At 37.1% G+C, this 60,948-nt stretch overlaps 3 protein-coding genes across 10 annotated transcripts in view; 2 read left to right on the top strand and 1 right to left on the bottom strand.

Moving 5' to 3' along the window:
- Positions 1-2,555: 2,555 nt before the first annotated feature.
- On the top strand, positions 2,556-26,798 carry LOC128529505 (von Willebrand factor A domain-containing protein 7-like). The gene is made up of 16 exons (XM_053503048.1): positions 2,556-2,607; positions 2,711-2,922; positions 3,010-3,279; positions 3,475-3,568; positions 5,590-5,703; positions 5,807-5,987; positions 6,240-6,409; positions 12,179-12,291; positions 14,647-14,763; positions 14,886-15,104; positions 17,328-17,460; positions 17,583-17,735; positions 17,830-17,922; positions 18,036-18,304; positions 18,496-18,789; positions 26,124-26,798. The coding sequence occupies exons 2-16, from the start codon at positions 2,722-2,724 to the stop codon at positions 26,613-26,615; spliced, it is 2,913 nt and encodes a 970-aa protein (XP_053359023.1). The 5' UTR covers positions 2,556-2,607; positions 2,711-2,721; the 3' UTR covers positions 26,616-26,798.
- A 14,644-nt stretch (positions 26,799-41,442) lies between these two features.
- LOC128529030 (von Willebrand factor A domain-containing protein 7-like) lies at positions 41,443-57,195 on the top strand. Its single transcript, XM_053502328.1, has 16 exons — positions 41,443-41,472; positions 41,572-41,792; positions 41,887-42,156; positions 42,300-42,393; positions 43,159-43,272; positions 43,405-43,585; positions 43,862-44,031; positions 47,878-47,990; positions 50,084-50,200; positions 50,319-50,537; positions 51,854-51,986; positions 53,398-53,550; positions 53,655-53,747; positions 53,859-54,127; positions 54,310-54,603; positions 56,714-57,195. Exons 2-16 carry the CDS (start codon positions 41,580-41,582, stop codon positions 57,089-57,091), a joined length of 2,811 nt encoding a protein of 936 aa, XP_053358303.1. The 5' UTR covers positions 41,443-41,472; positions 41,572-41,579; the 3' UTR covers positions 57,092-57,195.
- A 791-nt stretch (positions 57,196-57,986) lies between these two features.
- The window catches only part of gab1 (GRB2-associated binding protein 1), a 66,010-nt gene continuing 63,048 nt past the window's right edge, over positions 57,987-60,948 (bottom strand). For all 8 annotated transcript variants that reach the window (XM_053501532.1, XM_053501533.1, XM_053501536.1 and 5 more), the window contains 2 exons: positions 59,921-59,995; positions 57,987-59,723 (listed from right to left, as the gene is read on the bottom strand). In XM_053501532.1, coding sequence (XP_053357507.1) covers positions 59,571-59,723; positions 59,921-59,995 — 228 coding nt within the window. In that variant the 3' untranslated portion in view covers positions 57,987-59,570. The remainder of the gene's footprint in view (positions 59,724-59,920; positions 59,996-60,948) is intronic.

The following is a 60,948-nucleotide window of genomic DNA, read 5'->3' as shown; positions in this document are numbered from 1 at the left end:
GTTCAGAAAGTAAAAGTCCTGCTAAAAATTTGTTCTGTCAATTAACTTAACCAGGTGATTTTAATTATCACAACTCTGCAGCCAGATAGGAGAGAACTAGCTAGTGACATTACCTGTTTTTTTTTTTTAGGTAATATGTTGTTCAAATACTTTTGACCTCCACTGTATTATCTCACACACGCACACCTGAATCTGCACTATCCCTTATACAAAAATGAATTAATCTGTCCTTTCTCTTTCTCATTCTCTTCGCTTTATTTCCTGTTACTATATTATTAAATCTCCTGTTCCTGCACTTCTGGTTGTTTAATTGTCAAAAAAAAAAGCCGACATGGTTTGGCAATACAGGTTTATGTATCATAGTCATGCCAGTCAAGCCAATTTAAACAGAACTGAACTAAGGGAGTGACAGAACCATAACCTGACTGGCCAGTCAGTTTACCTTGATTTTTCTGCTTGAAATCTCCCAGGGGGCTGGACTGGGTTATATAACCAGAACTTTTCTTGATTTCTGGGCACCAGCTTTCAGCTTTGTTTGTGGTGCTTAATGACCTCCCACCTCTCCCATCCCCTGTATGATGAGCACAGGTAAAGTTCCACTCTGTGACTTTTTATGTTGGTCTAATGCTTTTATTATTTTTATACAAATTATTGGTTTCATAACATCGGTCCTAACATTCACCATACTAATTAATGTTTTGAAAAGGTAAAATGTCAATGCATCTAGCTATTATTGCAGTTGGTGCCGCACTGCAGTGTCAGTGCAATATTGCATGTTCAGAGTTCACACTACTCAGGCCTGTGCTTGCAAGCCACCAATGATGGAGAATTACCTCAGATAATGAGACAGAGACTAATGTGAACCTGTGAGACTTCTGAATAGCCTGTGGGTGCTATGATTATTGATTAAGCTATGATTATTGATATTCTGATAAGGATACACATATCAGCACAATGTTTTAAAAATTCTCCTTAAAATTAAAGAGTAGATATATGATTTATTCATGCTTTTTCTACCTTTAATAGCAACAGAACAATCTAGGGTTAGACTACATAAAGGATTGGGGTTACATGTGAGGCAGTAAGGAATGTGGACTTACTGTATGTGACCTAGGTGTTACCAGTTAATGTAGTAGCGAAGTATGAATCACCTTCATCCTCCACAAACACAGGAACTAAACCATTATACAGAATGTTTCACATAAACATCAAAAGCAGGCTGGCTTATTGGTGTGGACTGGACTGAAGCAAGTGGGTATGCCAATAGACTAGAGATATCAACCCAAATGGGATCAAGGGAGACTGGTATAAAGGAGGCAAACCTCCATGTTAGTGAAAGAGTATTTTGCTGTAAAAAAAAAAAAAAAAAAAAGAAAGAAATCCTGATTTTGTTTTTGCATGTTTGGCACACTTAAATGATTTATCAACTCATCTTTATAAAGATCCCGGTTAATTTATGAGTTGGGGGAGAGGGTGGGTGTATGGGGTGATAATGTTTTTCACATAGGGACAGGTAGGTTTGGACAGGTTGGGAAAAGTGAGTCTCTGATTAAATAAAAAAAAAAAAAATATATATATATATATATATATATATATATATATATGCCTGTGCATGGTGTGTGAGAAAGTAACAGAACAAGGGAAAGAAAAGCAAAATATGATTTTTCCCCCTGTATGTTTATTAATAAATTAAACAATGTACTTTTAAAACTTTAGTTTAAACATTCATGTTTACATTTTTTTTAATAATATTTATATGTATGTGTAAAAAAATTGGTCAAGTGAGTAAGATCATATTACTTAGGAGAATAGATAATATTGGTTGTGTATTGTTTTTTGTGTATTGTTATTGTAGAAATTGTCAATGAACGGTGTGAGTGGGCAGGTATTTTTCTGGTGGTGTGTTTATTCCTGTTGGGCTGTTTTTTTCTGCTCTGTCACTTCAGACTTACTTGCAGGTTTGGTTTGTGGGTGCTACTGTAAATTATACATTGGGAAAGACTTCATTTTATCAGTTATGACAGACAGTTATAGAATGTTCCTTGTCATTTTTAAGGCTACCTCATATTAATTTTTTTTTCTAAATAGGCCAAAATGTTTTTTTTAGATGTGATGTTATTGCATGTCTTTATCTGTGTGCCTTTCATAACCTTAATTTTTTTTTAATTAATGATAATAATAATAATAATAATAATAATAATAAGCTCCATCAACCATTACCATAAATACACTGACAGAGGATTGATATGTGAATGAGTGAATGATATGGGAAGATCCCCTAAATAGGCTGTTAGTAAATAATATATGCTTATATACAGTATAAAATGAACATGGTTTAGAGGATTTTTATTATAATTTGTATGTAATATTTCTTACATATGGTATTAAATTAATTGAAATTTAAATCAATAAATAGTAGAAAAAGTAAGCAACAGGTTTTTTTATCTACTAGAAATAAAAACTTGATGGAATTACACAAAAAGGAAATCATATTCAAATTCTGTATGGGAGTGGCTTTCATAATCTTGTGACACTCCTAATATCTGTTCTTATATAGGCACAACAGATTGTTCACCACTACAATCATCTAAAGCCTAAAGATTTAAGGTATGATTTACACAACACTTCTTTCTGAATGTGATTAATTAAGAACTATGGATGTAAACATTAAGGGGAAAAGGTTATTTTTGCTATTCTCTTCTCCTTACAGCTTAAACGATAATGATAGCCACCAATGTACAGATTCAGGCACAGGTCTGTCTATATCTCACAATGATCCTCATGACAAGTCAGACTCTGGCCTTTGTGCATTTTCAGTCAACGTCAAAGACGCACCAGGACATAACTCGTGATGCAATTCTACAGACAACAGCTGATATCTGCAAATTCCTAACAGACCTGAGGGGACAAAAATTTAATCTGGTAAATACTTGAGTTCATATCTATTAAATTAAGTAGTTATTTTTAATGGAAAATAATTGGAGTTTTTTTTTATCTTTCTTAATCCAGGCAGAATTGACTGTAAAGTCAGTAGCAGACGCTTGTTCCTCTTCTGATTCAGGCAAAGATTTTCAAATCAGCATCGATAAGATAAATAGTCACAATGCCCAGGTCGATGTTGACCAAGAATTTAGTCCACAGTACCATTTTGATAGCGAGTCATTTCAGTCTGGACGGGATCTTATTACTAAAGGAATTTATGCCGTCAAACAAAGTGTGGAGCAGCAGAGCTATGAAACTGCCAGGACGGAACTTGGTAAAATCTTACACACTTTGCAGGTATGACACTGTTATTGTAGAATATCAGTACTGCTAATGCAGGTATATAAAGAATTTAAAAAAAGATTTAACATTAATTTCAATTGCTGTAATATCAACAGAAGATGTTAAAATGTAATGTTTAGTAAGTAAATCTAATATAATTTGCAGTAATCATGTTATAGTTCGGCCATGGTTTCATGTCTTTCATTTCAGGATTTCTACAGTCATAGTAACTGGATTGAACTGGGAAAGACAGAACCTTATTCCAACCTGATTAAACCTGACACCCCAATTAACAACATAGCAGGTAAATAAAAACTGAGTGTGGTTTTTTTTTTGTTGTTGTTGTTGTTGGTCTCCTTACATGTTTTTTGCTGTTGAATGAATATACAGCATGGCCAGTTTTAGTTTACCATCTAACTACAACCAGCAGTGTCGGCAGGAAATCATTTCTTGCAAGTAGATTGTCTGTACATTTACTGTGTAACTGATTTATTGTCAGTTGCAGTTCATGCAATCTGGGTGGATGCCAGACAGTAGTAGTGGTTGTGAAGGCATTAACTAATCCTGTTTTCCAAAATAGATTGACTGAATATGAGTTGAAAAACAGCCAAATAGAGGAACTCTAGATTTATACAGTAAGTCTCCAACTGACCAACGAGTTTCGTTAAAGAAGCACATTCGTTAGTCGGATTTGTTTGTAATAAAGTCTCATACACCTTTGACACAAATAGACAATGTAAAGCATACCAACCCACTTGACTAAATCTGTTTTCAACACTGCCATCTTGTGGCCAAAAACCATAACTGCCCCTAAGGAAATGAATCTTGCAGTGAAATGTTGTCTCTGTGCCTTTCAATCATGAAAAGAATTCCGACACACTTTTGTCTCAGAGCGAATTTTCCTATAGAAAATAATGGAAACTTCAATGATATAAAAAAAATAATAAAAAATGATTAATAGGAAAATAAAAAGTAAAAATAAAACCAATAAACTTGAATTTTACCTTTGAAAATAATCAACCCTGACAGAAGAGAAGGAGGAGAAGGAAGGGGGTTATTGTGAAGAACGACTTTCACACACACGTACATGCACACATGGATGTTGACTTTACTTAGACTATGAAATAGGTTTGCGAGGGGAATCCAGGATGCCCTTCTCTCAAAGTTTCTTGAACTGTGAATTCTGTTTTGTTGAGGATTTTCTGAAATTAGATTAGATTAAACTGATTATTCACCATCAGGACAGCATTTTTTTTTTATGTGCTCCCGGACTGATTCACTGAAACCGGTGAGGCCGACTCATTTCTCTCGCAAATGGTAAGCAAAACTTAGTACCTCCAGGTTCCGTGTTGAAGTCCCGCCTCTGGTCTGTATGCATTATGTTCTCTCCGTGCTTGGTGGGTTTCCTCTGGGTGTTCCGGTTTCCTCCCATAGTCCAAAGATATGCAGGTTAGGCTAAATGGCATTCCCAAATTGCCCATAGGGTGTGAATGAGAGTGTGAGTGTGTGTATCTGTGTGTGCCCTGCGATGGATTGGCACCCTGTCCCGGGTGTACCCTGCCTCGTGCCCTAAGTCTCCTGGGATAGGCTCCAGGTCCTCGCGACCCTAAATACAGGATAAAGCTCCTTGCAGGTGCGCGAAGGAGTGAGGCCGCCAGGTCGGGCCAGCTGGCTATAATTAATGTTAATAGATCTCAGGCTCTCTCCACGTTAAAAATCCTCCCCTTTTTCCTTTAGTCCTTCTGCTACCGCGTTTAAAAAAAATAAAATTACCCCTTTTCCCGTAAGACTTCACCTCATGTCTGTGGTGCAGCCGATGCAAAAAGAGCGACCCTGTTACAATATCAAATGTAAAAAAACAAAGCGCATGCTTGTTAACTGACGCTGCAGTGCAAAACATGATTTTTAAATGCTTTTTGATTAATTTTTGAAACACCGCATTTGTAACGCAAGTAATGTAATGTTATTGACATTGGTAACTGTAATCTAATTACATGCATTTAAAATGAAATGCGTTGAATTACTGCGTTATTAAAAAAATTAATTAGATTAAAGTAACACATTATGCCAAACCCTGTTGCCCTGTGATGGATTGGCATCCTGTAAAGGCCGTACACCGCCTTGTGCCCTAAGTCTCCTGTAATAGGTTCCAGGCCCCCTGCGACCCTAAATACAGGATAAAGCGGTATAGACGATGAATAAATGTGTGTAATGTATCATATGTGACAGATATAAATAAAAAAAAATGTAGGTTGTATTTAAATTATACCAGATAAGTTATAATTGTTTTTAGAACATACATACATTTCCTACCTGTTTTAGCAGATTCAGAAACATGCAGAAATTGCAATAGTGATGTCTGCACAGGAAACATCCTGGATAAGGTCATTGCACAGCAAAAACTAACATCAGGGTACTCTGGAATTTTTAAACCAAAAGGTACATTTGTAAATTGGCAAAGTTTGAAGTAATTTTATAAATTTTTAACCAGAAAAAAATTTATAAAATCTTTCATCTTTAAAATGTTTTATTTCATCTTAAGGAAAGTGCAGCCATGGAGGAACGTCTGATTTAACAACTTGGGGGCAAGGTGGCATAAATAAGGATGAATTAACATCCAGTCATGGTCATCTACATGAAGCAGCAGCATCAGTGGCCACTGCTGCAAGCAAAGAACTACTGCAAGATATTCGAGCAACAGTTGGAGATTCTAAATTTCTTAGGTATTTAATAACTAGTATAGGACATTAAACAATAATATAAATAAAAGACACCTAGCCTAGCTTCCTAAAGTAGATTTTAAATATTCATTTGACTCTTCGTGTAGTTTTCTGGCTTCACATTTTAATAATTCCTTAATAATAATGCTAAGAATGTCAGCATTTAGCACACAGTTTACAGTCATATTTGCACTTAACTCTTTTGCAACCTCTTTAATAGAAAGTCCATGTCTATCTTTTTGATTAATCCATTAGACTGATGGGACTCAGCCAAGCATTAGTGTTGTGTTTTGTTATTGACACTACTGGCAGCATGTCTAATGACATTGCCACGGTCAGATTCAACACTTCATCCATCATTCACAGTAGGATAGGCACTGCAGCTGAACCTTCAGAATACATCCTGGTGCCATTTAATGACCCTGGTAAGTTTAATTCCTGGAGCACTGCTTGCTTATAAAGTAAAGTAGCATGCTTTGTTGCCGCAATGTGATTACATACAGTGGCGAGAAAAAGTACGTATGTGAAATTTTTGGAATTTTATGGTTTTCAACATGGCATCAATTTGTCATGAAATGTGATCTGATAATTTAAGTCAAGTCAATATACAGTAATGTGCCTAACAACATAAATATTTCAAACAAAAAGATATTTTATGTCTTTATTGAGAACAACGATAAAACAAATCTCATAGTGCTAGTGGAAAAAATGTGTGAATCCTTGAGCTAATGACCTCAAATAAGCTAACTAGAGTTAGGTGTTACCATACCAGGACTCTTGTTAAGAAAATGTGTGGACCAGAGCTACTTTGACTCAAAACCTTTTAAGTTTGCTCTGCACAAGAATAATATTCTTATGTAAGCCGTGCCTAACCAAAAAAGCTTAACAGTTATTAATTCTAAGGGTTCACTTTTCCTGCTATTTTTATAAATGTGTTCAATAAAGACATAAAAGTAAAAAAAATCTGCTATTATTTTAGTGACATTATATTTGTCAATACCCTTGACTTAGATAAAGATCAGATCACATTTACAGTACTGAAAAATTTATGCAAAAAAACATGAAGTTCTAAAAGGTGTACACGTTTTTTCTTGCTGCCCTACATACATACATTACATGTTTTGGTAATATGTTTGGATGGCTGACACAAATAATCTGCATTTACATTGTTTTCTATGTTACAAATATGCCTCCAGAATGGTTTGAATTTGTAAGACTTTTTTATATCTTACCAATTGGTGCATGCATTACATTTAACGGCTGTAAATACAGACACAAACTGTACATGAAGTAACAAGTTAAAATGTAAAATTTTTAACAGAAAGGTCCCCATCTTCCTGTATGGTTTTAAATGCTTTACTTTACACCAACTAGCCATAAATGATACATCACAAAAGTTTATAAGCAATATTGTGTAGAATTCCATTGTGTCACATGAGTAGTTCTGACCTCTTGGGCATGTCTGCCCAAGACCTCTGGGGGTGTGCTGTGGTGTCTGGTACCAGAATGTTGACAGCAGATTTTTGGGTGCTGGGTTGCAAAGTGGATGGTCAGACTTGTTTGACTAGTGCATTGATTGGGTACCTGATTGGTTTGGGGTCTGGAGAACTCCGAGCCTGGGTTGGCGGCCTAAGGCACTTAGCCTGATGGAACACTACTTTTCCCATGCACAGTGGACTTTTCTATGGCAGACAGCATTGACTTTTTTTCTGAGTTGTTCTGCATTGCCTTTTCTGTAGTATTCAACCAGACAGGCTAGCCTTTGCTCCCCATAGGAATAAATGAGCCTTTAGTGTCATTTATCATTGAGTGTTGATGAAAATGCCAGCATTTTCATCAATACTCAAACCAGCCTGTCTGACACCAAGAACCATGCCACATTCAAATTTACTTAAAACACCTTTCTTTCCCATTCTGATGCTCAGTTTGATCTTTCGATGATCATTCAGTATCCTAAAAAAAACTTGAATATTGTGAAAAAGATCAATATTGGAGACTCATAGTGTCACACTCTAATCAGCTACTTAACTCAAAACACCTGCAAACTTTTCCTAGACCTTTAAATTGTATTTTAGTCTGGTTTAGTAGGCTAAAAAATTATGGGGAAGATTGCTGACTGGACAGTTGTCCAGAAGACGATAACTAACACCCTGCACATGGAGGATAAGATACAGACAAAAGGCCCAAAAGCAAAAGGGATAACTGCAGCCTTGAGTATTGTGAAATGAAGCCTATTCAAAAATTTGGGAGAGATTCACAAGCAGGACTTATGCAGGACATGGGCTGTTGCATTCCTTGGGTCAGGCCACTTTTGAACCAGAGACAACGTCAGAGGCGTCCTACCTGGGCAAAGGACTGTTGCTCAGTGGGCCAAAGTCTTTTTTTCAGATATGACGCTTTGGCTGAGTTTACATCTGCTCTTTCAGGTCTGTCTGTACCAATGAAGCTGTTCATGAATCTTCTGTGCAATCCATTCTTCTGGGACTTTGAAACAGAATACTGCAGCAAGAGTGGAGTCAGGGCACTTCACAGACATCATGGCTGCTTGACATTGATGACATGGATCCTTGATTCGACTACCAAATCTCTTTAAAGCTTCCTCTGCAAGATGCACTGCTTTATTCAACCACACCCAGTCCTCAACAGGATCTTTTCCTGTTAATGGAACAGTACCATAGAAGTCGGCCAAGGGCATACATGAGTAGTTAACATCAACAAAATGTTGTTTCAAGGTGTCCATGATAGCCTTTGGGTTTTTAGCTGGGTTGAAAGCTGAATTACAACAAGGTTACTCTAACTACATTTTAAGCTTAACCCATCAATCTACTTAAAATCTTTGGATGTTGCTCTGCTTATGGTATTCTTCTCTTTTGGAGATATCTATTTATCAGCTTGTTCCACTCACACATGTTCTCGTTCCATCATCAGTTTCATAGGAAAAAAATCCAACTAAAGATAAATTTCAAAATAAAATAAACACTATCAGAAATTGTCTGACAATATTTCTTTTAAAATGATAACATACATAAGAGCGCACAGTCAATTTTAAAAAAATTTAAATGTTTATTGACTTTTTGACTAACAAGACAGTGAATTTGAATGCATTCTTTTCCTCAGTATATGCAATACAAACTAGCATGAGGCATGCCTCACATCAAAATGTCATCAAGTCTCTAAACAGTGATTTACAACATCATCATGTTTTTTCAACTTTAGTAAGCTGGTTTTTCTCATCTGGTTTTGCTGAGACCTATAACTGTGTGACATCAGCATAACAATGAAAACTTATACCATGCTTACGAATTATGTTGCCCAGAGAAAGAATGTAAAGAGAAAAAAGCAGTGGGCCTAAAACTGAACCCTGTGGAACACCAAACTCCACTTGAGAACATGCAGAATAGTTACCAATTAATCCACGAAATGATGACGATCAGTCAAATAGAATCCGAGCCAGAAGAGGGCCGTTCCGTACTACATTTTTTAATCTGTGAAGGAAAATACCATGATCAATAGTGTCAAAAGCTGCACTGAGGTCGAGTAACAAGTACTGTATAGTGACGCAAACCTGATCAGAGGTCAATAGGAGGTCATTTACTTCTTAGCAAGTGCTGTCTCTGTGCTGTGATGAGGCAAAATCCCGACTGATACAAATTTGTATGCTAATTCTATGTAGATATGAGAATAGCTGCTGTGCCACACCTTTTTCAGAATCTTTGAGATAGAGGGGAGGTTTGACATTGGCCTGTAATTGAACAGGGCTCGAGGTTAGGTTTCTTAATTAGTGGTTTAATAACTGCTTATTTAAAGGATTTTAGAACATGTCAGATTTAAATTTTATTTGTCACATACACAGTCATACATAGTGCATTACATTATGCAGTGAAATGCTTAGACGACCGCCAGTGACCTTAAAATAAAAGACTATTATTAGGAAATAAATATGAAAAAGAAAATAAAAGAAAATTTAACTAAGAAAGAATAAAATAAAATATTTTTACAATCCAAAATATAGAATATAGGAAAAATATAAGAAAAATAAGAAAAACCTAGCTGTACAATAAATTAAAAAAATAGAATTATTGTCATGTCTTGGGTACTGAAGAGGCGAACGCAGATGCAGGGTTTTAAAGACAACTTAGTTTATTTATTTTAAGAATATTAAACTAGAGAAACAAATGAAAACTCAGGTGGATTTCCCAGGCTGGGTCTGCAGGCGGGCCAGTAGAACTAATAAAAACACAAGGGGGATAATCAGTCCAACCTTGAGACGAACACAGAGCTGTGAGTGAAAATGGATCAGTACTGCATGGTGTACTGATTAAGAGATCGTATCGGCTGCGGGAAGAAGCTTCTCCTCAGTCTCTCTGTGTAGGTCTTCAGGGAGCAGAATCGCTTTACTGACGTCAACAGAGAGAACAGTCCATTGTTGGGATGGCTGAGGTCCTTCACGATCCACGATCTTGGCCTTGGTCCAGCACTGAAGGCTCGGTCACATTAACAAGAGTGTGGTAACGTCAATTGTAAGATGGCAGGCAAGTTGTTCGTGACATAGATCTGCTTCAAAGGACCAGCCGGGAAAGAGCGGGGTGTTGTTGTGCACCTTTTTCGTTTACTTTATTTAGTTTTGTATAATACATGTTTGCTTTATCTACTTGTTTGTGTTTGTTCTTTTTGCTCACCGGCCTTTTAATGCAACACCAACACAAAGATAAAAGACCTCTCGATTTTTGTAGCCACAGTTAATATAAAGTTAGCTGGTCGTTACACGGCAAAAACCGACGGCATCTTTTCTATGTATTGACGGGTCTCCAGAGCCATCGTTCAGTTATGGTAATGGGCGTTTCGTTTTTCCGGAAAGGAGGGGTTTAGACAGACTGAATCTTCAAACTGCTTCACACGAGTCGTTTCCGAATCATTTAGAAATGGGGTAAAATTTAATCTTTTTTTGGAGAAAACTAAAGTGTTTTTTGACCTTGCATACCTGTTTTAAGAGACTCAATGGCTACCTTAAAATGGCATAATATGACCCCTTTAAAATCTCCAGCAATTAACGCTTTGTCTACAGAAACGATAAGGTTTAAGAAGAAATCTGCAAATTCACAAAGAAATTCAGAGTACAGCCCTGGAGGTCTGTAAATGATGATTAGTGGGATTAATTGTGCTGTCTTCATGTTTGTAGCTACACTTTGTTTCTATAGAGAACTTCAAATGCATTAAATTTGTGTCCATATTTTTGTACAATAGTCAGATTATCATTGTAAATAACTGCGACTGCGGGTGTATGTAGCTGTATCCTGGAGGACTAGCTTCATTACAAGCTACATACTCGTTCTCTTTAATACAGGTTTCTGATAAACATAATATATCAAACTCCTGATCTATGATAGTTTCATTAACAATAACTGCTTTAGATGCGAGAGATATAATATTTAACAGTCCTAGCTTCAGAGCAGAAGAGGTGCTGGCTGTGTATTCATTGCGTTTTAAATTTTTGGTCTCCTCCCGAGTGGGATGGACACTGTCCCGCCCTAACAGGCCAGCTTTGCCCTCAAAGGTACTCCAATTGACTATAAGCCCACATTATTTTCGGAGCACCACTTGGACATCTAGTGTTTCAGTGACCATAACCTGCTGTAAGCGCTAATGCCCGGGTGAGTCTCTATTCAGTAAACTGGTGTATGTGTGTAGACACACCAACATACAAACAAGATAAAAAATGCATTATGCGCACACACACGGTTATAGTTTTATAGTAAACAGTACACACGCGCACAGATGTTGACTATACAAGTTGAAGCATGTTCACAATTCCGCAGCACGCAAGAGAGAAGAACCATTGAGATCACATGACACTCGGCGTCAAAACAAGAAAGAATTAATTGGTATGTTTATTAAGACTCGATAAAAAAAAATGTCTCCTCATCTTGCGGAACGCTCGCAAACTGGGTTACTCACAATCCAAGGTTCCACTGTATATGATTGTTTTTTGACATTTTAACATGCTTTCTATTAATAAGCAAAACATTTATCAAAAATACTATATCAGTAGATATGAAATGGAAGCCAAAATAGCGAATGGCCCATAAGCACAGCTAAAATGGCTAAGAAATAGCATAACATCCTAACAAACAATGAAGGAATTAATAAATTATTTAATGAATAAATTGTCTGTCTGTTTGCTTACCTTTTTTTAGGTTATGGGCCACCCATAAGAACAGCTGATCCTAATGTGTTTGAACAACTAATCTATAACCTTACAGCTGCTGGTGGCGGAGATGAACCTGAAATGTGTCTCTCAGGACTCCTGGTATGCTAAACTACAATAAGGCATTATTCCTTGCTTGTTTGTTCTATCATATATTCATCACAAAAGATAACTAATGTAGAGAAATATGAAAAATATGAAATAAGAGAAATTATACAAATATAACAAATAACTTTACAAAAACTTTAGCTGAAAAATTTACAATATGTACAATGATGCTAATAAAATAGAATTTAAATAGAAGTGCATGAAATATTAAGTGAATGAGTTATAGAGGATGAGTTTCAGGTGTGTGTGCAGTTAGTCTTCATTTGTGTGAAAAATAAGTAATGTCCAAACACAAGCAGAGCAATGTGCAATGTCACAGAGATGTGACAAATGTGCATAAATGTGCAACGTGATGAGTAGTGCGTTATATCCTGATTTGGTGGGTTAGCAGAAATGTAGGGAAAGTGTTATTATGTGAGTAAACAAAGACAACAGATCATGTTGTTTAGTTCCATTTGGTTGAGACCCCATGTAGCCTGCGGGAAGAAGCTTCTCCTCAGTCTCTCTGTGTTGGCCTTCAGGGAGTGGAAGCACTTTAAGATTGCAGACCGCATTTTGACATGATTCCGCTTTCTAGTCTTCAGGTGAGTAAATTATGTGTTTAAATTAACTCATTTGGCGGATAAAACTGAAAAGTTTAAACATTTATGTTCTCTATGTTCTATTGTAAATAGAATATTGGCTCATGTGATTTAAAAGTCTTTTACTTTTAATTTTATTCAAATTTAAAAAACGTTGAAACCTTTTTGGAAATTGAGTTGCAAGTCTGGACTTCGACTAGGTCACATCATTTAGCTTTTTTAAATCATTCAGAGGTGGACTTGCTAATGTGTTTTGGTTAATTGTCTTGTTGCATAACCCAAGTGTTTTTGGGTTTGAGGTCATGCACTGATGGACATTCTCCTTTAGGATTTTCTAATAGATTTTTCTAATTTTTTTAAAGAGAAAAGGATCATTTATTTAGGACAAATAGGGAAGGAAAAGGGTTAAAGGTGGGAGGATGGAAAGAAAAGGAAGTAATGGATGAAAAGGTGCACTTGCAGGTCTGAGGGCAGTGCCTAGCTGGCATGCGGGCATGCAGCTGGTGAAAGGTGGTGGTGGGCGAAGTGGCAGAATAGAGCACGCGGAAACAGCACTCCTGCATGTTCCCATGACGGCTACCACTCTCAGACAGAAGTCTCTCCTGGACGTCCATCAGCTGGGCAGACTTCCCAGCTGAGATTTGGGGCCTGTGGCCTTTTCCTCTTTGGTGGCAGGGCTGCGAAGGCCAAGCTCTACACGTAAATGAAGGTGCCGTGAGAGCTCAAGCAGTTCTTTCCCACGCTGTCCTCAGCGCAGAGATTCCAGAATTCCAGTCTCCTCTTTAAAGTCCCTGGGGTGCGTCATATTGCCCCGCTCGCTTGCCACTCTCTCATACTGCACCGCACATCTCTTCACCTTCTTCCCAGGACCCAGGACTAAACTCTGCGCCTTGCTTTTATAATGCGGAGCAAGCCCAAGATCCTATTAACATTAATTATCGCCAGCCGACCAGAAGCCTAGGGAGCCTACGGAGTGAGCAAGGAGCGATAATATATTTGGGCGCACACCTTGACATTTGTTTCTTTTCTGTTCTTAAATTTTTTTTAGATCATGTTGCTTTTTTACATCTTTTAGAAAGCTTAAATTTGTCAGGTTCTATTTCCGCGATTTTTTTCAGGCCTGGCAGTCATCAGGCCTGGGTGTGGCAAAATTAACTGAGTTTTAAAAAAATTAAAGTTTATTCAATTTTGTTTGGACGATGAAATCATCATTTAAAAATTTATTTAATATTTAATCGGGTTATCTTTTTGTAATTTAAAAAATCTTTGATGCTTTCAATCATATAAGTGTAAAAAATGTACAAAAAAGGATGGGGCAAATACTTTTTACTGCACTGCGACTCAAGGATACGCAAAAGTTAAAGATTCTGATACTTTGAGGTATTGTATTTTTTATTTCCATGCACTATAAACCATATACAACATGTACTTTATATGTAATTAATTTAGAGTATGAGTTTTACTTTGAATTAAATTTCCCAAAAAAATAACATTTACAGTGCATAGTGTACCAATTACTTTATCCCACCATGTAATGCCCACACATGCAGTTTCAAAAAGCAAGATTACTTAGTTACCCACACACAGAGTCAGAAAGGTAATCAGGCAATCATTTTGTCTCTCAGCCTACCCTACAGCCTACTCAGTCAGTCATTTATTTACTTAGTCAATTATTTTTACACACTTAGTCACTTAATCAGCAACAATTCCTGTTGTACTTCTTTTAATTAGAGAGTCTTAACTGAGTACAAGCAACTTTTTTTTGCAGTTGGCCCTCATTGTAGCTCCACCCCAGACTGAGATTTTTGTCTTCACGGATGCTGGGGCAAAAGACACATGGTTAAATAACACTGTCCAAGCACTGATTGAAAAAACAAAGTCTAAAGTAAGTGTATGCAAATGGTCCTACACACAAGCCTAATACTGGTATATTGCATTTAAAAATTTTAAATGAAATAACACATTGCTAACACACTGATTAAAATCTTCTATCTTCCCTGTCTCAAGGTGTCATTTATGCTAACTAATGCCCTTGGCCCTGGACGTCGCAGAAGGAGTGCCAGTGCTATAGATGGCAAACAGCAAGTCTCCACTAGGATATTAAATCCATCTAACCAGCTCTACCAGAACCTGGCTCAGGCCTCTGGAGGGCAAGCAATTGAGGTCACTAAAGCCACCCTGGGCCAAGCTACTGACATTATAGCAGCTACCTCCATATCTACGCTGGTAATTAAAAAACACACATAATAGCAAATAAAAAGCACTCAGCAGAATTTCACATGAACTGCTACATTCACTTCTGAATTGCTTGGAGTGGCATAGCTTTGTGGGTACAGGGTACAGTCACAATTCTAAGAACATTGAGGTAAAAGATGCAAAACGGCACCAGCTGGAGACTTTGACTATAGGACCTTGAAAGCACTTCTATCAGCACTAGAAACTCTTAATTGATTAAGCAGGAACACAAAAGTATTATGGCAGCATGAGCTAATGGCTGCCACCCAATACCAATCATTACTTATTATATGACTTTGTTGATTTTTAAGTAAAGAAAAAGAAAGAGGTGTTGTACTATGGCAACAATTCCTATGGTTCTGTTGTTGCTATGGCTCTGTATGCTACTGTATTCACTGTCTGTAATCATCAGGTTGATTAGCCTGGCATAATAGTGCATAGCTAAACATATTTTTCACCACATTACAACAAAACTACTAACTGCATTGTTTTTATGTTATCACTACAGATTCTCAACACTCTTACAGTATGTCTTACTCAAGGGTATCTCATTTGAAGAAATATTTACCAGTGTTGGGTGTAACGTGTTACAAAGTGTAACGTGTTAGAGTACTTGGATTACTTTTTGATGTAACAAGTAATCTAATGCGTTATGTCCACCATTTAAGTAGTGTTATTTAGTTATATTTTAAAAAATGTAATCCATTATTCAGACAATTTATGTAATCCGTGAGCCAGACAGCAGTCATTCCATTATTGTGTGTGTAAAAGTCGTCCTACAAGCCCCGCCTCTGACAACCTGCCCCTCCCCCCCTTTAATTTCTGCCGTTATACCCCTATCTCACCTATCCGGTTTGACTTGCGGTGAGAAGTGGTGTAAGGCACTTTGAGCCACTGCGAGTGACCTCCCGACATTCCGCAAAGTTTTGCAAGGTCTGCGAATTCCATCTGCAGAAAGATGGAAACGTAATCCATAACTGGCGGTGAATCATGATGAACCGTATTTACGGCCACCGCGCAAAACCGCGTAGGTGAGATGGGGTATTAGTAGTTAACAGATTATGGGCCAAACTTTGCTGAGTGATGATGGTAGAATATTTATAAAGTTCTTGACTAAAACAACATACATGAGGAATCACAAAAAAAAAATCATTTTCTGCAATGGAAAAGTACTCGAACTAGTTACTTTTATCAGAAAGTAATGCTGTAATGTAACTGATTACTTTTTAATGACAGTAATTTTATAATGTAAATAATTACTTTAAAAAATGTAACGTCCCCCAACAATGATATTAACCCACTTTTAGTTAGTAGCAAAGAGGCACAAAACTTTAACTTGTATTTAGCTTGGTTTTAGGACCTAATCAGCAACACCTGGTCTCTGTGGGGTTTTAGGTTCCTCCCTAGCGATAAGCGCCATCTGCCATGTTTGACAGTGTTCACAGTTGAGCGCAAGGCACAATGAATTTAACATTTATCATTCAGAAAATATCCATGAAGTTAGATATAAAGTTTTTTTATTGTTATTTATGTGCTAGATTAGTAAGCAACCTTTATATGAGCTCCTGATGTGATGGCATCGTTAAGAGAGCTTGCTGCACAAATCTAAAGCAATGTCATTTAATCTCTCAATTTACTTTCCAAATTTTTCTTGCCTTTATTTACTGAACCAACGTTGAGCCAACCTATCCTTGGCCCCACAAATAGGCCAACAGTGGGCCAAAGGACAAAATGACGTTGGGCCAACCACTAATGCCAACATAGGGTCAACCACTAATGCCAACATACTGTAGGGTCAACCACTAATGCCAACATAGTAAGACAACATAGCTGAGTCAAAAATGAACAACGCCATGCTAAAAAAAATCAAAGCACAATAAGGCATGTTATAACAATCTAGAAAATAAACCCACAAACTTCTTATAAAAATGAAAAAGAAAATAATGTAAATAAAGACAATTAAAGAAAAAACTAAAGCAATGGACAACAGTTTTAATTGGTTATTGTGCAAATCATAGAAATGCTTTTAAACATATGCAAAGATCCAAATCTATTGTAAACGAGTGACCAGTGGTGTAGGTTTTACAAATTGCTGTAAAAAAAAAAAAAATTTGTAACATTATCAGTAAAGTTAAGCCTACATGCCAGAACCATTACATCATAGCTGCAATGCATAGTTGTAGAGTGTAACACTTACTTTTTTCGCTTCTTCAGGTTACTCTTTTTCAGGCCATAAGAAACCCAGCCAAAGCGGAAAACTTCTCAGTATTTGTGGATTCTTCTGTGCAAAACCTGACAATTTACATTACAGGCACCTCTCCAAAATTTCTAATTACCAGTCCCTCAGGTGTGTATATTTATATATAAACTCAAAATACCATTCTGAAAGACAACAGTGCGCAGAAACACAAGATCAGAAGTATACAGTGGAATGTTACACTTTTCTAACAATCCTATTATCTAACCCAGGAGTGTCACAAAGCAGTGCTGAACTAAATGGGCCATTGGGCCTAATAAAGAAAGTTGGTAACTTTTATACTGTACAACCAAATATCTCAGCTCAGACTGGTCTGTGGCTCTTCAGTATTAACTCAACACAGCTTTACACCATCAGAGTTGTTGGTAAAATTAGTTATTTTTGCATCTTTTCCTGCTTATTAGTCAGTTAATAATTATGAAACTGTTTAGTGTACATAATATACTTTTTCCTGTACAGGTCAAAGCAAGATTGACTTCATTTTTGACTTTGTAGAACTTTTCCACGGTTCTCATCCAAGCTATGCTGTATTAAACAGCAGGCCTGCAGCAAGTGAGTAAACAACTCTCAATAATAATAATAATAATAATAATAATATAAAAGGACAAGTTGATTGCACTCAAACTCTTTTACTATGTTTCTACACAATATTTTCCTTAATGCAGACAATAACCTTACCCTGTTGGTCTCCATGATTGGCGGGGACAGCGTAACACCCACAGCAGTGTCTTTGGTTGAAGCCTCAAGTTCAAACTCATTTAATGGGACACTAGAAAAAGTTAATAGTGGTCAATACTTGGTGACCTTCAACAGCACCCCAGGAGGAGAGTTTACTGTTCGTGTAACTGGACAAATCGGTACCTCTAAAACTTTGGATAACACCTTTCAGAGACAAATACCAACTCAGTTTCAAACATCACCTGTAACCATTACTGTAAGTTTAAAATTAAAACTTCTTGAACGAACTTAATTAACTCAACTAAGTAAAAATGTGTCCAAAGTTTTGTGAATCCTATTTATTAAGAATTTCTTTTGGATCCTCATAATTTACAGCTCATGTGCAGTTAAATTTAGCCAAAACTTATTATAACGTTCATAAAGATCTTTTTTTCTACCTACCATCAGACTCAACCTGTTGGAACAGTGGAACCAGGAAAACAATTCACTCTGCCTTTCACAGTGGCAACCACAGGCTCTGGAGGAAGCTTTAATATCAGTGTCAGCAATGATCGCAGTTTTAACACTCTCTTTAACACGTCCCTAACTCTCGAGAGTGGAGGCAGTGCGAATGGTACAGTAGCTCTGACTGTTCCTGCAAATGCTTCCTCTGGAACTGATGTAACTGTGACAATTCAAGCTGAAGCTCCTGGTGGAAGCAACTTCAATTATGCAGTGCTGCGTCTTGCTGTCATCGCTCCGGTAATAACTTACATCACAGTAAATATTCCAAATGGCTGTCAAAGGTATTGTCAGTACTTAAATCCAGTTGTTAAATTTGTGAAAAGATTACAAAGTTAATTTTAAAGTCATAATATTTAACTTTAACACAACTGCTACACTGATCATTCTGGGAAAATCTGTCAGATTTTTCCTTTTATCCATGATGTACTTTTACACCTTAACTTTCATTGACAAAATTACAAATCATTCACAATGCAGGTACTAGAAGTATGTGTTATTAAATGTTACAGTGTAAATGGATTAAACCCTTTTTTAAAGTATTTACGTGTAATGTAGACAGGAATTACACAAAAACATAGATTAGACAGCCCATGAGCAGGAAACAAGGCAAGATAATTATCAATAATTTGCATTTACTTTAGGCATTTGCCTAGGCATGCTCTTATCAAGAGAGGCTTACAAAATTGCTTCGTAGTTCCATCATTGGATAGATCCTTACACTGGGTTACTAGGTTACTAAGTACTATTAGTCAAACAGACCTCTCAAAAGACTCCTAGAGAGAAGTTAATTTTACCACCTAGGTGCCAGAAGCCCGAACAGAAAAGGGTTTAGATGCACGTCTTCCTCAATCCCTGAAAGATAGTGGGACCGACCGAGCAGTGCTGGAGGATCAGACAGACTGTAGTGTGCTGCGAGGTGTGATAAGAGCTGAGAATAGGTGGGTGCTGGTCTGTTTTTATCTTTGTAGGCAAGCACCAGGGTTTTGAATTTGATTCAGGCAGCTACACAAAGCAAGTGACTGACAGAAGGGCAGTCTCTGTGGAATGTGCCACTTTGAATCCATATCAGTTGGGATCATTGAGGTTGTTCTGTGAAAAATAAAGACAGACTTGGTTGTAAACAGTGCTTTCAAGAATTTTAATACCTGGCGATGGTGATGTCTGCTGGATCCAGGCACCGTTTCTTGAGGATAGGAATGACCCTTACCTTCTTAAAAGCAGCAGGAACATGACCAGATGATATGGAATGGTTAATGATGGTTTGTGAGATGGCCTGGAGCATTGTGGAAGAGATTGGGTCTAATGAACAGGGAGTTGGAGTGGGATTGGAGCATACCAAGTCTGAATATGGTTTGTTCCTGTATTTTTTCTCTTGATTTTCTCCATACGACCAGTGGCAAGGAAAAACTCCCTGAAATGGAAATAGGAAGAAATCTTGAGAGGAACCTGACTCAACAGAGAACCCATCCTCATTTGGGTGAAAACGGATTGATCAGTCAGTATAACAGGAGATGTGTTTAAGTTAATATGGATTCCAGTTTATTATTGGAGGTTCATGTAGACTATAGGAAAACTATAGGAAACTCCAGTCCTGAACTATCGAGCAACTGCAGTCATGCAGAGAACAGCTGTCAGCATCAGCCAAGGCCAGGACCGTCTTTATGGAAAAGTGGAACCGTTCCCAGTTAACACACGCATCCCAGGCAGACCACACGGGGCATCCATGAGACGAGATCTCCAACCAGAAGCGGGATACCAGTACGAGTCAGACAGGTCCAGAAGGCAGAAGGGTCTGGATCACTGGGAGCTCTAACTTCAATTCAATTCAATTCAATTTTATTTGTATAGCGCTTTTAGCAATTTTCATTGCCGCAAAGCAGCTTTACATAGTCAAAAGAATTATTTAGGTTTGTATGGAATGTGAATTTGTATGAATCAAAACGGTCAGGTTGTCCCTGGTGAGCAAGCCGAGGGCGACAGTGGCAAGGAAAAACTCCCTGAGATGGTAAGAGGAAGAAACCTTGAGAGGAACCAGACTCAACAGGGAACCCATCCTCATTTGGGTGAAACAAAAAGCAGTAAATGATCTGCATTTATACAGTGTGTAGGGTGGGAGGCAGTTCAGCTATAATAGCAGATGTTAATTGATGTTAATATGGAGTCAAGGTAGTTATTGAAGACCCAGGTAGACTTGTAAGAAGTTCCAGTCATGAACTATCGAACTGTCAAGTCCCCAGAGAAACAGCTGCCAACACCAGTCAAGGCCAGAACCATCTTCTAGGCAGAGAGAATCATTCCCAGACACCAGACGCATCCCAGAGAGACACACGGGGCATTCATGCGACGAGATCTCCAGCCAGAAGCGGGGCACCAGGACGGGTCAGACAGGTCCGGAGGGCAGAGGGAGTCTGGATCACTGGCAGCTCAGGAACGACATGTGTAGCTCGACAGAGAGAGAGAGAAAGAGTGAAAGGGGGGGACAGGAGGAGAGAGGAAAAAGAAAGAGGGGGGGAAAGAGAAGAAGAGGAGAGATGGCAGTTAGGTATGGTCACAGTCACACCCTCACCGTCAGCAAACCTGAGTGATCAATGAGAGTGAGGAGGACAGCATCCAAACATACCAGTTCACCATAATACTCTACGTCCATGAGTCCCCCAGATCTGCTCCTTTACCTATGGCAAATCTATTTATAAAAATGCTCGGCTAAATAAATAGGTTTTTAGCCTGGACTTAAACACTGAGACTGTGTCTGAGTCCCGAACACTATTTGGAAGACTATTCCATAACTTTGGGGCTTTGTAAGAAAAAGCTCTGCCCCCAGCTGTATTTTTCATAATACGCGGTACTGACAAGCAGCCTGCATCCTTTGATCGAAGTAGGCGTGGCGGATCGTAAGACACTAGCAGTTCGCTCAGGTACTGCGGCGCGAGACCATTTAATGCTTTATATGTCAAGAGTAGTATTTTAAAATCAATGCGAAATTTCACAGGGAGCCAATGGAGTGAAGATAAGATAGGGGTGATGTGCTCATATCTTCTGGTTCTGGTGAGGACTCTCGCTGCTGCATTCTGGACTAGCTGAAGCTTATTTATGCATCTAGCTGAACAACCAGACAGTAAGGCATTACAATAGTCCAACCTAGAGGTGATAAAAGCATGAACTAGTTTTTCTGCGTCGTTTAGCGACAATAAATTTCTTATTCTGGCAATATTTCTGAGGTGAAAGAATGCTATCCTGGTAATATTATCTACATGTGCTTCAAATGAAAGGCTGGAATCAATAATCACACCAAGGTCTTTCACTGTTGCATTTGATGGAACAGAAAGGCCATCTAAAGTTACGGTATGATCTAAAATTTTACTCCTAGCTGTATGCGGTCCTATGACTAGAACTTCTGTCTTATCCGGATTTAGCAGAAGGAAGTTAGTTAGCATCCAATTTCTTATGTCCTGCACACATTGCTCAATTTTAGTAAGCTGTTTTTTCTCATCAGGTTTTGCTGAGACATACAACTGTGTATCATCAGCATAACAATGAAAACTAATACCATGCTTACGGATTATGTTGCCCAGAGGAAGCATGTAAAGGGAAAAAAGCAGTGGACCTAAAACTGAACCCTGCGGAACGCCAAACTCCACTAGAGAACATGCAGAATAATCACCATTTAAGTCTACATACTGATAACGATGGGTCAGATAGGATCTGAGCCAGGAGAGGGCTGTACCCTTAATTCCCACTACATTTTCTAATCTGTGAAGAAGAATAGCGTGATCAACAGTGTCAAAAGCTGCACTGAGGTCAAGTAATACAAGCATAGTTACACAACCCTGATCAGAGGCCAATAGAATGTCATTTACTACTTTAACGAGCGCCGTCTCTGTACTGTGATGAGGCCTAAATCCTGACTGATACAGTTCATGTATGCCATTCCTATGTATATATGAGCATAGCTGCTCCGCTACTATCTTTTCCAGGATCTTAGAGATAAAGGGGAGGTTTGATATTGGTCTGTAACTGGACAGCTGACAGGGGTCGAGGTCAGGTTTCTTAATTATTGGTTTGATAACTGCTAATTTAAAAGATTTTGGAACATATCCAATGCTGAGTGAAGAATTAATTATTCTCAACAGGGGTTCTATTATTGCTGGTACTATCTGTTTAAGAAAATGTGTCGGTACAGGATCTAATATACAGGTTGATGAATTTGAAGAAGAGATGAGTGAAATTAGTTCATTCTCTTCAAGGGGAGTAAAGTATTCTAGGTTCTGGTCTGACATGGCTAGATTAACATCTGCATCAATTACATTGTTCGGTTTCAAAACCTCAATTTTATGCCTAATATTTACAATTTTATTATTAAAAAAGTTCATGAAGTCCTCACTATTGCATGATGTCGTTGTGGAGATTTCTGCAGTGGTCTTATTTCTGGTTAATTTGGCTACAGCATTAAATAAGAATCTAGGATTATTTTTGTTATTTTCTATAAGAGTGGAGAGATATGTTGATCTAGCTACACTAAGAGCTCTTCTATAGTTCAGGATGCTCTCCTTCCATGCTATTTGAAATACTAGTAATTTAGTTTGACGCCATTTACGTTCTAATTTCCGAGCGGTCTGTTTTAAAGTGCGCGTGTGATCGTTATACCAGGGAGCAAGTTTTTTATCTCTAATAATTTTTCTTTTGACTGGAGCTACATTATCTAGGGTATAGCGAAATGTCGACTCTAAATATTCAGTCGCCTGATCGAGTTCTGTGGGGTCAGACGGTAATCTAATCGAAGTTGGGAACTCTGGGAGATTACTGATAAAACTCTGTTTGGTAGTTGATGTGAATGTACGTTTCATACGGTAGCGCGGCGCTGTGTGTACATTATTATTGTGACACACTTGCAATGAGACAAGATAGTGATCTGAGATAACTTCAGATAGTGGTATTGTGAATAAATTTCTTATACTTAATCCAAATAATATTATTAAATCTAAAGTGTGACCTGCTTTATGAGTGGGTCCTACTACACACTGATTTACTCCTACCGAGTCCAGTATAGACATAAATGCAGTTCTCAGAGGGTCTTCTGGGTTTTCAAAATGAATATTAAAATCTCCAGCAATTAACACTTTGTCTACAGAAATGACTAGGTTTGAGAGGAAATCTGCAAATTCACTAAGAAATTCCGAGTACGGCCCTGGAGGTCTGTAAATGACAATTAGCGGGATCGACTGAGCTGACTTAATGTAGTTAAATACACTTATGTTACTATAAAGAATTTCAAATGAATTAAATTTGTGTCTGTGTTTTTGTACAATAGTCAAATTATCATCGTGAATAACTGCGACGCCTCCTCCTCTACCAGTTAACCGAGGCTGGTGTATGTAGCTGTATCCAGGAGGACTAGCTTCATTTAGAGCTACATACTCGTCCTGTTTAATCCAGGTTTCTGTTAAACAGAGTATATCAAACTCCTGATCTGTGATAATTTCATTAACTATAACTGCTTTAGATGCGAGAGATCTAATATTTAACAGTCCTAGCTTCAGATCAGAGGTGCCGGCTGCACATTCAGTCTGATCCAAGTTTGTGGTCTTTATGTTAATTAAATTCTTAAAACAGACTTTCTGAGTCTTTCTAAATTTGTTTTTAGCTCGGGGAACAGACACAGTCTCAATAGAGTGAACCCTGAGTGACGACTCTATGCAGCTAACAGACGGTTGGTTTAGCGTAAGGGATCTAATGTTGAGAAGTCGAAACTGTAGAGGTAGACTTCGATTACTTATTTGGGCTTTTTCTGGTTTAATGGTTACCAGATTGTTTCGGCTGGATTTAACGAATTTATTCTTTTTTCTCACTAATCGGGGAATAGACACAGTTTCTATAGTACAAGCAATAACTGTATGTTGTTGTTGTGTAGATTTCTGCAGTGGTCTTATTTCTAGTTAATTTTGCTAGAATTATCTTTGTAGTTTCTATAACAGTGGAGAGATACAACGATCTAACAGCAGTGAGAGCTTTTTTATAATTCAGGATGCTCTCCTTCCATGCTATTTGAAATAATAACAATTCAGTTTGACGCCATTTACGTTTTTAATTATTAAACTGTCTGTTTTAAAGTGTGTGTGTGGTCATTATACCAGGGAGCGAGTTTATTATCTCTAATCATGTTCCTTTCAACTGGAGCTACATTATTTAAGGTATAATGGAATGTTGACTCTAAATATTCAGCCTGATCGAGTTCTGTGGGGTCAGATGGCGATCCAATCAAAGTTGATAACTCTGGGAGATTAATGAAAAAGCTCTGTGTGGTAGTTAATGTGAATGTACGTTTAATGCGGTAGCATTGTGCTGTGCATACGTTATTACTAAGACACACTTTAATTGAGACAGGTTAGTGATCTGAGATAGTTTCAGACTGTGGAATTGTGGTTATACTTCTTTTAATTAATCCGAAGTATAATATTAAAGTGTGGCCTGCTCTATGAGTGGGTCCTACTACACACTGATTTACTCCTACTGAGTCCAGAATGGACATGAATGCTGTTCTCAAAGGGTCTTCTGGATTCTTAAAATGAATATTAAAATCTCCAGCAATTAACGCTTTGTCTACAGAAACGACCAGTTTTAAAAGAAAGTCTGCAAATTCACTCAAAAATTCTGAGTATGGCCCTGTGGAGCTGTAAATAATAATTAATAGAAATATACACCTAGTATACAATTGATTCCTCAGAGGGATTTTATGAGTGTCATATTTTTTTCCTTTCCGGTATAAAAACATTGCGATTCAATTTGGAGGAGGTAGATAGGAGTCACTAAAAAAAACATAACTACGTAATTCTTAAAAGTCTATTATCAGTTGTAGTAGTGGTATAATATTAAAGCTTAGCAATATGTTGCAGTTTCAATGGTATGTGGGTTCCTAGATATTTATTAGATGATGCAATTGGTTTAAATGGTTGATCCTGAGCGCCAGCCCTCCACTGCGGTTATAGAACTTCTCCTTTGGACAAGTCAATTAAGTTATCAGACTCCTTGCTGTTCCTGTTTCTCATGGACTGGCAGATCGAGCCTACCCTATATGTAGGATAATGCAGTATAGACGATAAGTGAGTGAATGATAGAAACATTTATCAATGTCCCATCTGCCAGTCCATAAGAAACAAGAACTCAGGCATGAGGCGGGGTACATCGCCAAACCATCTCAGTGTATATGTTATATATAATAATATTTAATCAATATTATATTCAGTAATTCTTATCAACAAAGTCTTATTTATGATGATGTGTTAGTGAGTTTTATTATAGTCCCGTTATGGTTTTAATTTCTCTACTTGCTGCAAAAAAATTACTCTATGAAAAATTCGAATACTAATGCTTGCAATGAGCATCCTTGTCTTGCTTATATGATTAAGATGAATGCTTTAGCGGTATAAATGCATTAATTACAGCTATGGTACTTCACCATAGAACACAGAACCATAAATGTATTTCACACACATAAAAAAAATTACAATTATTGGTTAAAATGTGTTTAAATATTAGTTGTGTAGCAACTCATTAGTTTTTTCTGCTTCTTAAAGGTAACAGATTTATCTTCTCCAGTGTGTGAGGCAGTAAGTGTAAATGCTAACTGTTCAGCCAATTGCAGTCTTTCCTCATGGTCTCTCACCACTAATGTGACAGATGGAAATGGATCAGGCGTACAAAATATAAGAATCCTCCAGGGAAACGGCAACCTCACCACCACCACTGTGCTCAGTGACAAAGGCGTGAATGTCACTATGGTTGTCTACAACTCCTCTTGCTGTTCCCCAGACCTGGAACTGGTTGCTGTGGATAAAGTGGGAAATGTTGCCACCTGCTACAAAACTGTAAGAGCTACAGCACCGATCACTAGCACTGTACCCCCTGTAATGGCAAACAGCACCTCAACTATTAATACAACTACAACAGCCACGTCTCGTCCCACCACGAGCAAAGCCAGCATTATAAACGTAGAATGTTGCTCGTTTTTGCCACTCTTCCTTTGTTTTAACGTATGTGTCTCGCTTTACCAATTAATGCAGCACTAATTGCAGATCAAAAGAAATCATCTAAATTTTACTTTAGTTTGATATATGTAGACCCACAAAATGCCTATTAAGTAGTGCTTTTATCTTTTAGTGTGTCTTGTTAGTCTTACTTAATCCCAAAATGTAACTGCTTTCACTTTAATGACCCAGCATTAAATACTAGTACTAGAGGCACAAAATGATTTACTGATGAATGATGATGATATGTTACATAAATGGTACATGTTAATTTGAAATGTATTTCTTTATACACTCGTTTCATTTTTGTTTTTTCTACATGTTGGTTACTGTCTTAACCTACCCTTTGCATGTTTCTCCTTTTGATTCCCTATAATATACATTAAACTGAATAACCAAAATGCAGGAGCTGTATTAAGAGAACACAGACAATAAAATAATTTTGGGGCAATAAGTTTAACAGGTTTGATAAATGTTTTTTATATACTTTTTTCGTATTCTTACCGCGAAAGTTCCTCGTTTGTATCAGCATTTAAATTATACTGCTTTTTCTGTTTGTACAAAATAATAATGATAACTAGTTTTTACGTTATAATACTACTGGTCTTTTGCCTTTTTCCGTTTTTGCGCTTTTCGGAGAACGTGTGTATCTCTTAATCTAAAAACAACAAGTGGAATCCATCTCCAAACAATCAAAACTCTGACTCAGGTATGTTATCATGTCTTATATTCAGCTCGATCAGTGTGTAGAGTGCAGGATGTTTGGACATTCTTCCTCCGTCATTAGCGATAACTTTATTTTTGATAAGTTTGTGTTAGTTAGCACTCTGACGGAGAAGATATTAGGGTGTATCTCGGGAGCCAGAGCACTGGACCTAGCAGGTAATCTTAGGCCACTAGGACAGTTTAGATTCTCTAAGATAGTGGTACATGCCTTATATACGCCTTTATTAGTCAAAAGCTTAGCAAGAATAATTTTTCAGAGGTGTTTAAATTTGCGAAGGCAATGTCCGAGCATTCTTTTACCTTAGAAATATTTCCAAGATAAGAAATATATTGTCACTAAACGATGCAAAAAAACTAGTTCATGCTTTTATCACCTCTAGGTTGGACTATTGTAACACCTTACTGTCTGGGTCTTCAACTAGGTGCATAAACAAGCTTCAGATAGTCCAGAATGCAGCAGCGAGAGTCCTCACTAGAACCAGAAGATATGATCACAATATACAAAGCATTAAATAAAGCCACAGTATCTGAGTGAACTGCTAGTGTCTTACGATCCGCCACGCCTACTTCGATCAAAGGATGCAGGCTGCTTGTCAGAACCGCGTATTATGAAAAATATAGCTGGGGGCAGAGCTTTTTCTTACAAAGCCCCAAAATTATGGAATAGTCTTCCAAATAGTGTTCGGGACTCAGACACAGTCTCAGTGTTTAAGTCCAGGCTAAAAACCTATTTATTTAGCCAAGCATTTTTATAAATAGATTATCCTTAGGTAAAGGAGCAGATCTGGGGGACTCATGGACGTAGAGTATTATGGTGAACTGGTATGTTTAGATGCTGTCTTCCTCACTCTCACTGATCACTCAGGTTTGTTGACAGTGAAGTGATTGGTCGATTAATATCTCAGGGAGCCCTCATGTCTGTGTTTCCTTCTGGCTCTCCTTTTACTGTAGTTATGCTGTTATAGTTGGTTCTGCCGGAGTTCCTGCTTGCACTCTGCACTAATTATACATTCACATTATACATTATACATTGTCACTGTGACCATACCTAGCACTCTCCTATTTTTTTTTTTTTACTTTTTTTTCCAATTCCTCCCAGTCATCAGGGGGCTCCTACATTAAGCTTCTAATGTGTTCTATCACCATTCAGTTGGGAGAGCTGCAGACTATCACGTAATTGCTCCGACCCACGTGATGTCACCGACCATCTTTTCGAACTGCTCGCTCACGCACCATTGGGGGCGGAGTAACACACTTGGAGGACAGCGCTATCCGCTCCCTCCGCTTACATGAGCTCACAGACGCCCCTGATTGGTTTGTAAATCCATATTAGTCCATATTAGTCCATATTAATGTGGGAGCACTAAGTACCTCTCATCCCTCCCCTCTGAGAGAGCTCAGCCAATCAGCTCTCTCTAAACCTCCGGCTGTGAGAGGTTACAGCATCACCCGAGAATCGAACCAGCGATCTCCGGATGATAGGACGAGCACTTTACCACTGCGCCACTTGGAGGCCTCACACTCTCCTATTCTTTCTTCTTCTCTCTCTTATTCTCTTTTTTTTCCCTCTCCCTGTCTGTCTATCAAGCTATACATGTCACCCCTGAGCTGAACTTTCCGCCTCCTAACACACAGTATGAATGCAGATCAATTCCTGCTATCCGTTATCACCCAAATGAGGATGGGTTAGGTTGAGTCTGGTTTCTCTCAAGGTTTCTTCCTACTGTAATCTCAGGGAGTTTTTCCTTGCCACTGTTGCCATCATTCTCAGCTTGCTCATCTGGGACAATCTAATCATTTTGATTCGTACATATTCACATTTCATACAAACTTAAATAATTCTTTTGATTGTGTAAAGCTGCTTTGCGGCAATGACAATTGCTAAAAGCGCTATACAAATAAAATTGAATTGAAATTAAATATCCTGGAATACGTGCTGCTTGCACATGACAGTAGGCCATACATGAGACGAAATCTTGCATGGCGCTCCAGACTGAGGGCAATTGGGTGGTGAGTGGTGAGGTTTCAATGGAAGATTCAAAACGTATAAACGTACAAAATCTACAGAGAACAAACTGTTTTTTTCCACAGTTTTTTCTACACTGTACAGTAGGTAGTCAACGAGAATGCCTAAATAAATCAGTCGCATTTCATGTCTTTCATGACCACCAAGTGACGCAGAGTGCCATTTTCATTTATTGCATTTTTCAAATATAATTAGATCCATTAAAAAGGTAATAAAAAGTCATAATATAATATGTTGTATCGAATAAATACTACAGTAATGGTAATTTCCACATCTGAGTACTTTATACAACAAAAATGAAAAATCAGAACTAGATTTATTGATATTTACTGTACAATAATGAGTTAAAAAAAAATAATTGGTTAAATGTTTTTTAGACAAATAATCAAGTTCACTAGCTGACAATTTTATTTGTACAAGGAATAAACTGTTATGTAGCCCATCTCTGTTTGTATCTGATTATTGTTATTTATTTTTGCATAAATTTACATTTAAAGACATCAAACTTTAAATATATAAATAACTGGGAAAAAAATAGACTTTCAGAATAGAGCATTAGAATAACAAAAAAATACACTCTAAAAAATGCTGGGTTGTTTCTGTAAACACATTGTTGGATTACTTTGACCCAACAACTGGTTTATTCTTTATTCTTTAAACAGCAGCCTGCAAAATGTTAAAAAAAAAAAAAAAACTTTTATTGTGTCACAAAGTTTAGTTTTAAGAGTTGTTCATGCGAGAATGCATGTGTGTACAGTACAGCTCAAAACCTCCATCAATTATTAAAGATAGTGCCTATTTAAAAAATTGCCCCAGACAATGCCCAGGCGCTCTGCACTCATGTACCAGCCCAATGCAGCCTAATCTCGGAAAGAACTTCTGAAAACTAACACTGGTTGTGATGTCTCTGTAATGGTTAAAACAGCAGAGGTATTTTATTTTGGGTATTTCTAACTGGCAGTCTTTGGTATAATACAGTTATAGTATAATATATCGCGGCTGTGTGACGCACCCTGTCCTCTGCGTTCCAGACTCTTTGGTGAAGTCTGTTGATGTTTGTTTTAACAGTTTTCTTGTCTTTGAACTACACAAAGCAGTGTCTTCCTTACCTGGGAGTTTCTCCAGCATCCTACAGTATATATGACTGATGGACATGAGTCCTCATTGTCCTCATCATTTTTCTTAGTGTGCTTTTGAAATAAATTAAATAGTAATAGTTAAAATATCAACATAAATAGTTTCATGATTTAAATAGTTACAATGAATAGTTAAAATATTAAGATGGGAAATGTTTGATGTCATGTGGCCTTTATAAGATGTGTATTGAAAACTTATTTTTTAAAAAGTGGCAGCTGGCACGCCTAAAATAGATGCGGGTCTATTTTTTATAGTCTAAAAAAAAATGCTTTTCTAAACGTGGGCTATTGTTGTTTACCTACAATATTTGTTAAATTAATTTAAATGGGGTTTGGGCTCGGGGTGATTCTCCTCTTTAATTTCCTACATAGTCTAATCAGCCCTCATCCACACTTATAACATTTTAGAGAGCAAGGAGGAATTTTGTTGTACTAAATAATATTTATACACTATAATCAGGGCCACTTATTCCTATTTATCATAGGTTGTTGTTGTTTTAGTGTTACTGTGTGTGCTCTACAATGTCAGACCACATTCAAATGCAAATAATTCACCTCTCCCCAGGTGTGAATCAGCTGTTCTCACCTATAAATTCAGAGAAACTGAAAATGCACCCCTCCCCACTTTAAGACCCTCTTAGTGGATCTGTGGGTCTTCTGAAAACCTGCAGTGTTTCAGGCTTCTTCTTAAATTTGTGTAAATTTCAAATCTTCTGGGTTCTAGATTCTAAAATTGACATTGTTACCGTTTGTAATCCCTGGAATAGAAGGAATTGAGATTTTCTTTATCATAACATGTGTTGTATTGTTTTGTTAATCACTCTACACACCATAATTGCATAATTGTCTCTGGGATTTTTTTAGAATATTATAATTTTAGAATAAAAAAAGAAATAAAATAAACAAACCAACGGAATTTATTCCATTTGTAAAATAGCACAAAAAATCACGAGTTGTGTATAGAGTGTTTAAAAACAACACAACGCATGTTATGATAAGGAAACTTTCTATCTCTTCCATTCCAGTGTTTAAAAAACGTTAACAATGTCTATTTTGTAATCTGTAGAAGCTCAGTGGTCCGAGCACAACCTCTCATGGGCGAGCCTTTCTCTGAATACCTTATTTTAACGGGGGACGGGCTAAGAAACACGCATCTCGGTTTAGTATTGAGTGCACAACGAATTGTATATCTGTTATGCTACAACTATATTATAACACTCAGAAAAACCCTTTGTTTTGGATAAAGTGACCTAACTTTTTTCAGCAAAGCCGCTGTTTCACTGAATAATTCCTGACTTTTCATGAATATGTAGGACCTATTGACACCTCTCAGATGACACCACACACAGAAAAACACAAAAAAATACACACCAAAACACACAGAAAGCAGACCAAATGTCATCCATGTCCCTCCCCTAAACAGTGCAGCAATGAGCATTTACTTACACTACCGTTCAAAAGTTTTAGTAAAGTAATTACCTAATTCCATATGTGTTATTTTATAGTTTTGAAATCCTCAGTATTGTTGTAGAACGTAGAAAATAAATCACTAAACAAAAACAAAGAAATTTGCAAGTGACCCCAAACTTTTAAACGGTAGTGTGTATCTAAACTAAGTCAGTTACATAAATCACTGATCAACAGCTCATGACATTTAAACAATTTATTCATACAGATCTACCTGTTTTACATAGAATTTTACAGGCTTGTCACTAAACGATTTACTCTGACAAAGAACGGTGGCACACCTAAAAATAGATGCAGGATTATAATTTATAGTCTAAATAAAAATGCTTTTACAATTTTGGGCTATTGTTGTTTACTTACAATATTTTTAAATGTAATTTAAATGAGGTTTGTGCTCCAGGATGTTGAGCTGGCATCGTAATCCTCCACTTTAATTTCCTACGTATGTAGTATAATCACCAGTCAACCGCACACAAAGTTTTTCAGAGCGCACCAGCAGAAGTAGACTAATGATTTTGAATGTGTCGGGAAAAAAACAGCAAGGAGACTGATTCTGACCATTTTAATAATTCATTGATAAATTGGTAATTTCTTTGGTTTCAGCTTTGGTGATGAAGGTGATCGTGTCATCTCGTCATCTCAGCAGCAGTGGATGCACCTATATTCACGTTTCATACGAAATTACATAATCTGAAATTTGTTTTCTATTAGTCTATATACAAAACAGATGTTTTGCTTTTTTATATCTGTGAGGTTTACACGGAGTTTCAGTTCATTTTCTGATGCGCAGAGGTTCACAGAAACCGATACAGAATAGGGCACCCTGTTTACTTCCATTATTTTACAAAATCATAACATTTTGTCGTCAATATAAATGCACTTAAAAATAGAATCTTATAAAGGGTATGTAGCTTATAAAGTTTTTGCACATTAATCTGTGGCACACTCACTTTTTCTGATGCACTCTCAGAGTCTGTTTTCTGGCTACGCGAGTGTTACACATAATAAAATATAAAGGCTCACTGTGCTAATGTTTACTTTGCTTACATTTGATGCAACTAAGAAACATGGTTATATTTAATTTAAATTCTTAATTTGTACTGTAATTATAGTACTGTGGTTGTAATTTCGTTTACTGTTTCACTTGTATTTTATAAGGTTTTGCCAGCGGTGGTACAGCGCAACGTGGTGCTACTGGGATGTAAAAATTTAATTAGTTAAAATGTTTTCATTATTTATTAATGAAAATTATGATGATCATATCAGCCTATATGTCATTCTTATAATAACGCAAAAACACATCGACATCTGTTTACGCAGTAGCACGTCCTGACAATGTTTGAATTTTATGGTTATTTAGTTTTATTCCTTTCAGTTAATAAATCTACTACAAATTTAAAGAACACAAAGTATAAGATGACACAAAACTCTACACATGTAGCTTTTCTAATTACTGTACACATGAGAAAAATCTAAAGGCTCTCTCTTACCTAATAAGTTTTAATTTTATTTCAATTGTAAAATTGTACTGTAATTTTAGTTCTGTGGTTACGAATTCATGTAAGTACAATGTTTCACTTGACTGCATTCGCTACTATGTGCAGCTCTAAAGGAGTGCGGCTCTTTAGTCCTTGAGAGAATGAACTACAGCCTGGGGCGTCAGTCTATAGTTATATAGCGCCACTCAGCGATAAAGCCAGCAAACGCACAAACCCAAATGCTGTCGCTGTGAGATGCAGCGGTAAAACTATTATTCCGTTTACGTACCATCTGTATATTGTCACTACACAATGCAGAAAAATTAGTTAATGCTTTCATCACCTATAGGTTGGATTATAGTAACGTTTTACTGTCTGAATGTTCAACTACTGTAGGTGCATTAAAAAGTTTCAGTTACGCCAGAATGCAGCAGCAAAGGTTGTGAGTCCATCTCCCCTATTTTTTACTGATTTTAAAATACTACTATTGAGTTATACCTGTGGCCAAAAGCTTTAAGAATGACACAAATATTAATTATAAAATGTAATTATAAATTAATTACATATAAATAATATAAATTAATTAAATTAATGCCATTTGCATTCTAGTTTTTAAGCTCTCCGTTTTAAGGTGTGTTTGATCATTATACAAGGGAATATACATTGTATATTCTGGTGTCAGGGATAACCCCTGTAGGGGGCGCCATGCCCATGAACTCATGTGTTCTCATGTGTTTCCAGACTGCACTTTCCAGTAAACAGCACACCATATTCTAATGTCACCTGTATATTGTTTCTTTGTTTGATCAGTGTGTATATAAATAATGTTGTCCTCAGGTTTTTTATTTATCTGTCAGTTTTTTTTTGTTTTTTTTTGGCCCTGTGTTTATGACTGCTGTCACAGCTTGATCAATTTGGGAGAAGGAATATACCTTCAGATGGTAGTGTCCATAGCCTGTTGCTATCAAGAGCCTTCAGTGTTATAGTCATAAAATGTAGGCCACAACTGGTAATTGACGCAATTATTGTCAAACTAAAGTGCTTTGTTTTTGGCCTCCAGCATTGGCTCACTGGCGCAATGTTTAAGCAGCCCACCGGGAATGTTCCTATGCTGATGGATTTAAGTCTTTCAGAGTTGCTAATGAGTAGACATCTCCACAGTTGCAACAAGAGCTTGTATGCCACAACACAGTCTATGCTTCTGGCTGCACTAGGCAAAAAGGCAAAATCAGTGCTAAATCAGGAAAATCTGTATGGGCTAAGCTTAAGACTCCATAGCTGAACACTGAGCACACACTCAAGGCTCACAAACAAGTCCAAAAAAAAAAAAAAAACACCACACTGCACTACTACAGTACAAGATCATGACATATTGTAAGACCAAGAGCCTCATTGAACTTGTGTGAATTTATATTACGAGCATAATGTTGCATGTAATTAAGGTTCATATATCGCTAGGATACTTATGTTGACCCACGAGTCACATCACTTCCTTAAATTATATAAAGGCATTTGAGACATGGTTGTCATGTGAATAGAATTTGTTTAAAATACCTAAAATTACTATTTTCTTTGCACTGAAGCCCTGCAACTCCAACATCAAGGGGCTCGATTTGCATGTTCTCTCCATCCTTGGTGGGTTTCCTCTAGGTACTCTGGTTTCCTCCAACAGTACAAAGACATGCAGATTTGGCTAAATGGCATTCCCAATTTGCCCAGAATGTGTAAATGAGCATGTGAGTGTGTGTATGTGTGTGCCCTGAGATGGATTGGCACCCCGTACAGGATGTACCATGCCTCATGCCCTAAGTCTCCTGAGATAGGCTGCAGGTCCCCGGTGACCCTGTATACAGGATAAGGCGGTATAGATGATGAGTAAGTAAGTGATATAAGCCATATAATTCATGTTCCTACATGTTTCTGTTTTTCTGTTGTTACATCCGGTGACAGTATGGTTGATGATGTACAAGGTTTGTCACAATGTGTGAGGTGAAGCCGGAAGTGAATAAATGGCAAGAGAAAAGCCTGTGTCTTAGTTCGCACAATGTGCAATTTGTTACTAAAGACAAAACATTACAGGTATGAAACATTCCTTTGAAGATGTGATTAATTTATTATATATATATATATATATATATATATATATATATATATATGAGTGTATACAGAGTAATCCTAATTATTAAACAAAAAATAGATAAAAATCTCTTTCTGTCACACTGTTTCATTACACATACCACACATGCATGCAGATTTATTATTAGAGACTAATTTTTGCCCCTAAGTGGTATCCGCAGCTTTTATTTACACTGCACATACACCATTAGAGCATATAGCTATAAGTTTAAAACAATTAATTTATTCTATTTATTTTTCATTTACTATGTTTATCTTCTGAGCGTGAGGGACAGAGTGTGCGGGGGACACTCCTCCGGCCCACTTATTAGTGTAACGCTAATGAAGTGCGGTCACTTTTTTTTTTTTTTTTTTTTTACTGGTTGGTGCCTGGTCGGTGCGGGTATGAAAAAGCAGGACTCATGCATCACTAGAAAAGCTTTTAATTATAATAGCTATTATTTAATTGTTATAGCTATATTATGATAATTATTATTATTATTATTGAGGTTAAAAAAACCAAACACATGAAGACATTTGGTAACATCAAATAATAACACTATGACCTTTTTTTTATAAATTATTTAAAAATACAACATAAAGCAGCCTTGAAAAATGACGAAGAATAATAAAAGATGACAGAAGAGTTGCAGTTGTTGTGTTGTAGTATTGTATCCTGAGACACTACACTGTAGAAAGTAGACGTCTATAACTGTCTGTCTTTATTAATGTTACAAAAACCTTAAAGTCTTTCCCAATGTCTGAAGTGATAGAACAGGGAAAACAGGTAAACACACTACCAAAGAAATACCTGCCCACCCACACACTGTTCAGTCATTTAACGGTCATTAATTTTACACATTTTGCTTTTTTTTTTTCACATGCCATATAACTGTCGTTTTCCTTGGAAATAATTATGTATAGTGGAGAGCATAGTTTCCCATTAAACACTGTTAGCTTTTTCACAGAAAGCATTATGTTGTCATCTCTATGATCTCTTTTCTACAATGATACAATACATTTCCCCCTAAACGGTATCCGTAGCTTTTGTTTACACTGCTCTTACACCGCAGGCACAGAAACACTTACATTTATGTTATAAGTCTAAAACAATTTACTCACTTACTCACTCATTATCTATACCACTTTATCTTATGTACAGGGTCGCAGGGGCCTATCCCAGAAGCTTATGGCATGAGGAGGGTACACCAGATGGGGTGCCAATTCATCACAGGGCACACACATGCACAAATACACACACTCACACACTCATTTACACACTACGGGGCAATTTGGGAATACCAAGCAGCCTAATCTACAATCTTTGGACTGTAAGAGAAAACTAGAGTACCCGGTGGAAACCCATCATGGGGGGGAACATGCGAACTTTACGCACACAGACAAGAGGTGGGAATTGAACCCTCGACCCTGGAGGGGCAAAGTGACAGTGCTAAACACTAAGTCTGGGACAATTTTTTATTTTTTTTACTATATTATTAGATCCTCACTCTTCTCCTGTCAGCACACTCCTCCAGCACATTTTTAGTGTAATGATAACAAATCTTTTTTTTTTATGGTCGGCAGCGTGTGCTTGATTTGGATGGGTTGGGTGCAGGTATGAAAAAAGCATAACTACAAAGGCGAATTATGATAGCTATATATTTAGAATTATTTCATCTGAAATAACAGGCACATTTTGCCTAGGGTTGGGGTTAGGGTTAGGTAATCCTAGGTAATTAGGATTAGGGTGTGTGTTAGGTAATCACACATGTATTATTGTTTTATTTTCAGTTTCTTTACCATGCTGGTAATTTTTGTACTTAATCTATTTGAAAGTTACTGGAGAAAAATGCCTTGGTTTGTAAGCAGCAAGCAAGAAAGCAGGTATTTTGTGTTCGTGCTATTTTCTCCTCTGCTTAGGAAACTCCAAAGAGAGCCAACCTGACTTTAATATGCACGAATCAAGACCCCACAGAAGACCTGCAAGAAACATCAGGTAATTTATTAGCAATAAACTGATAAATGTGATGGAGGACAGCATACAGTGAGGGAGAACTTTACTCTTTGTTCATCGTTCTTAGAAAAGGGAGCATCTAATAAATATACCTAGTTAATAAGAAATGAATAAACAAATAGTTTCAGTATCAGGACAAAAACATGAGAGTTTCTGCGTCGATGGTGTAAGCGCAGCGTAAACAAAAGCTATGGATTTAGGGGGGAAGTGTCAAGTCAATGTAGAAAAGAGATCATTAAGATGATTCACCATGTTTTCTGTGAAAGAGATAACAATGTCCTTATTATTCATCATTGTTTCCCATTAAAAAGACAGTTATGTCGTAACATTTAGGGACCATTAAGTTACCGTTACGACCGTTAGTGTGTGGGCGGGCAGGCATTTCTCTGGTACTCTGTTTATCTGTTCTATCACTTCAGACATTGGGAAAGACTTTAAGGTGTTTGTAATGACATCAATTGTGACAGACAGTTATAGACGTCTGCTTTCTACAGTTTGGTACCTCAGGATACTACTACAACAAAATAACTGCAACTCTTCTATCATTTTTGAATGCTGTTGTCATTTGTCAAGGCTGCTTCAAATTGTATTTTCAATGGCAATTTCAATGTGTTATCATGATTTGATATTATCAAATGTTTTCATATGTGTGGTTTTATGTAACATCAATAATAATAATAATAATAATAAATAGAGTTGCAAGCAACAGTGAGCAAGTACATGTACCATCGGCGCCTGGACGCACCACACAGCTTGTGTGCTTTTTGACCATATTAAAGCCCCGTTTACACAGCAGGTCTCGATGCCCAATTCTGATTTGTTGCCTATGTCTGATTTTATTGACCGTCTGTTTACACGTTCTTTCAACTATGACCCATATCCGATTCAAGTGTGTACACTTGCCATACCACCTGAAACTTCGCTCATACTTAAAGGGAGGTTCTTGCGCTACACACTAGCCATGATGCACGAAGGCGCAATATGCTTGACGCTAGCTCTTTTTTTTTTTTTTTGTATTGAAACAATACAAAAAAATACAGAACATATTAAACACATTTACAAATAAAAGCAACAGCAATAATAATAACAACAACAACAACAACAACACACGAGAGAGAGAGAAAAAAACATTAATCAAAACAAATAATTATACATAAAGGACAAGGAACTATAGATTTGAAAGTCCAAAAAAACGGATAAAATACACGAGAGGATGAGAATTATGTACAAACCGCGAAAAAGATACATCTAGAGACACTTCAGTTAAAATTTAATTTATAATTATCTAGAAGTCTATTATTCTTCTTATTAAATTGAATTAATTTAAGAGAATTTAAAATTGAGGTCATTTCTAGAAGGAAAAGAGGGAAATACAATTGTTCCTTTTTAATTCTTTGTTTATGAATAAAGTATTTTGCATGTAAAATAAAATAATTAACAACAAATTCAAGCTGTTTATTTCCGGCATTTTCATAATAAAAGATTATATCTTTAACAGTAAAGAAGTAGGACACATTAAGATGGTTCAAGAGGTGGTCTTTTAAAAGAATTAAGAAAGAACATTTATCCTCTACCTCCAAATATTTAGATAAAATTGAGTTTACCGGGTAAATTTTGTGGAGAATCTTAAAATGAACATCTTTTATTTTGTTAGAGATGCAGTATTTATTAGGCAAAAGCCAGGCTTTATGCCATTTAATATCTTAAATGTACGGTCTCCAATAAAATTTCCCTCTTGGAGTAATTCGCTTGACGCTAGCTCTATGATATATGCAAAGTTCGCGAAACGTCACCATGGTTTTGAAACGGAGGAGAAGGGAAAAACGCCATAATTGCAGCCTGTGCATATGCTTTATTCACCAAATTCTGATTTCTTAATGTTATTTAGCCTAAATAAGCATTAACACAAGGCAGGGGGTCTTTTCCTCTTCCATGTCACCTGCGATGTTATCATTTCCCCACCCGCTTCCACCGGAAAATAACATTACATCATTAAACCGCGAAGAAGTCGCAGTTTAATGACATACTGTACAGAACACAATGCCTCAGGAAATCCGATCTGTCTGTTTACACGACAATCACATTAGCACATATCTGATTTATATCTGATTTATTTCTACATATAAAGGAGGCCTGAAACCGATCTCGAAATATCGGAATGCATGCGTTTTTTTGCTGTTTACTTTGTTCTATGTTCTATGGACATATCCGATATGTGTCACATATGAGCAAAAAAATCGGAACTGGGACCTTCAAAAAGTCATTGCTGCCTGGTGCACCGTGCAACTTGTGTGCCTTCTTCCTCTAAAAAGCCCCAGATAATGATGTCACTGAATATGGTGTCTTTCAGTACGTCATGAGCCATTTTTTTCGGCATAAGTTCAAGGCATCGTCACAGCTGGACGTGTCTTTCTGGTGCACTCGGACATTGATGGCACAGGTGCTTGGGCCGATCATCTGTGCTTTCAACAACGCCATCCCCACCGAGGCATCCTAATGGCAGCAGATTTCAAACAGTGTGCCGATTCTTGTGGGTTTTTGAGCATGTTAGGACCTTTAAATAAATAAATAATTCTTAGAAAAACAAGAGGACCTTTGCAATTTATAACATAGGCAGTATTAAAATATTAGCAATATCAGAGCGATGGTGCTGACATCATAGTCATGTCATCATTGTGCCAATGTCATAGTGCTTGGGCCCTAAAAATAATCAGCATCATCATCATCATCATCATCATTAATTATAACAATAGATCCACTGACATGTGAAGTAAATAACGTTGAATATATTGTTGCCACAGTTTTATTCATATAATATTTTAACATTACAGTATCTCACAAAAATAAGTACACCCCTCACATTTCAGCAATCACTTTATTATATGTTCTAAAGGGACAATACTATAGAACTGAAAGTCGGATAAACTTTAGAGTCGTGAGTGTGCAGCTTGTATAGTAGTACTGATTTACTGTCCTCTAACAAAAACTCAACATGTAGACTTTGTTGTCTATAACGGCAACAAAAATTAATACACCCTGAGTGAACATGTCAAAACTCTGTCCAATATGTCAATATGTTGTTATTTCGATGATACCATTGTTATCCAGCGCAGCCTCAATCCTCCTGGGCCTGGAACTCACCCGAGCTGCACATGTTGCTGGGATCCCCTTTCACTACACCATAATGATATCACGGGGCTACTGGATAAGACACACGACGCTCCACCACCTTCCGCTTGAGGACGTCTCAAGGTCAATAAGGTTTACAGTCAGGTCTGGAGACATACTTGGCCACTGACAAACACATGAACTGTTTACAGTATATAATTTTTTATATATATTCTCACTTCATATTCTCACTTTTTTTATACCTATTCTTTTTTACCTATATTTATTTTTGACACCAATGGCTGCATGTTGCATTATTTTCAGAGGACAGTAAATCTATAATGTTATACAAGCTGCACGTTAAATACCCTAAAATATATATCTAAGTTTCTGTAGTATTGACTTTTGAGATGATTTACTAAAATATTTGCTGGAATTAGAGGGGTGTACTCACTTTTGTGTGTGGGTGTATGTCTTAACTGGACTATCTGCTGGATTGGCATATCTTCTAAATAACTAGTATAAAATGGACTTGATTGACAGGGTTTTTATACTTTGTATGTAGTGTCTGCTACACACATTATTGAATTATTTGACATTTAATTCGAATAAAGAGTAGGAGAGTTAAAGCTACTTTTTCTTTTCTGGCTTCTTTTACTTCTGACTGAATTATATTTAAAAAGGGAATCATATTCAAATTCACTGTGGGAGTGGTTTTCATTATCTATCTTGTGACACTCCTAATATCGGTTCTCATATAGGCACAACAGATTGTGCACTACTATAGAGTGTAGATCTACTGCAGTCATCTGAAGACTAAAGCTTTAAGGTATGATTTACACGACACTTCTTTATGAACTTAATACATTTAGAACTATAGAAATGTTGAGGGGGAAAAGCTATTTATGCTATTTTCTTCTCCTTACAGTTTAAAAGATGATGATAACCACCAAAGTAGAGTTTAGGGCACAGGTCTGTTTATATCTCATGATGATCCTAATAACAGGTCAGACTCTAGCCTTTATGCCCTGGTCTTTGTTAACTGGGAAGTCAAAGACGCACAAGAACATAACTCGTGATGCAATTCTACAGACAGCAGCTGATGTCTGCAAATTCCAAGCAGACCTGAGGGGACAAAAAATTAATCTGGTAAATACTTTTATAGTATTTCATATCTAATAAATTAAGTAGGTATTTGAAATGAAAAGTAATTGGACTGTTTTTTTTATCTCTTCTAATCCAGGCAGAATTGACTGTAAAGTCAGTAGCAGAAGCTTGTTCCTCTACTGATTCAGGCAAAGATTTTAAAAGCAGCATTGAGGAGATAAATAGTCACAATGCCTGGGTCGATGTTTGGCATCAATTTAGTCCAGAGTACCATTTCGATAGCGAGTCATTTCAGGCTGGACGGGATCTTATTACTAAAGGAATTTATGCCGTCAAACGCAGTGTGGAGCAGCAGAGCTATGAAACTGCCAGGACGGAACTTGGTAAAATCTTACACACTTTGCAGGTATGACACTATGTTATTGTAGAATATCAGTATTGCTAATAAGTCCAATTAAGGTATATCTGATATTTTAAAATAGATTTGACGTAAAAAAAAAAAAAAAAAAAAAGAATTTGTAATTCTGCCATTGTTTCATGTCATTCCAGGATTTCTACAGTCATAGTAACTGGATTGAACTGGGAAAGAAAGAACCTTACTCCAACCTGATTAAACCTGACACCCCACTTGACAACATAGCAGGTAAATAAACACTGAGTTTTCTGTTGGTCTTCTTGTGTGTTTTCTTCCTTTTGAATATACAGCATAGTCAGTTTAAGTTTACAATCTAACCAGAGCAAAGCCGTGCAGTCACACAGTCACACAGTCATTTCTTGGAAGGAGATTGTACAATTCATCAATTATTTTTCCAATACATACTAATTGAATATGATTATAAAAGATGACAAATAGTGGAACTCTAGATTAATCCAAGTTCTTTCTCTGTTATTTACACACTGTTATTGAGATATCAATGAGATATCACAGTGAAAGTATCTAAATACAAAAAAAAAGTACAATTTTGACGTTCTAACTGTTAAAAAGCTGGAAAATAACCTACCAGCTAGCAAGGATGGTTCATGGGCCGTGTTGTGGCATCTTCATTTTTTATTAGAACACATACTAATCTACTTTAATCAACCACAAAAAGCTCTGCTAAACAACTGCAGTTTTTAGTAGACATGTCTATCTACCTATAATTTACAGATGGTTGATAAAGCATGCAAGAACGAGTTAATAGCATGTCTGTTTTTTTTTTCTTTAATCACAGCAAATAAATCTATTTTACTGTACTGAAACATACTGTATGTATGCGACAAATAAATGCATATTGTTCAGTTGTATAGAAAATAATGTACAGAACTGTAGGTTGTGCACCACATAATATATAAACAGACCATGCTGTATTCACATTATAAAAGAGAAGTTTTATTTTATACAGCAAACATTTCTTATTTGTTTTGACAGATTCAGAAACATGCAGAAGGTGTTATAGTGGTGACTGCCAAAATAACATCCTGGAAGAGGTCATTGCACAACAGAAACTAACTTCTGGATACTTTGGGAAATCCAAACCACCAGGTAATTTGATAAATACTTTAATGTAATTTTGTTGTTGGCATTTTTTCCATTTGTTCTTAAAAATGTTTATTTAATAACCACAAAGAAAACAAATAAAATCTTACAACTTAGAAAATTGTACTTTATCTTAAGGAAAGTGCAGCCATGGAGGAATATTTGATGTATCAAGTTGGTGGCAAGGTGGCATAAATAAGGATGAATTAACATCCTGTCATGGTCATCTACATGAAAAAGCAGCGTCAGTGGCCATTGCTGCAACCAAAGAACTGCTGCAAGATATTCGAGCGACAGTTGGAGATTCTAAATTTCTCAGGTATTTTATAGGTAGTATAGGGGATAAAGCAATAATATAAATAGAACACACACAACATTAGTATGTCCTTGCTTCCTTAAATAGGTGTACCATGTCCATTTACTTCTTTGTACAGTTATATGGCTTCACTTCGGCCACATTGTGTTTACACCAATATTGTAATGATTCCTTAATAACAGTGCTAAGTTTGTCAGGGTCTATCACATATTTCAAAGTCATTTTTGCACTTAGTTCGTCTACAACCCCTTTAATAGACCAACCTCTTACCTCCATTAGATTGATGGGACTCAGACAGACATCAGTGATGTGTTTAGTTATTGACACCACTGCAAGCATGTCTGATGATATCGCCGAAGTCAGAAGAATCACTTCATCTATTATTGACAGAAAGACAGTCACTGCAGCTGAACCTTCACAATACATCCTGGTGCCATTTAACGACCCTGGTGAGTTGGATGCCTGGAGCACCACTGTTAGTAGCGGTTGGTGGCTTACAAGGTTAGGGCTCTGGGTTACTGATTGGAAGGTTGGGGGTTTGAGCCAAGCTGTGACTGTTGAGCCCTTGAGCAAGGCCCTTAACACCCCTCTGCTCCAGGAGTAATGTGTCATGACTGATCCTGTGCTCTGACCCCAGCTTCCTAAATGGGATATGTGAAAAGAATTATTTTACTGTGCTGTAAGGGGTACATGTGACAAATAACTAAATCTTAATTGGGATGCTATATTGCTGCAATATGATGAGTACTTCAATACTGGAGGCATAGGAAGAACTCAAAAAACTCAATAAATGAATGTAATCTGAACAGGGAATAGACAATTGACAACGACTGGACAAACTACACTGTAAGTCCAGTAGTAATAATCTTCAACTCTAGCAATTTTCAAGTAATGATTTTTTTATGAATTTATAACTTCATACTGTAGTTATAGTTAATGTTGTTAAACCTCAATTAAACAAGTGAGTTCCTTTTATCACTTTTCTGTTTTCGTTTTTCATGAAGTCATGAAGTTGCTTTTTAAAATTCAGAAAAAATCAGCTAATCATGATGCTTAGAAACTGAACATTGTTCTGACATACTTCCTCCCATAAATTTTAAATTAACATCTACTTACATAAAAGCATATTACAGCTGTGGTTACTACAGTATGTTAATCTAAAAGTAAGTGTAAACTTGACTTAAATATTAATTATGTAGCATTACAGTTCCCTTCGCTGAAACAGGTTTGGGCTTCTTATTTCCAGTAAAGGAAAAATTGTAATGCTTTAGGTTCCCTTCAATGGAACTAAGAGACCCAAACCTGTTCCAGCATGGAAACGCTCCTGGCACAAAGCCAGCTGCTTGAAAACATGATGCGTCAAAAGTTCATGTAGAAAATGTTGAAAAATGCATTCAGTAAAAGAGAGCTACCTGAAAAAATGTTCCCGAAAAAGAAAAAAGTAAATACATACAAGTTTAGAGATCGCTTGTATGCTTGGTGAAGTTGCATCATAAAAATAACAATAAAAATCACATTTGTGTTTAACACAGAAATGATGAGCATTTTAATGGCACTACACAATATGTACAATATCTGGAGGCAGTGTTATAACCCGGGGTTCTTCAGTTTGTCTGGTCTAGTTTAAGCAATGTTATGTGGCAATAAAATGAAGTCAGGCTCCAATGCAAGATCTCACATAAAAAATAATAACTCCAGAAATAAATATTGTGATGTTACATAAGGTTGTCGAAACAATAACACAGTGAATGTGCGCCATGATCAATGCTTTAAAGCATTCCAACAAAATGTTGAGGTGCATGACTTTTTGTTCGTTTGTTTTTGGGCTACGCATTTTATGTAACAGATAATGCCTAAAATATAATATTTAATATCAGAGAACATGAATGGTAAAAACAGAAGTTCAGTGTTGCTTTACTATACAGCAATCAGCCATAACGTTCAACACAAAATGTTTTGACTAATATTGTGTAGGCTCCTCTTATGCCACCTGGACAGCGCTGAACTCTCAGGACATGACTCCAGAAGACCTCTGGAGATGTACTGTGGTGGCTGGCACCAGAACGTTGGCAGCAGTTTCTTTGGGTGCAGTGGGTTGTATTGTGGGGCCTTCATGGATCAGGATTGTTTGTCTTCAGATTCCATGTGTACTTGATTGGATATGGGGAGGGCTGGGTTGGCAGCCTTGGGCTTTTTACCCTGCTGGGCCCCATGCTTGGTGCACCGGGTGTTCTGGTGCCCTTTTTATTAGAGCTTTGTTTTGTGCTGCGTTGCCTTTTCTGTGGGATCAGGCCGGATGGGCTGGCCTTTGTACCTAATGAAGTGGCCAGTGAGTGCATTCAGATGAATTTTAAAAAGGGGGTCCAGGAGGAATACAGAGGTCACGGGGGCCTGGAGCCTATCCCAGGAGACTTAAGACAGGGTACACCCTGGACAGGGCACCAATTCATTACTATACAACTAAATTTGATAATTTTAAGAGATCTCATGCAACATATTTTTTAACCCTACTCCTTGCATCATACACTACCCAGCCAAAAATAAGTCACGACCTGTTGACTTCCATTCCATTAGATAATTACTGAAGTGATTAATATGGTTCAGCAAGTTATTTAACCCTACTGTAACTAATGCAGTGATGAGCGTCTCATTTTAAACAACCATGTCAGAAGTCATATCCCTTGGTCATGACAATGATGTCACAACAACTAAGGACATTGTTGAAACTACTAAAATTGGGTTAAGAACTTAAAAACGCATTATTAAAACCTAGAAGGATAGTTATGAACCAACATCTTCGAAGAAGAAATGTGGTCGTAAAAAATATCCTGAATGAGCTTGATAAGAAATCACTTAAACGCTTAGTGAAATCAAATCATAAAAGAACAACGATTTAAACTCACATCTATATTGACTACTGAATGTAAGTAATTAGAAAAAAAAAGTCTTTAAATTGCTATGGAGAATGGGGAAAAAGGTTATGTGGTCTGATAATTCCAAAATTACCCTGTTCCAGAGTGATGGGTGCATCAGAGTAAGAAGTGAGGCAGATAAATTGATGCACTTATCATACCTGGTGCCTACTGTACAAGCCTGTAGGGGCAGGGTTATGATCTGAGGTTGCTTCTGTTGGTCAGGTCTAGGTTCAGCAATGTTATTTTCCCAAAACATAAAGACAGCTGAATGACCATACCTGATGGCATGGGCATATTCAAATAGGACAGTGCCATGATTCATCAAATTGTGAAAGATTTATTTTTACACATGGATTGGCACCAACCAGACATTAACCCCCATTAAGAATCTTTGGGATGTGCTGGAAAGGCTTTACACAGTGGTCGGACTCTCACATCATCAATACACGATCTTGAAGAGGAATTAATTTGACAACTGAATAAGCTTATCGAAACAATGCCACGACGATCATATGTCATAATCAAAGCAAAAAGCAGACCAACAAAATATTAAACTCATAAATTCCAGATTAATGATTACAGTGTATAATCTGGTATCTCATAAACTTTTTAATATTTAATTTCGAGTCTGAGTAAATATTATTCAGGCCATATAGATACCTAGCCTACAGAAGTTCCGTATCATGAGGAACACTACTCCAGAAGGTGATCATTGACTCCCTTCACAATAAGTGTAAGTCAAACTGTATTGAAGCATAACAATGTCAGAAGCATCAGAGAAGAACTGAACCACTGCTCAGTGGTCCAAATTCCTCTTTTCAGATAAAAGTAAATTTTGCATTTCATTTGGAAATCAATGTCCTATCAAAGTACATTTAGGCATTTGCTCTAATCCAGGGCGACTTAATTTTTTTTTTCATTACACATCTGAGCAGTTGAGAGTTAAGGGCCTTGCTCAAGGGCCCAGCAGTGGCAACCTGGTGGTTGTGGGGTTTGAACCTGGGGTCTTCCGAACCGTAGTCCAATGCCTTAACCACTGAGCTACCCCTGGCCCTAACCTGGTCTTCGATGATACCTCAGCAATGCCATAGGCTGATCGTCTCCATGCCATGTCACATTAATGCATGCTGAAAAAAACCTAGTAGTAAGACCAAGTATTAAGTGCATAAATTAACATATTTAACACTGGGTTACTAGGTTACTAACTCAGTACCAGTCAAGCACTGTCGGGTATATAAATATATATATATATATATATATATATATATATATATATATATATTTTTTTTTTTTTTTTTTTTTTTTTTGTGGGGGGGGGGGTTAATGAACAAATTAATTAACGAAATAATGAATTAAATTAAAGAATCTATCTTTTTTTAGGTTATGGGCCACTTATAAAAACAGCTGATCCTAATGAGTTTAAACAGAAAATCAATGGACTTACAGCTAAAGGTGGAGGAGATGGTCCTGAAATGTCTCTCTCAGGACTTCAGGTAAGCTATACTACATTGAACAATAATAGCTTTTTCGGTATTCTAGAATACAGAACAAGTCAACCTCTAAAAAACAAATCAACGTAAAGACAGTAAAAGTCTTTACATTGATTTGTTTTTTAGAGGTTGACTTGTTCTGTATTCTAGTTAATCCCCAATAACTAGAACCGTCAGTTCACTTGAATGAACAACAAAACCAAACACCGTAGGCGTAGTCAAAGAAACAGACAAGGCTTGGTCTATCAGCAAAAATAATAGCGGAAATAACAAAACAACGCATAAAAGTCATACACTATAAAGCTATCACAAACAAACTGACAGAAGCATATAATTCATAAAGTCCCTCCATTGCTGAGTCCTATTTAAGTATCTGGGTAAATGAGTGAAGGTGACATTTGGGAGTTGTAGTTGCATATACAGTGCATCTACAAATTAAAATTTCACAAAAAAATTTTTCTCTTTCTGTAATTTAATTTAAAAAGTGAAACTCTTACATATTCTAGATTCATTACATGTTAATTGAAATATTTCAAGTTTTTTTTTCTTGTTTGTTTTTATTTTGAAGTTTATGGCTTACAGCACATGAAAATCAAAAATCCAGTATCTCAAAACTGGATATTCTAAGATCAATTAAAAATGGATTTACAGTACACAAATGTCCAACTTGAAAATTATGTTAATTTATGCACTCGATACTTGGTCAGAACTCATGCAAGAATGTGCAAGAAAGCTATGGCCTGCTTGAAGACCAGGTTGCTTTGATAGCAGCCTTCAGTTCATCTCTATGGTCGGGCAAATTAGGTGTTTTATATCTTTGTGTTGATAATAGCCCATAGATTGCCTAGTAATATCATGATCAGCAAACCAATTAGTGGTAGTTTTTGCCGTGTGGGGAGGTGATCAGTCCTGCTGGAAAAGAAGATTAACCTCTCCATAAAGCTTGTGTGCAAACTTGATATAACACAGTGGACCAACACCAACAGAAGACATGGAATCAAAAATGATCAGAGACTGTGGAAACCCCACAATAGACTTCAAGTAACTTTCTTATTAGCTTAGATGAGGAGTTTCTGTCATTTTTGGATTAGGAGTGGGTTGATGCAAGAGTTTAGTCCCTTTTCTGAAGACATCTGTGCATGGTGGCTACTGATGCATGAACTTCAGCCTCAATCTACTTCTTGTAAAGCTCTCCAAAGTTTTTGAATCAGCTTGGCTTGACAATCTTCTCATGGCTGCAGTCATCCCTGTTTCTTGTATGCCTCCTTCTAAGACACTTTTTCCTTCCAGTGAACTTTGCATGAATACGCTTCAATACAGTATTTTCAGTAATGACCTTCTGTGGGTTACCCTCATTGTGAAAGGTGCCCATGATCGTCTTCTGGACAAGTGCCAAGTCTGTAGCCATCACCATGTGGTTACTGAACCAAACCAAGAGTTTACTGTATGAATAGTACCTTGCTCAAACTCGAAATGAAATATTCTTATATTTTGATATTTGATTTTTGATTTTCATGATCTATAAGCCATAATCATCAAAATGAAAACAAAAAAGGCTTAAAATATGAAACTTTACATGTAATGAATCTAGAATATGTGAGTTTAATTTTGAATTAAATTTTTTTTTTTAAAGTCAGGCAGTTATTCAGTCTGCATGCCAGAAAGTTATGGACCTCCAAAGTGTTTAAAATAAAATAAATATGAATAAATAAGACAGAGATATGTAATATGAGAATAATATTGTAAAATAATAGAAAACATTTTTTTAAAAGCTTATTATTGTGAAATGTATTGCTCTCTGCTATATAAATTTACTTATTATTATAAAAAAATCTTTTATGGTCATTATTTTTCCCAACAACAGACATTACTGCAGATGCATTTTATTTAATTCCAGCTGTTTTTATTCCAAAATGTAATTTCTTTAAAGTCAGTCTTTATTTAATTTTGAACACTTTGGAGTTCTATAGAAAGTCAGCTGCTCAGTGATTCAGTCACTCATTTAGCAACAATTCCTCTTCCAAGCTGCACGTTATATACAGTAATACCAGTTTTACTTGGACAGTCTTAACTAAGTACAAGCATCTTTTTTCCAGCGGGCCCTCGCTGGAGCTCCAGCCCAGACTGAGATTTTTGTTTTTACTGATGCTGAGGCAAAAGATAACTGGATGGCAAGCACGATCAAAGCACTGATTGAAAAAACAAAGTCTACAGTGAGTGCTTGAAAATGGTTATACACATTCACACACAATCTGATCATTTATTCATATAGATATAGATATAGATGTGGCTAATACACTGATAAAATATTCTACCTTTCCCAATCTGAAGGTGACCTTTTTGCTAACTAACGCTATTGGCTCTCGACGTCGCAGAAGGAGGGCCAGGGACGTAGATGGGCAACAGACAGAGTCCACTGACTTGTCGAATCCACTTAATCAGGTCTACCTGGACCTATCTCAGGCCTCTGGAGGGCAGGCGATCGAGATCACCAAGGAGACCCTGGCTCAAGCTACCGACATTATTGCAGCTACCTTTATATCTACACTGGTAATTAAAAAAAAAAACTAATCTGGCTCACTCTGCAGAATTTCAGAAGCACTGTAAACATTGATTAGAGTGGTATAACTAACAAAAAGGAAAAAGAAGCATAACGATGCCACATGGGGACTTTCACCCCATATTGAGTCTGTATCTTGAAAAAAGGGCTCACAGGTAAGTGTTCAGTAACTGCAATATTTGTTACTAGTTTAGATAAAATCAATTCTAAGAAAAAATTACTTATTTTTTTAACTTATAACTTATTAATCATATTGGTACTTTGAAAAATAAGCAAACACTCAGCAGAGAGTAAACTAGTAAGCTATAGTATAAACATAACAACATTTAAATCAACAAGCTATAGCATGAAAAAAGTGAAAAGAATTTCAAAAGAAAAAAAGCTGTAGTACAACTAAAGAGCAAAAAATAATAATAAAAATAATACATTTTTAAATGGGGTTTATCTTTTCAAGTGCTGATCTGGTGTAGTTGGATTATCACCTAACGTTTATTAAATTGTCTGGTTTTAAAGCCTAATTTATTAATTTTTTCCATACTGTTTGAAATCCAACCATTTTCATTCTAGATTTTGAGCGGTCTGTTTTAAGGTGCATGTGTGTGATCGTCTACCAGTTAGCAAGTTTTTTATCTCTAATATGTTTTTCTTTTTAACTGGAGCTACATCATCTTGACTATACCAGCATGTTGGCTCCAAAAATTTAGTCCCCTAATCAAGGTTTGGTGTGGTCAGATGGTGATCCAATTATAGCTGATAATTGTGGGAGTTACTGATAAATCTTTGTGCAGTTGTTGATGTGAATTTAACTACCTACACTATAAAAGAAACCATACAGCTTCTGCTATCAAATACTTATCCATCCATGTGCTATTGCTATGGGTGTACAGGTTTACACGCTGTTTTGAAAATTTTATTTATCATTTAATATTGTAGATTATTTAATATATGAATATAATTTAGAATTAATAACCAGAGCAATTGAGAAAAATTGTAAAGGCTCAAAATTTGCAACCTTATAGACTCTTTCTGAATCTGACTGTACAAAAAATAAATAAATAAATAAATAAATTCTAACATAAGTCCTGCAATGAGATAAGCAATGCCGTTTGTTCCTTAAAGGCTTATGTCTATGTAGATTCTAGGTCATCCAGGTGAAGTTTCCAGATATATTTAAACACTTAATTTTGGTCTCACTTAAAAAAAGAATAGTTAACATTATCAGGTAAGTTTAGTATACATGCCAGAGCTGTCGCAGCATAGTTGTATGAGTATTGTGTGTGTAATATACCCTTTTTTGCTCCTTTAGGTTACTCTTTTTCAGGCCATAAGAAACCCAGCCAAAGCTGAAAACTTCTCAGTATTTGTGGATTCGTCTGTGCAAAATCTAACAATTTTCATCACAGGCAACTCTCTAAAATTCTTGATCACCAGTCCCTCAGGTATATATATATATATATATATGTGTGTGTGTGTGGGTGTGTGTGTATACAGGATGTCCCAAAACATTTGACATATTTCATAGTCTAACAACATCGCCAATTCTCAAATTTTAATGAGATGTGTAAAAACTAGGTTTAATGTTTATACATTTAATTCTGTGTTGCTATGAAACAGAAACTTGAAGATGATGAGTTGGAAAAGCTTCTTGTTTTCAGTGACAAGGCCACATTTCATACGAATGGCAAAGTCAACAAGCATAATGTTCACATTTGGGGGGAAGAAAATCCCCATGCTATAGTTAAGCACATGAGGAGCTCACTGAAAGTGAATGTGTTGGAGCTGGACTGCTGACTTGACTTGTGTCGTGCCATAGACGAGGCACATATTAAACAAATGTGAATCTTTGTGAAATCAGTTATAAAATCCATATCAATTTAAATATGTTGTTGGAATTTCAGATACAGTGGAACCTTGGATTACGAGCATAATTAATTCCCAAAATGGGCTCATATATCAAAACATTCGTAAATTAAAGCGAATTTTCCCATAAGAAATAATGAAAACTTAAGATTTTTCATTCCACAGCCCCCAAAAAATAAATACATACAAATAATTAATGCAAAATGTTAATTAAAAATAAAAGAAATTAACCTGCACTTTAACTTTTGAAAAAGTACAATTCGTCCTCTCTTATTTGAGAGGAGGGAGGAACTACTGTGCGGAACGACTTTGACACACACACACACCCATTAGAGACTGAGAGTGTGTGTGTGTGTGTGTGTGAAGGAGAGAAGAGTAGGAGTCTGTGTGAAGGCAAGAGGGGGAGGGGTGTGTGTGAAGGGGCACGGTGTCCAATGACACACGCACACATAACAGAATCAGTGCAGGCTGACCGAGAGGGAGAAAATAGATCTTTAACCTCTCTAATGAGACTTTCTTTTGCTTTACACATGCACACATTTGTTATAATAAACAGTACACGCGTGCTGTATACACACGCGTGCTGTATACACACGCATACAAACACAAAATAAAAGAGGCTTTACACGCACACACATGGTCAGAGTGTTATAGTAAACAGTACACAGGTCCACAGATGTTGATTGCACCAGTAATAGATGTCCACTAAGACAGAGCAGGGAAGACGATTACCCACAATTCCTCAGCGCAAGAGGAAAAAAAAACAAGGCTTGCTCGTTTTCATGTCAAAATCAAATAAAAAATTTTGCTCCTCTTGCGGAACACTCGCAAACTGGGTTACTCACAATCCAAGGTTCCACAGTATTCATACAGAGAGAGAGAGGGGGGAGGGGCTCAAAAACTAATGCATAATTAATATTACACAATATTACATTAATATTATACAATATTTTTTTAACTGTTTTCTAACAATCCTATTATCTAACCCAGGAGTCTCACAAAGCAGTGCTGAACTAAACGGGGCATTGGGCCTGATAGAGAACATTGGTAACTTCTATACGGTGCAACCAAATATCTCAACTCAGACTGGACTGTGGCTCTTCAGTATTGACTCAACACAGCCATACACCATCAGAGTTGTTGGTAAAATGAGTAAAATTAAATATTTGCAGTTTTTCTTTTTAGAAATAAATAAATTAAATGGAGTAATAAATAATCTGTTTGTTGTATTGTTTTTTTCTTTCCAGGTGAAAGCAAGATTGACTTCATTTTTGACTTTGTAGAACTTTCCCAAGGGGCTCATCCGAGCTATGCTGTATTAAACGGGAGGCCTGCAGCCAGTACATGAACTACTCTCAATAATAATAATAACAATAATTAGAAGAAGGAGTTGGTTGTGATCAAAATTTTTTAACCATAGTTCTACACCATTTATTTTTTTCTTAATGCAGACAATAACCTTACCCTGTTGGTCTCCATGATTGGTGGGGACAGTGTGACACCTACAGCAGTGACTTTGGTTGAAGCCTTAAGTTCAAACTCTTTTAATGGGACACTAGAAGAAGTAGATAGTGGTCAATACTTCGTGACCTTCAACAGCACCCCAGAAGGAGAGTTTACTGTTCGTGTAACTGGACAAATATTTTCCTCTAAACCTTTGGACGGCATCTTTCAGAGACAAACACCAACTCAATTCCGAACATCATCAGTGACTCTTATTGTAAGTTTAAAATTAAAAAGACATGTTTAAACAAAATGAGTTAAGTAAAAACTAAGAATTTCTTGAATCGCATTTGTTAATGAATTTCCTTTGGTTCATCATTATTTACGGCTCATTCGCAGTTAAAGTTGGCAAAACTTTTTATAATGTTTATAAAGATCTTTTTTTCTACTTACTCTCAGACTCAACCTGTTGAAACAGTGGAACCAGGAAAACAAATCACACTGCCTTTCACAGTGGCAACCACAGGCTCTGGAGGAAGCTTTAATATCAGTGTCAGCAATGATCGCAGTTTTGACAGTCTCTTTAACACGTCCCTAACTCTCGAGAGTGGAGGCAGTGCGAATGGTACAGTAGCTCTGACTGTTCCTGCAAATGCTTCCTCTGGAACTGATGTAACTGTGACAATTCAAGCTGAAGCTCCTGATGGAAGCGACTCAAACTATGCAGTGCTGCGTCTTGCTGTCATCGCTCCGGTAATAACTTACATCACATTAAATATTCCAGACAGGGCCTCCGAGTCGCACAGTGGTAAAGTGCTCGCCCTATCATCCGGAGATCGCTGGTTCGGTTCCCGGGTGATGCTGTAACCTCTCACAGCCGGAGGCCTCGAGAGAGCTAAATTGGCCGAGCTCTCTCAGCGGGGAGGGATGAGAGGTATTTGTGCTTCCACATTAATTGCACGGCTCGACGGCATTCTGGGCGTCTGCAAGCTCACGCACACTGAGGGAGCGGATAGCACTGGCCTCCGAGTGTGTGACGCCGCCCCCTAACGGTGCGTGAGCGAGCAGGTGGAAAAAAAGAGGTCGACTGGTGTCACGTGGTTCGGAGGAAACACGTGACAGCTCCCGGCCCTCCTGGCTGGATGGAGGTAAGTAGCCTTAATGTGGGAGCCCCCCCTAGTGACGGGAAGGGGATTGGACACGACTAGATTGGGGAGAAAATCTGGGGAAAAGAATTGGACAGGACTAAATTTATTTAATATATATATATATTCCAGACAGCCAAAGGTATTTTCAGTACTTAAATTCAGTTGTTAAATTGGTGGACAGATTTCGAAGTTAATAGTATTTAACTTCAACGCCACTGCTACACTGATCATTCAGAGAAAATCTGTCAGTGTTTTAACAGGGCAGACTTTTCTTTAATATTGTGTAGTTTTATCATCCTGAAAAGCAAAGGCTGTTTAAGTCAAACCTGGACTTTTGATTGTGAATAACAGAACACAGTTATGAGCGTCATATACAGTATAATTCTCTATATAATCTCCTGCTACACTTATTCACGTATCCCAACTTTTCACTAGTGCTTAGACACAGCCAAAGTACAGTTGTGTTCAAAATAATAGCAGTGTGTTGAAAGAAAAAGTGAGAAAAGTAACTTTTCATTTAAATTACATAAATGCATTGGACTCCCTGCATGTTCTATTCTGAATCAAAACATGAAAAATGTTCTAAATGGATTATTAGTTTACAGAAAGTGAAGAAAAACAATTATTAGTCTGTTCAAAAAAATAGCAGTGTCATCACTCATCTTTACAAAGTGATGAATTTACCATTTAAACCAAAATGCTCGAAGTTTAATCTTTCTTCTGCATCTCTGAACTAATATTTAGTTGTATAACCGTGGTTTCTGAGAACTGCCTTACATCTGTGACAATTGTACCACACGCCACAATTCCTCTGAATTTCTTGGTTTTGTCTCAGAAACAGCATTTTTAATGTCAGCCCACAACTTGTCTATTGGATTAGGGTCTGGGGATCGGGCTGGCCACTCCATAACGTCAATCTTGTTGGTCTGAAACCAAGATGCTGCTCGCTTCCTGGTGTGTTTGGGGTCGTTGTCTTGTTGAAACACCCATTTCAAGGGCATTTCGTCTTCGGCATAAGGCAACAGGACCTCTTTAAGTATTCTGATGGACTTAAATTGATTCATGATCCCTGAAATGGGATACAGCATCCCCATATCATAATGCTTGTGTTGATGCTGACTGTTGGGTCTGTTGGTTTTCTATTACTCGACTACACCTACTGTACAAGTAAAATATTGAAACAGTCAAGAACACATGAGATTTTTTCCCTAATTTGAGCATGGACAATTTCCACCCAGGGTCTCCCCTGTCAGCAGTGTAAAGGCTGCAGTTTCCTCCCAGGCACAATTATCATGTTGAATGCATCTTTTTTAACTGGGAAAGGAAATCACTATCTGCCTTCTTCTATTGATGTGAGCTCATTTGATTGGTGATTGACTTGGAAAAGCAAGTATCTCATTGATTCCTCAGAGGGATTTTGATTTTTGAAGACCTATCAGTGTGATAGGCTTTTTTATGACGAAATAAGTTTCTATTTTTCTTTGTAATACTGTAATTGTTATTATTTTACTCTTATTTCTGTTTTGTTGTTCTGAGTTGTTCTATGATTAATTCAAATGGTAATGCTTAAAATGGGTATACTTGGTTTAGATATAGGCATAAATTACAGGTAAGTAAGTTATACAGTATTTTGATTTGGTTTACAAAACTTCAAAGCAAAGCATTTTTAAATACAGATTGTGTAGAAACTCAACTTTTTTTTCTGCTTCTTTAAGGTAACAGATTTAACATCTCCAGTGTGTGAGGCAGTTAGTGTAAATGCTAACTGTCCAGCCAAGTGCAGCGGCTCCTCATGGTCTCTCACTGCCAACGTGACTGATAGAAACGGATCAGGCGTTCAGAATGTGAGAATCCTCCAGGGAAACGGCAAACTCTCCACCACCTCTGTGCTCAGTGACAAAGGCGTGAATGTCACTATGATTGTCTACAACTCCTCTTGCTGTTCCCCAGACCTGGAACTGGTTGCTGTAGATGAAGAGGGAAATGTTGCCACCTGCTACAAAACTGTAAGAGCCACAGCACCGATCACCAGCGCTGCACCCCATGTAATGGCAATCAGCTTGTTTTTGTCACTCATTCTTGGTTACATGTAGGAGGCTACCGCTAGGGGGGAAAAAATCTGAATTTAAATTAGATTGATACTCGGGCCAACACAATGCCTGTTAAGTAGTGCTTTTACTTATTAATGACAGCATTAAATACTGGTACTAAAAGCACAAATTGATTTACTGATGAATGATGATGTGTTGTTACGCACTGTAGATGGTACATGGTGATTAGAAATGTATTGCCTTATACGCTCATTGCATTTTATTTTTGTTTTTCCTTCAAACTACATTGAGTTGATTATTGTCTTGCCTTTCTTTGTGCATCTCTTTTGATTTCCTATGAAATACATTAAACTGGTTTTAAATAATGATGTAATACATTTCCCCTTAAACACCTTCTTATCCAATATAACATTAACATTTATCGTATTTGCTTATGATATTGCTTAAAATATTTCATTTTATTACATAATATAATATTTTATATGCTTAAAATATTAACGCTAGCTAACTAGCTGTAGCTAGCATTACCTGTGTACACTGTTTAGAATGGTTTCAATAGGAGGAATGTAACTATATATACCCAGAAATACAGGGGCAGTATTAACAGCATGGACACGTTTGTGCATTGAGTCCAATTCAAACCACAAGGACTCTCTCACTTGACCATGCCCACACTGTCGACACACTTCTGCCCACACTGTCGACACTCGGCTAAAACTTTGCTTTGAACTGATCTCGCTCCATCGGACTTCCACCTGTTTGATCCCCTGAAAGCAGCCCTAGAAGGGCCAAGATTCACTTCTGATGAAAAAGTGTTGCATTCGTGGCTCAGCCTGAAACATTTTTAACGAGGGAATACGAAAGCTTCCTGATCTTAATCTATACATAGAACATGCAGGGTGAGCAATTTCCCAATAATAACATAACTTTGAGTCAGTTATGTTATAGTAAATGTTTGTTTTTAATATGCTTTATTTTAAAATGTACATTTCTTTTTGATTCCTTAAAAAACGAAAAGATATAAAGCATGAAGAAAATCTGAGGTTTATCTGGCCACATGATACACCTTAAAAACAAGGCTGAACACAGAAAGCAGACAGTAAAGATAAACATGAGAATAGAACAAAAATGGAAGTTTGTGCACGTATATATATACAGCAAAAGCCACTGACGGTGTCCATGTCTCCTTGGCCTAAGAATTCGCTAGTTAGTAAAATTATTTGTCACGCACATGATAAAAGTTGATATAGTCTCTGTAACTTTGAGGCTGAAATTACACATCCGGTCATATGTACAAAATTCACACAGTAAAAGTTTGTCGTAAGGCAGTTAGTCTCCAGAAACTGTGGAAATCCATTTGAAATAAATTATCGACCTGGCAATAAAATACATCACTACACCAGTCAAGAAAGGAATGCGGGATCAATGTACAACTTCTGAAACGTCCTGACTGGCTTTTCTTTTCCCAAACAAGGCATCATATACAGCACAATTAATAAAATAAGGCTGATCAGAAGATTTATCACAGGCTACTGAAACAATGAGCGGACTGCATCGTGTAGCAAGTCAAAGAAAATAATAATTTAGGAAGGAACTGCTAAATTATCGATCATTTCCGTGAGTACCTGACTTCCGCGCTTGAGTTGTGTTACCTTGCAATGAAATAAAAACAGCAGTCACAGTTCCTGCTTTCCCGAGGGTGCAGACTTCTACCCGGCAGAGGCCACACCTAAGCCATTCGATACAAACGACACTTTATTTAATATACACAACACTTTATACAGTCACGTTAGCAGTCCACTGTGATCATCATCTTCTTACTTGTTGTTTTTTTTTTTTTGTTTTTTTCCTCCATGTCACTCAATACCTTAAAAATGTTCTAGTGGGTAACACAAAACACCCACCTTAAAAAAAAAAGAAACCAGGATGTACCAAAGCTTCAGATTATCACAGAACTGCAGAAGTGTGAAAACTTTCCTGTAACCTGACCGTGGCGGTCGCGTGAACATGATATAGCAGAGCACTGTTTGGTGAGAAACTCAGAAATGTTGATCAAACTCAAAGATAACATTCCACTCCATGAATGTGAATGAACACATGACTGGAATTCAAACCCAAGCTGAGAAAAAAAAAAAAAAAAAAACTAAGTGAAGCAGCAAGTGTCCACTTGATACAAATGAAAGTCTATTTGCTGCTCCGTTAGCACGGGATTGATAGGGCTGTAAATCAGTGATGTCTAGCAGTTCCTTCAGCCCCGATACACAGTAGAGAAAACAAACATCGTCTCTCAGCTTATAGACGGCGCTCTGGAAGCCCGGCTCTCCTCCACACAGTTGCCTTTCCCTCAGCTAGGTGGCAGTGTAAACCAACTGATGTGGGACGGGAACTGAACCGGCTTCTCTCTCACAGTATAATCTAGATGAATAATAGAAGCAGATGAAGGTGCGTCATCTACTTCCTGCATCGCACCCCATCTCCGGCCCCGAGACGGGATCGGAGGGAAGGAGCAGGGGATGAGGGTTCACTTGGTCCCTTTGGACGGGGTGTCGTTCTCAGTGGACTGCCGGCCGTCGCTCCAGGCCTCTCGGGTGCTTTTTAGGGCTTGAGTGCGCTCCTGGTCCACGACCACGTAATCTACCCGCTCATCTGACACTGCCATGCCTCCCCCGTTACTCTGCACAACGAAAAGGAAAGGAGGATAAACACATGCATTACTGCTCCAGATAGGATTATATCTCAACCAATAAGATTATTCTCAACTTAATACAGAAATTCCTAGGCGGTTAAATAAACGGTCACATTTCTATGCACTTTATTTATTAGTGTGCAAATCTGAATGCCTACTACATCAATACTCAGTTACGCTCGCACCTTTCGAGTGGATTTGCCAGGGTCCAAGTCCAAGTCCAGATACTCGACTTTGGCATTCATGGGTGGTCCTAACTTCTGAAATTTCCCAAAAGATGCCACAGTTAGTGAACACAGAACAGGCCACATTATCTAGGCAACTTGAACTTAAACCTCCAATCATAACATCACAATTAAGGCAGCGGAATTAAATCAGATGGGTTGCCAGTTGCAATCATTTTAAAGAAATCCTCCAGTTGGAATGTACGTGTTTCTCACAAACAATTTCAACATTATTTTTGTTCTTGTACTGAGGAAAGCAGATGATTTTTTTTATTTCCAGATTTTCTCTCTCTCTCTCTCTCTTTTTTTTATAATTAAATAACATTACCAGTAAACTTTTTATATATTATTCTTGTGGTTTAGCATTGCACAAGTAGTTATGGCCATCTCTCTTAATTATTTACATTTAAGCATTTAGCAGATGCTCTTATCCAGAGCGACTTACATTTTTATCTCATTATACATCTGAGCAGTTGAGGGTTAAGGGCCGCGCTCAAGGGCCCAACAGTGACAACCTGGTGGTCGTGGGGTTTGAACCTGGGACCTTCCGAATAGTCCAATGCCTTAACCACTGAGCCCTCTCTTATGTATATCTACTGGACTATATGTAAGTTCGACTACAAGTTCTACAAGGCTTCTAATTTCCTTCAGGATCAATAAACTATATTTATCTACTAATGAACGCCTTAGGGCAGGTGTAAGGTGTAAGAGAAATGCTTAACCTTAATAGAAAATATTTCGTTCTGTCGAATAAGCAGGCATTAAGCTTTAAAGTCATTACAGTTCTGTTATTTTCTTTATTTTAATTGTTTTTGAGCAGAGATCATTTCTTATTGTGCAAAGCTGATTTATTTTACTGCTCTTTGTTCCAAGGTTGAAGATTCTGATGCATGTTTCCTTGTAAAGATCCTCACTGGCAGTTTGGAATCGGTATTTATGATTGGTATTTTAGAATCACTTACATAACAGTAAAGCGTTTGGACTTACAT

This window comes from Clarias gariepinus, chromosome 8, assembly GCF_024256425.1.
Source record: "Clarias gariepinus isolate MV-2021 ecotype Netherlands chromosome 8, CGAR_prim_01v2, whole genome shotgun sequence".
NCBI lineage: Eukaryota > Metazoa > Chordata > Actinopteri > Siluriformes > Clariidae > Clarias > Clarias gariepinus.
The sequence above is the reverse complement of the archived record's forward strand: the minus strand, read 5'-3'. Positions and strand labels throughout refer to the sequence as shown.

Coding starts and splice junctions, on each gene's coding strand:
- LOC128529505 (XM_053503048.1), top strand. CDS start 2,722: ATGATAGCCACCAATGTACAGATTCAGGCACAGGTCTGTCTATATCTC. Junction 2,923..3,009: donor GGGGACAAAAATTTAATCTG/GTAAATACTTGA, acceptor TTCTTAATCCAG/GCAGAATTGACTGTAAAGTC. Junction 17,736..17,829: donor TTACACCATCAGAGTTGTTG/GTAAAATTAGTT, acceptor TTTCCTGTACAG/GTCAAAGCAAGATTGACTTC.
- LOC128529030 (XM_053502328.1), top strand. CDS start 41,580: ATGATGATAACCACCAAAGTAGAGTTTAGGGCACAGGTCTGTTTATAT. Junction 42,157..42,299: donor AAATCTTACACACTTTGCAG/GTATGACACTAT, acceptor ATGTCATTCCAG/GATTTCTACAGTCATAGTAA. Junction 47,991..50,083: donor TGTCTCTCTCAGGACTTCAG/GTAAGCTATACT, acceptor TCTTTTTTCCAG/CGGGCCCTCGCTGGAGCTCC.